The sequence below is a fragment of the Bombus huntii genome, unplaced genomic scaffold (assembly GCF_024542735.1).
Source record: "Bombus huntii isolate Logan2020A unplaced genomic scaffold, iyBomHunt1.1 ctg00000067.1, whole genome shotgun sequence".
Classification (NCBI taxonomy): domain Eukaryota; kingdom Metazoa; phylum Arthropoda; class Insecta; order Hymenoptera; family Apidae; genus Bombus; species Bombus huntii.
In genome coordinates, this window is record NW_026099326.1 from 313,517 (window position 1) to 384,262 (window position 70,746).

The following is a 70,746-nucleotide window of genomic DNA, read 5'->3' on the forward strand; positions in this document are numbered from 1 at the left end:
TTAGCTTTGCCCAGGACTTCGCGCATCGTTTTTGTCGTACGAAGGCCTCAGCGGAGCCTGCGAGTAATTTCTTAGCATAGGCCACCATGTGGGCGTCTGACCAACCCCACACTTCTGCCATTTCCTCGAAGTCTTCCACCCACTGATTTACCCTCAGCAGATCATCCCCGCTGAATTTCTCTAATGAGTCTTCCACGTCTTTAAGACTCAACATCGAACCGACGCATACCTTCTGCTGCTACTCATCGCGGTCCTGATACACCGCTCGCGTGCCTCTCCTGTATTCTCGCGCGCCTTGTTTATCGTCCTCGCCTTCACTTTCGTCGGAGCTCTCTTCTTCCGACGATACATCGTCTCCTTCTAGGGCCGCCTGTAGCCGCGCGCGTAGTTCGGATTTTCTTCCCGTTACCTTCAACCCCAAGCTAACGAGACGCGCTCTCAGCTCTTTCGTCCTCAGCTTCTCGAGGTCTTCCTCTCCCTCTTGACTGCGTTCGGCTCTCTGCTTGCTTCTTAGATCTCGCTGGTTTGTTGGTTCTTCGCCACGCTTCGAATCCTTAGGAGTAGATCGACCAGGTTTGCACGCTCTGTTCAACCTGGCAACCAGCACTGATCTCGCACCGGATATAGGCAGATTCATCTGTGCGAGCTTACTCCTCAGCTCCTCCAGCGTCAAATCCTCTTCACCCGACAATCGTTCGTCTTCAACGTTTGCCATTTTATTCTATTCTTTTCTACTCCCGCAGAAATAGCTCCGTTAAATCGTATCGTTTCTCTGTCTTATTCAATCCCGGACGAGCCCCCACTTGTAATATCGGAATATATTAATAATGGATTGAAAATACAGATATTAGTTAGACAGAGAAACGATGTTTGATTAACAGGAAAACTAAATGCAACGCTCGTATTTACAACAAATAACTTGACAACTATTTGGTAACTCTCTCTCTCTCTCTCTCTCTCTCTCTCTCACTAGCAACTCTAACACTCGACAACACTCGCAACTCAATTCTAACGACTCTATGCTTCGACGTCTCGATCAACTCTGATTCTCGCAACACGCACACTTTTCGATTCGCCTTGGATAGCGAAACCGTCCTTCTTCTAACGCGTTTTTAATACGCGATGGCGCTATCACTTTCTAAAAGCGTCGTCTTTACATTTCCGATGGCCACGGGCACATCCGACTGCCAGATATACAATGTGTTATAAGAGTATCATTACCATACTTTTCATGAAAAGAGCAATTTTTCTTGATAACTATACTCTGTAACATAGATTGAAGTCGCTGATTTGATCCCTCTGATATCGTTGTCTTATGAGAGTCTCGTCTGGTCTTGATTGGTTCTGTTGACTCTTATCGTTGTGAAAAATCGATTCGTTGTGTACCTTTTTTGTATAGAGAATTATTTTGTGGTAGAATATAATGTTGTAATATTTGTGGTCTTTACTTTACTAATTTTGTCACTGAGCCGCTCTTTGGTTCGTTGAGCGATTCATATTCCGCATATATTCCGTACTTGCTTCGCTTGGTACTTTTATAATTTTCGCAGTTACAATAAAAAATTTAATTCTTAACAGATTAAAGATTTAACCTCTTGCTTTATAGTGTACAATAATTTTTTTTTTTTTTTTTTTTTTGTATAGGTTATGTGATCCATAGTTTGAGTAGTACATATATATATATATATATATATATATATATATATATATATATATATATATATATATATATATATGTCGGAGATGAAAGAACACTGGAGCCTTTGGAATTTTGGATAACCCCGCAACATTGTAACCTAGAGTCTACTATAGCTGTAATTGAACAATTGTAGTTATTCAACCCGATTGTAATTATTCGAGAATTGTGATAATGAGCTTGGGCTCGAGGCGACAGTCAGTCGCCGAACGTAGCCGCGGTCACGGGATGAACGCTTTGTCTAACAAAGGTATGGAGTAATTCTATAGCTCTCCTTAAAAGAAATATTCGTGGCGACAGTAAACATTCCTACGGTTTCTGTCCTGTGGCTCGCCACGTGCAGACCCTATTCTTCGAGTAAGATGATTGCCAGATGTCGATGCGTCTCCGCAGTACATGTTCGGCTAGCCCGAGGGCCCGTCATAAATCTTAAGGTTTTGTTAACTAAAGTCCTTCTAACAGACAAACAGTTTTTGGCCCAACTACGGGAAGATAGGGGAGACATATTTTTCAACGAGCGGCGTCTCCCACTAGCAACTTTCCCTCGAGGGCGGCTAGCACCCTTTTCTAACCACCGATATGGAGATTAACCAATTAGCAGCAACACTTTCTGAACGAAGGCTTTTCTCGACGAATCCGATGATCTCGTATCCTTAGACACACCCCGTTATAGTTTTCCTGTGTGGCATCATCGGGACGGGAAAGGCATTCTCGCCCGCGATCTCATCGATCCGAGAGTAACGCCTTCGCGATCAGTGATTATTCTCTCAGACTTAGACTTTGTGAGTACGTTCTGTTGTCATCCCGTTGACCGCGGATTCGTTATTGAACCTAGGATCATTGTCATTAGTATCTCGAGCACCTAACTACCGCGGTTACTTGTCCGGTTCTATAATAATCGTATTTGCACTAGTCAATGTTTTCTCTATTGCATAACGACAACGTGTAACCCAAACGAAGATTCGTTTCACGCCCCTAACCCTAATTCTAATGTAAACCCGACATCAGAAGTGGGATCAGTGCCGGTTATAACAGTGCAAGAGCTTACGACCATCGTGCGCGAGTTAATTCCGTCGCTAGTACAAAAAATCGAGTGTGGAATCTATCAAGTTTTCGACTCCGCTGCCTGGTGCGCAGCTTCCAATCTGATTATGGAGGAAGATCCTTTACAAAGCAGTGCCCTGAATATAATTTCAATACCGAGTGTCGAATTGACTTCTACGTAGTGGAGGCGCTAACTGGTAGATCAAGCCATCCGGGTGAGTCGTTTCCATTTTACCCCGATTTCGGAGCCGAGTGTTCGCTAATCAAAGAATCCGTAGTCTTGAGAATTTCTGGCAAAAGAACGATTGATATAGTAGTAATGCGAGGAATAAGAGATATTGGTACTAAACGTATCGCTCAAATCTTGTCCGTTGCAGGTGTTAGTGGTTAGAGATAAATTTTTCATGTCCTCGCTGATAGTTATTTAACAATACGATATCGCGATTACTCGTTAAATTTTAAGCCAAGATTTTGACGTAATATTACACAAAATAGCCTCGCTATGTGTAAAACAAAAATAATTAATGCCTGTAATAAAACCGCCGAAAACGAGATCGATGTTAATGAAGTTGACAATGAGGTACGTGGTAGTGATAAGGGTAGATTAATCTTTCTTTTCGAAAATTCAGAGATTCATCCGTTACGGGTTCCCTACGTACTCGTACAAAAAAATACAGACCAGTTAGAAGTACAATTAATTGATCCTGACATCGCCGTACAAGGAGTCCTAATAAACTTCGCGAGCGCGGAATAGTACGTGAGAGAACAAGCGATTTAATTACAGCCAAAAATCATAAAGCCTAGTAATTCACCGTTCGCGAGCCCTGCGTTACTCGTGAAGACGAACAATGGTTCAGATAGATGATAGGTAGATTTTCGAGAACTAAATAAATACACGGTCGCGGATCGGTATCGTTTACCCCTCATTGCGGATCAAGTCGCGAGATTGCAAAAGCGAGATATTTTATTATTCTGGACATGGCCGGTGGGTTTCTCCAAACCCCTATTCATCCTAATTCTAGGAAGTATACAGCCTTGATTACCCTCGATGATCAATTTGGATAATAAGTTGTTGTTTTCTTCGAATTCTTTTGTGCCTTTGTTCGATCCATTCGATGTCCTTTATTTGCATAACATAAGTGCGTGCGCGTTTAATGTTTCTTCCGGAAGTCATTTTCGGGACGGCGATACTATGCTGACTCCGTCGAAAATGGGGATTCTTATATTTTCGGACAACCCTAATAATTTTGCAACTCATACTTGTCTAAATATTCTAATATTTATGTTCTTCCTTGCTACCATTTTGTGTAAACCATCAAAGCGTTTACTACGGAAATCCTCAGGAGTAGTGGCATGCCAAGTCTTCTGTAGCATTTGACCCTTTTTAATTATGGTGACATAAGAAATCATTTGGTCGAAGTGATCTGTACTACACTTTCCTTCATTGTATTCAGCAGCGGCTGCTGACTTCGATGTTGCGAACAAACAAAACGAGAGATCATTCTTGAGATTCCTTTGAAAACACGTATAACAGCCGACGTGCCATTCGTACGTTGTCGCCTATTTGGACGATGTCCTAATTATTGCCGACGCGATAGATCAAGCCCTAACAGGATTGCACACCGTACTAGATACCCTTGTAAAAGTCGGATTCTCCTTTAACTTTGCAAAATGTTCTTTTCTAAAGGCATCGGTACTCTATTTGGAATATGTAATTTACGACCTAGAAGTTTGTCCCAACCCGGGTATAATGCACGCCTTGAGTTCTTTACCTGCGTCAACGACCGTCACACAGCTTAGGCAGTTCATAGGTTTAGCCTTTTATTTCCGAAAATTCGTCCCTAAATTTTCACGGGTAATGAAACCCTTGTATGCGCTTACTTCCGATAATAAAAACATGACTTGGACAGATAGGTATGGAAAAATAAGGCAAAAGGTAATTTCCGCCCTGACCGACGCGCCGGTATTAATGGTATTTGACCCGAACTACCCGATAGAACTTCGTATCGACGCTAGTTCGGATGGATATGAGGTTATTTTAATGCACAAAATTGAAGGTAAAAATAGAGTAATAGAATATTACAGTATAAGAAGTAACCCTGCGGAATCTAGGTATCATTCTTACGAACTAGAAACGTTAGCAGTTGTGAACGCCGTCAAGCATTTCCGTCATTATCTCCACGGACGAGAATTTCTTGTCGTCTCCGATTGTAATCCTTTGAAGGCATCCAGTGGTAAGGTAAATTTAAATGACAGGGTTTACAGGTGGTGGGCTTACTTACAAACTTTTACTTTTGACATTCTGTACCGGGAAGGTAAACGAATAGCCCACGTAAATTTTGTCTCGCGAAATCCCGTAGACTTGGATCACCTTACGATCAACGAAGTCATAGAGAAGGAAATTAATCTGGCCGAGATCTCCGAGGATTGGCTATTAGCGGAACAACGTCGCGATCCGCAAATCTCCGAAATCGTTAATAAGTTGCAGAACGAAGAGCTCGCGGAAGACGTCGCGAATACGTATGAGTTACGGTCCGGCACCCTTCATCGTAAAATACAGAGAAAGGGTAGAACTCTCTGCCTGCCCATCGTTCCGAGAGGATTTAGGTGGTCTGTTATTAACCATGTGCACCAGTCCATTATGCACTTAGGTTGGGATAAAACGCTTGAGAAACTGTACGAGTATTACTGGTTCGAAGGAATGGCGAAGTATGTTCGCAAATTCGTAGAGAACTGTCATGCTTGTCGAGTTTCAAAGGCAAGTTCGGGTAGAGTACAAGCCGAACTACACCCCATACCTAAGACCAGTATACCTTGGCATACGGTGCATATGGACATAACGGGCAAACTAAGCGGTAAAAACGATTCGAAGGAATACGTCATTGTGTTGGTCGACGCCTTCACCAAGTTCGTATACTTGCACCATACCCGTAAGTTAGACTCCATTAACACCATTAAAGCGCTTAAGTCCGCTATATTTTTGTTCGGCAGTCCCTGCCGGATAATAGCGGATCAGGGAAGATGTTTTACGGGCAAAGAATTTCGAGACTTTTGTCAAGATAAACACATTAAACTCCATTTAATTGCGACCGGAGCTAGTAGGGCCAACGGGCAGGTAGAGCGTATTATGAGTACGCTAAAAAACATGTTCACAACAATAGAAACCACCGGGTGGTCCTGGCAGGACGCAATCGGGGAAATACAACTGGCCTTAAATTGTACCACCAACCGCGTGACTAAGTCAAGCCCGTTGGAACTACTAATCGGTAAAACAGCGAGACCCTACGGCTTATCCCTACCCGACAATATCGAAGAAAGAGAAGTAAATATCTCCCATATAAGACAGCAGGCGATAAAGAATATAGAAGCAAGCGCCAAATACGATAAGGATAGGTTCGACAAAAACAAAGCTAAAATAGTTAGGTTCAACCTTGGCGATTTCGTGTTACGTAAAAACGAGGAAAGAAACCAGACGAAGTTAGATCCGAAATTCAGGGGTCCATTCGTAGTAGCCGAGATTTTGGAAGGAGATAGATATACCCTAAAAACCTTAGACGGCAAACGATCATATAAGGACAGACACGACAGACTGAGAAAAATGCCAGAAGGTTGCGTCCCTGCTGAGTTAGACGTCTGCGGTGATGACAACGGCGGTGATAATAACGATGCAAGTACACTGACCTCAGAGGATCATTAACACTGCGTTGTGGTCATAGTAGTACACCGAGTGGTTTTATGTGCTTTTGTTGTAACCCGTTGAGAGGGTTGATGCGCTTTTGTTGTAACCCGTTGAGAGGGTTGATGCGCTTTTGTTGTAACCCGTTGAGAGGGTTGATGCGCTTTTGTTGTAACCCGTTGAGAGGGTTGATGTGTTTTTGTTGTAACCCGTTGAGAGGGTTGATGTGTTTTTGTTGTAACCCGTTGAGAGGGTTGAGGTGTTTTTGTTGTAACCCGTTGAGAGGGTTGATGTGTTTTTGTTGTAACCCGTCGAGAGGGTTGATGTGTTTTTGTTGTAACCCGTTGAGAGGGTTGATGTGTTTTTGTTGTAACCCGTTGAGTGGGTTGATGTACTTTTTGTTGTAACCCGTTGAGTGGGGTTACGTGCTTTTGTTGTAACCCGTTGAGTGGGGTTACGTGCTTTTGTTGTAACCCGTTGAGTGGGCTTACGTGCTTTCTGGGTGTAATGCACCCAACGTGGCAATATGATCCAACAAACTGAGGTTCACCGGTGTACGAAATCGAAAATGATCTGTTGTGTCATTACGGTCTGACTGGCGACTCACAGAACGCACCTAACACTTTGAATACAAATTATAACATTACAAATTCCTATTCTCCTTTATTTTTCCGTTGTCAAACCTCCGAACGAAACTTTGTTATTGCACTGGACCCTTGACTTACTTGGACATTTAGCTAAATCGCAAATAATGTCAGTTGTATCGAATCTAATGTAAGAAATACGATATTTTAGTTACACACGAGGACGTGTGATAGTCAGGATGGCCGTGTCGGAGATGAAAGAACACTGGAGCCTTTGGAATTTTGGATAACCCCGCAACATTGTAACCTAGAGTCTACTATAGCTGTAATTGAACAATTGTAGTTATTCAACCCGATTGTAATTATTCGAGAATTGTGATAATGAGCTTGGGCTCGAGGCGACAGTCAGTCGCCGAACGTAGCCGCGGTCACGGGATGAACGCTTTGTCTAACAAAGGTATGGAGTAATTCTATAGCTCTCCTTAAAAGAAATATTCGTGGCGACAGTAAACATTCCTACGGTTTCTGTCCTGTGGCTCGCCACGTGCAGACCCTATTCTTCGAGTAAGATGATTGCCAGATGTCGATGCGTCTCCGCAGTACATGTTCGGCTAGCCCGAGGGCCCGTCATAAATCTTAAGGTTTTGTTAACTAAAGTCCTTCTAACAGACAAACAGTTTTTGGCCCAACTACGGGAAGATAGGGGAGACATATTTTTCAACGAGCGGCGTCTCCCACTAGCAACTTTCCCTCGAGGGCGGCTAGCACCCTTTTCTAACCACCGATATGGAGATTAACCAATTAGCAGCAACACTTTCTGAACGAAGGCTTTTCTCGACGAATCTGATGATCTCGTATCCTTAGACACACCCCGTTATAGTTTTCCTGTGTGGCATCATCGGGACGGGAAAGGCATTCTCGCCCGCGATCTCATCGATCCGAGAGTAACGCCTTCGCGATCAGTGATTATTCTCTCAGACTTAGACTTTGTGAGTACGTTCTGTTGTCATCCCGTTGACCGCGGATTCGTTATTGAACCTAGGATCATTGTCATTAGTATCTCGAGCACCTAACTACCGCGGTTACTTGTCCGGTTCTATAATAATCGTATTTGCACTAGTCAATGTTTTCTCTATTGCATAACGACAACGTGTAACCCAAACGAAGATTCGTTTCACGCCCCTAACCCTAATTCTAATGTAAACCCGACATATATATATATATATATATATATATATATATATATATATATATATATATATATATATATATATATATATATATATATATTTAAGATTAATATTTTATCAGTTTCTGTTCGTAACAACATCGAAGTAGTCAATAAGTTTGAAGAGTATAATTAAGGAAGTTATGAAGCAAGAGGTTAAGAACAAATTCTGAAAGAGGTTATGTACAACTCAGTAGTACTGCTTTACATTACTTTGCGAATTACTTTTCAAGCATAAAAATAGTTTAACAGCCACTTATAGTTACTTCCTTACCATTACATTCATTAAATTCGTTTGATTTTGTAAACAAAATAACCACGCTGACCAGTCTCTTATTTAAAATAGAATTATTTTGTCATATATCCAACAGTTTACTTTCTCTTCGCTTTGTCTCGTATTACGACTTTATAACGGTGTTTCTTTAAACTTTAAACGATCGTAATAAATGTATTTACGGACGATGACTGATATCTGGTCTGTCTTAAAGTTGCAACTAATTAGTGCCCCGTTACTTTGGACGTTATGAAATGTTGTATAACCAAAGACTTATCTTCTCTTTTGGTAGTTGCATAAGAGAAGACTGAGCCGTTGAAACGCTCGAATAGATTAGCTGATTCGCTTAACGTATTTTTACTTCCGACGAGCTAAACACAAGAGCAGAAAGCACATAAGGAATAATACAGAAACGTCAAACGTATACAGAAATATATTTCGTAAAAGCATTAGTACGTAACATGTCTTTATAATTCTATTTATGTATAGTAAAATGGCTTGTATCCATTTTCATGAATTATAACTGACATTTCAAAGCATTCATGTAGATATGTAACTCTCGTTAATTAATAATTTAACAATGCGTCATGAAACGTATCATTTTCGTTTCTTCCTTTGTTTCGTTATACACAGGAACGAATTTGTAAATAAAGATGTATAATCAACGATAACATATGACAGCGAGTATAATAACTGTCAGCAAAGGAAGAGGTCGGTAAAATGATTGTGGTTGATTTCAGTGTATCGGTAAATAAGCTTTGACAGACGTTGCCGGGGGACTCGGTGTCGGTGAAACCGCGTCGATGAAATGATTGTCAGTAATTTAAAGATAACCCAATTTATTGATCTGTCTCCCCTTCATGGCGTTGTACGTCTCTCTATAAAACATATTCTACCTCGGAGGGCTGAAAAATTTAACTTGGTCTCACTGGACTGGACTGTAAGTAAGAAAATTGAAATGCAAAATCCACGTGTGAGCGCAACGGTTTAGATGGAAAGTTCGATAGGACAATTATGTATATTAGCCTGAAAGAAAGCTCGTGGCTTCGCACGCAACACGTAATTTCCCTCGCTGAAATAATCCTATTACAACGATACGATTTAAAATTTTCCTTAACAGACCTCGCAATGTAATTCTTCATCTACAATTTTTTATTCGGCCTGAAACAAGAGACTTTCGAAGTCTTATAGAGTCTCGCGAATCTAAAAGTCAGGTTTCAACGTATTTTCGCGTCTTATTCTATAATACTGAAGACATTAAAGGTGTTAACGATTATTGTCTCACTATGTACGTACATCAAACGAGTACTTACGTAAGAGACGAATGGAAATGGAAACAGCCGAGAATAATTGAAGATAATTTGAATACGTTCCAGGCTATAATACAATTTCTCGTGAACCGTAATTGATTCGCAGAAGGGAATTGCTGCTTCTCACGACTAGCAAAGTGTTTCGCAAAAAAAGAAAAAAAAGAAAAATGGTATCGGAAGGATAGAAAAAAAGCGGTGGCCTACATCAAGCAATCTTCATGCCGATAATGCATTTATTATTCAGTTCGTTCATTTTCTATCGCGTAACAGACACTGGGATAACTGACAGAACGCGCGTATAAATCTTGCATCTCTCAACCTGACTTCTCCCAATTCGCATACTTCCATCCTTCGTATAAGTGACAATGAATCAGAAGAGTTTCATAGCAATATTGAACAACATACAGTCAACTACAACACCATTAGATACATCCACCATACAGTCAACTACAACACCATTAGATAACAGCAATACAATAGATTATAATTTTCTACGTGTCATTGATTCATCATCATCATTTTCCATTTTTTTAGCATATGTAAAAACGTATCTGACGTAATCTTACCTCGCTCTTTGAGTAAAAAAATCCATTCAAATGAAACAAAGGGAAAAGAAATAAGAAAACAAACACTCACATATGAATCTTCATTACATAACTGTATGTACTCCTCGAGGTATAATTACTCAGACACGTTACAGCGTACCTTCTTCGTTCCCTGATGGCTGATGTTGATCGTTGACGTTTATAATGAAAGAATTTCGTCAACGGCGCCATCTGGATCCTTGTTGAAAAATTAAAATAGCCGCAACAGCACCATTAAGCTCATCACCCAGAGTAGCTTTTGTTGCTGAGTCGTGGAGGAATTATTATCATCAACGACATAAACTTTACCAGTTCCGGTAATGTTCTTCATGTGGTCCAGGCATTCGAACTCGCAACATCGCTCTCCAACACGGAATTTCTTGCATGTCTGTAGTAAAAAGAAATCGATCAATTGTACAGATCAATCGTCACTCGACTGCTCGAGAATTCAGATCATCCAGAGAATAGAATAGAGACGTGGAAAAATGTAGTGCGATCATCGCAGTGGGAGGAAATAGGGGGATAGGGACCAAATGAATGAACGAGATGTTAAGGACAACTGACGATAAGTTCTTCTTTTGTCGGGAATTGCATGTTTGTGAATGGTTTGTGGGTGGTTAGGTGGAGAGAATTGAAGAGTTTGGAGGTGACTGGAAGAGTGTTTTGGGCAAGGTAGATTGCAGAATGGTTGCGGTAGCATTGTGTTAATTATGGGTTTGTACATGTAATCTTTGTATGTATCACTACATACAACCTAACGTATATTTTTAATAATACATCAGAGTTTTAGTTATTTCATAGCTATGAATTTTATACTCTATAATCTTGACGTTTTATTTCACAGAAGCGTTTGAATATCCATAAAAATTAAATGAACCAATGTATTCATTATCTTATAGAGAAGATATATTATTTTTAATTATGTTCCAATTATTTATCATGATCCTGATTTCCTTATTCTGAAAATTTGAAAGGAAGTTTTGTAGTTTGATACTTTCAGCGACAAAGGGTCAATATTGCTTTAGTATATTTCGTCACATATACATGTATATCTATATGTCGGAGATGAAAGGACACCGGAACCTTTGGATAGCCCCGCAACATTGCAATCTAAAGTCTACTATAACTGTAACTAAACTATTGTAGTTATTCAATCCGATTGTAATTGTTCGAGATTAGTGACGGTGAGCTTTGGCTCGAGGTGACAGTCTGTCGCCCAACGTAGCCGCGGTCAAGGGATGAACGCTTTGCCTAACAAAGGTATGGAGTAATTCTATAGTTCTCCTTAAAAGAAATATTCGTGGCGACACGCGACAGTAAACATTCCCACGGTTTCTGTCCCGTGGCTCGCCACACGCAGACCCTATTCTTCGAGTAAGATGATTGCCAGATGTCGATGCGTCTCCGCAGTACATGTTCGGCTAGCCCGAGGGCCCGTTATAAATCTTAAGGTTTAGTTAACTAAAGTCCTTCAAACAGACAAACAGTCTTTGTCCCAACTACGGGAAGATAGGGGAGACATATTTTTCAACGAACGGCGTCTCCCACTAGCAACTTTCCCTCGAGGGCGGCTACCATCTTTTTCTAACCACCGATATGGAGATTGACCAATTAGCAGCAACGTCAATTTCCCTTACTTCCTAAACGAAGGCTTTCCTCGACGAATCCGATGATCTCGTGTCCTTAGACACACCCCATTATAGTTTTCCTCTGTGGCATCATCGGGACGGGACGGGCATTCTTTTACGCGCTCCCGTCGACCAAAGAGTAACGTCTTTACGCTCAGCAATTATTTTTACGAATCAGACTTAGATTCAGCGAGAACGCCCATCTGTCATCCCGTTGGCCGCGGATTCGTTATCGAACCGGAGACCATTGTCACTAGTGTCGCGGACGTCTCACCGCCGTGGTAGATTGTCAAACCTGTGTTATTCATACCTGTGTCAATAAATCGTATCTTCGTTACACCGCAACGATGGCTACCTTCAATGAAGACTCCTCAAACACCGACAACCCTATCCCCAATGTCATTCCGACATATATATCCACCGAAAATGCGCTCTTGTAGACAAACGCTCGATTCGCGTCATAGCTTTTAAAGCTTGTCGCATCTCAATCCGTTGGAAAAAGTTTTTCCTGTAGCATATTTTATTTTTACGAACCAACAAGGTCTTTGTTTATTTCCTTCTGCTTTTGCTCCAATTTCCCCATTGTTTTTTCAAGGATAGTATTTCAGAGCCACTAGTCAAGTTTATTGTAACAATAAACGTACGTTTCGGAAACATTTTGTGCTGTGAAACAGAATACACTAAAGTTTGAAGGTCACATCGATTTTCGAAAGTTTATAAATGGAGGTGTATGACAGTATCACCAGCTGTTGCTGTCCAAGTAACTCCAACATCGAAATACTACAACGATTCCAATCGAAAACGCTAAGAGCCTTAATAGACGCACCTTGGTATGTTACCAACGAAACCATCCATCGCGACCTCAAGATACCTACAGTCAAAGAGGAAATAGCAAAATATAGCGACAGATATAGCAAAAGAGTCAACAAACACCGAAACCCCCTAATCACTGGACTACTCGATACGACGGACCAGATTCGATTTCTTTTTACTACAGACATGCAAAAAATTTCGTCTTGGAAAGCGATGTTGCGAGTTCGAATGCCTGGATCACATGAAGAACATTACCGGAACTGGTAAAGTTTATGTCGTTGATGATAATAATTCCTCCACGACTCAGCAACAAAAGCTACTCTGGGTGATGAGCTTAATGGTGCTGTTGCGGCTAGTTTAATTTTTCAACAGGGATCCAGATGGCGCCGTTGACGAAATTCTTTCACTATAAACGTCAACGATCAACATCAGCCATCAGGGAACGAAGAAGGTACGCTGTAACGTGTCTGAGTAATTATACCTCGAGGAGTACATACAGTTATGTAATGAAGATTCGTATGTGAGTGTTTGTTTTCTTATTTCTTTTCCCTTTGTTTCATTTGAATGGATTTTTGTACTCAAAGAGCGAGGTAAGATTACGTCAGATACGTTTTTACATATGCTAAAAAAATGGAAAATGATGATGATGAATCAATGACACGTAGAAAATAATAATCTATTGTATTGCTGTTATCTAATGGTGTTGTAGTTGACTGTATGGTGGATGTATCTAATGGTGCTGTAGTTGACTGTATGTTGTTCAATATTGCTATGAAGCTCTTCTGATTTATTGTCACTTATACGAAGGATGGAAGTATACGAAATTGATAAAATTATTAATAATATTTACGAAGAGAAAGTAAACTGTTGGATATATGACAAAATAATTCTATTTTAAATAAGAGACTGGTCAGCGTGGTTATTTAGTTTACAAAATCAAACGAATTTAATGAATGTAATGGTAAGGAAGTAACTATAAGTGGCTGTTAAACTATTTTTATGCTTGAAAAGTAATTCGCAAAGTAATGTAAAGCAGTACTACTGAGTTGTACATAACCTCTTTCAGAATTTGTTCTTAACCTCTTGCTTCATAGCTTCCTTAATTATACTCTTCAAACTTATTGACTACTTCGATGTTGTTACGAACAGACGCACCTTGGTATGTTACCAACGAAACCATCCATCGCGACCTCAAGATACCTACAGTCAAAGAGGAAATAGCAAAATATAGCGACAGATATAGCAAAAGAGTCAAGAAACACCGAAACCCCCTAATCACTGGACTACTCGATACGACGGACCAGATTCGCAGGCTGAAGAGGCACTACCCGCTAGACCTAAACGTTAGATTCATTTAATTATCCAAATTAAGCTAATGCACTTACTTATAATACTTATAAATTATACCTATCTATAATAAGTATTAACTTATTGTAAATAAACAGCCATGTCACTGCGCCACGCCAGAAAAATTACTGAAAATTCTCAACGCGAGAATTGATTGTAATTCCAACAAATAAATAAAAAAAAAAAAAGCTGTTGCTGTCCCCAAGCGCCAAAATACGTTCTGACTACTATTTTATGTATCTCACAGAAGTATGTCTTCATTCATCATCTCCCATGCCATCCACCAACGTGTTCTTAACATGTTATCTCCTAGTAAAATATTGATATTGAGTCAGATATCCAACTGAATAATCTTTTCGGTGTCTACTATAAGACATTTAAAACCAAGGCTCGTACACACGTGTGCTTATACGTCAGATGTAATACTTAACACGAAACCTGCTTATATTAATATTAAATTTATGCATAGTAGGATGTTCGACCTTTGTAAAAATGAAATTATAATACATACAGTTTCACCGTGGAAAAGTGAATCTTTCTAGCATGTCCACGCAAATGCAGCGGAGGGGAGGACTGTGCATGCACCAAACAACTTTACGTTCGTAATTTTTCACACAAATGTACAACTGTAGGGAAATAATTATCTCTGATTTTTCGGATGTTAGGAATCGACAATATCGCATAACGGAATGCTGTGTTCTACGTATTCTATTTTTGTTACGAAAGTGGTACAAACGAAGTCCACGTAAGAATAGTACAACAAAATCGGTTGAGGTTAGGTTATCGTGCAGATATCGCGGCCTTTGCATTGGAAATCACGCAACTGCCAGTCTCGTCGTTCCTTGTAAACGAAAGAAAGGTATTGTAATCGGTCGGAATTAACATAAAACTCGTCGCATGCGACCATATGGCCTGAATGTTGAATAAACGAGAGTAGAGCGCGAGCTATGTGATTCTAACCGTTTAGGCGGAAACTAATGATTGTAACCAGAGCCGAGATATATGCCAATATTACTTTGCTCGACAAAGCGTATAAGATGAGGAGAGAATCGCGATAAGGTAGAACAAGAGACAGATATTCTCTACGTAAAGCAAGTCTGTCAACTAGATTGAAATCCTATAGCTATAACTACAGTGAATCCATATTCTGGCGAATTGTCTTTTCACAAATGAAGCTTCTGAAGAACGGAATTGATACAATAACTACTGTTCATTCATAACTACTGTTGTAAGAATCTATATATTTGTCTATCTATATCTATATATATCGATCTATATATATTTGTCAGAATGTCATTTTATCAAAAAACCCATCCTCTGTAATCATAGTTTAACGAAGCATAATTAATAGAAGAGGTAGAGCGTTAAGTGGAGATGATTTAATCACAGTTAAGTAGATAAATCTCTATATTAGTCTCTTTAATTAAAATGTCCTACGTTTTATTTGCGTCATTTTTTTTCTTCATCCAATTTAAAATGTTTAAATAACAATAGCCTATACAATATAATTTTATGTAAAAAAATTGATTATACCATGTTTATTACAGATATTTAACATTTTTGTGTACATACAAAATTTAGATTATACCTCGCTTGAGAACAAAAATTCTATTTGTTTTCCTAACATGTACTAATAATTATTGATCAAACTAGAAAAAGCTGGAGGAGATTACTTAGGAAGATTACTTAGCATCTTATATTCCTGGCAAGAGAAAATGAAAAATTCGTTTCTTCTCTTTGCTTCCCTGTTCCTTCTTTCCTCCTTTTTCCCTTTTTACATCGCGTTGTTTTACATCGCAATTTACATTTATTTGTAAAGTTTGAATCTTCTCGATATTGAAGATGTTGAAGCTGCAAGTATGTATTTCATTTTAATCCATTCGAGACCGAGATTTAATTGTAAGACGATACCTAGGTGTCGGTACGATCTGAATGTTTAGTTAGAATGATTCTGTGTTTTACTCTCTCCAGGGTATCCTTTTCATACTTTGATTTTAAATCGATGACAATCTTAAATAGTATGCCTCATATTTTTAAAATATAAAATTATATACTATGTTATTCTATAATGTATTATGTACAGTCATATATATATATAATAATTCTATATTGAAAAAAATATGAAATTAACATGATATATACATTACTACATAAGTTATATATAAAATATGTATACTATACCCTTGCCTACTGACTGATATGAATTTCTTTCGGTCTCGAATGCGTTAAAAGAGAGCGCAAAGAAGGCGAAATTACTTATTGTAATTAGTAAAACGACCTGAGAGGCAGACAGATACAAGAAAGAAGGAATATTATATTAGCGGCATTATCATGTTTTTGCTCTCTTTAAGTCTTTCATCGAGACAGACAATCTACAGGTATTAATCGACCAATTTCTCCAAGCTGATAACTTCGAATTGATGTTTATATATAAGAAGTGTTATGTGTTAATCTGTCTAAATGTTTAAAAGGTGTTATAAATTAAATGTTGTTAAACGATACGTAATTGCCTTTTGATCGTAAATTTTACTATCAAGGGGTCTTTTATGTATGCGTAATCATTGTGAATTATAACAATTTATGTGATCGATATTAAAGGTGTTTAAAAGCATGTAGTTTTTTTCTATATTACTATTCTCCTATATTATTATCCTATATTATTATAGCATTCCTATATTATTATAATATCCAATTACATGTTGATACACAAGATATACAGATTATTATTTATAACGTTTTGGTTTTCTTAATTGAGTCATTCATTTAGTACAAATGATAAGAAATTAGTAATAATTCACAAAAAAAGGATATCGTAGTAGAAATATTATAAAAAAACATTTTCTGTTTTAGTGTAGAGTTACTCCTTCTTACAGACAGTGTCGTACAAATCTGTACGTCTCTGAGAAAATGTAGGTATCTGAGCCCTTACTTCCTCAACAACTTTTAGATCTGATAGAAAAAAGAAACATACGAAGTAATAAGTAATGCTTATTAATAAATTCAACAAATACAGAGGAAGATGGCTAAATCGATAAATTAACGAGACTAAAAATTAATTACATCATGGATCTCTCGCTTTTAATTTTAAGCTGTAAATTACCGATATCGGTGACTGCCATATTCTCTTGAGTTTCCAAATCGTAAAGAATCTTTCCCCAGGGATTGGTCAACTGTGTATGTCCCCATGCGACGTAACTTGCTTAAGGAACACGAGCCGGTGATATGCAGGCAACGTATAATTGATTATCATTCGCTCTGAAACGCTGAAGTAATGACCAGTGCAGTGGTCCAGTGGTCATATTGAATGCCGCTGGATATATCAGCATTTGGCAACCTAACCCAGAGAAGCAGGAAATATGAAGCCACCGAATACCAATTAACTTCGTAGTTGCACGGTTCACATTCCATCATTTCTGAATATGCGAGGACAGTCCTCTTATTGTGCTTTTAATTCTTTTATTTGTTTCATTTTCAGCAAATATACTGGTTTTTTAAATTAAGCTTCTTTTTATACAGAGTTACAGATTATATTAATTTTATATAGAATATATTTAAGAAAGATATTTAATTTTTTGCTAGTTAAGTATTGATCGATTAAGTTACTGTACCTTTGTTCCGATAAATGCGTGCCATTTCCTCGAATCTAATATCATAGCAAATGCCAATACCTATTTTGCAGCCCTTCACATCGAACGTCGTTAGGGAGTTACCAGGACTGAGTGAATCACTCTCTCGAAAAGTAATCTTATTAGGAATGTCGATGTCGAATAGATGTACCTAATAACATAAAAATGTGGTCGCTAATTCTATTGCTGCAACTTTTGTAATTTAATATCAAAGTTACCAACTCCTAAACTTTAATTATTTTTTATTTAATAACTGACAGCGTTTTTATCACTTTCTTTTATTAAAAAATCTTATCATTTAATAATGTTTAAAAAGGAGAAAAAATAAGTATAATAATATTTTAAGTATGTGAAAAATTTATACAACAACAAACACATTACAACAAAAATGGGCGTTTCCCGTATCATAACGTATTTTATAAACCGTAAATTATAGAATTGGTTATAGTATACGTATGTACATATGTATATTCCTAAATTATTCCTAGATAGAGTCACTTTCTTCACCCCAATATTTTCAAATTCAAAGCCATAAAGGAATATATTACTTACCTTTCGGTGTTTTGCTATCAAAGTTCCATCGGGACCCCAAATAGTACAGGTATTGTACAATTTAGCGCCCTCTATTTCAGGCATCGTACCACCAACTACATAGATGTTGTTTTCTTTAGCTGCGTTCGATGAAGCAACGCTCGTTTCACCATCAGGAATACTCTCGGCGTATTTTGGAAAGTACTCTGCATTGCAATATTTCAATTAATGAAGAATAACTGTCTTTTGTTCCAACCATAAATTAAATTGAAATGTTTGTCAGTTTTTTATTTTTTAAATTATTAAAATAACTAAGTTTTATATTTCGACTTAATTAAATATGCAATTACTTAGCTAATAGTATATATAATAAATTGTTTCTACAGGTTCAAAATGAAAAATGAATATTTAGAAATATTTAATTACGACAATGCTATTTGTGTTAGCATCAGTGGCTTGTTACTCAACGACTTTGCTAGTACTTTTTGAAACATAAAGTTAGTTTTCAATTAACACTTATACTAGAGGCGGAATTATAAATGCAAAATAATTGATAATACTAATTTATAAGTACCTAATTATTAGTATCTTAAAAAATATATTTATACAAAAATCACGATAATCATGAAAATGGGGAAATCCTATATTCTCGAATCAATTCACAATTTATTTTGTATATTAATTAGATTCCGCGCTCATCAGTACGTACTCACTGGCGACATCGAGAAAATGTATCGGCAATTCCTCGTACGACCAGAGGATCGGAAATATCAAAGGATATTATGGCGCAGCGCGAGTGGAGAAACAGAAACATATGAGCTTAACACCGTAATACTCTTATCATAGAAATAGAAGCAGTCCTCAATTCCCGCCCGCTAACTCCTATCTCCACCGATCCAAATGATCTCCTAGCCCTCACTCCCGGACATTTCCTCATTGGCGATTCATTAATGTGCTTACGTGATCGAGATTTCAGAGACATTCCATCGAACCGACTCTCCAAATGGCAGCATATCCAACAGCTTAAACAACATTTTTGGAACCGCTGGCATAAGGAGTATTTGAACGAGCTAACCAACCGCAATAAATGGAGCAAGGGTGGACACAGCATCCAAAAGGGCACAATCGTCATCCTCAGAGAGGACAACGTTCCCTCCATGCATTGGCCTCTGGGCCGAGTTATCAAGATTCATCCAGGCGCCGATGGTGTCATCCGGACAGCTACAGTTCAGACGGCAAAGAGCATTTTGGATCGGGGCGTCAAAAGGCTTGTCCCACTGCCAATTCAACCCGATCTCGAGAAACCCGAACAACTAGCCACCGAGACGAAATAAGATGGAAACTTCAACCACACCTCGCTAGTTTGATCGGTACCCTCTCAACGGGGGGAGAATGTTACGCCATGCGGCTTACAATAGGTCATATTCTTAACTATCGATCGCGGCACTATAATGTCGCAGACGGATCGTCGCGTCTGCCCGGCAAACAAACATGGTTCATTAAGCAGGGCGACTTCCAGAAACGTCGACTCGTGGCCCGTATTTTACCTCGCAGTAAAAGAATGTGGCGTGATCCGAACGTAGTGGGGGTCGCCTTCCAGAAAAAACGAAAAAAATCGAAAGGCGTTCAGAACTTTTCGAGAAGTCGAACCGTCAACACATGTGGTATGTCGCGCATTACTTATCAACCAAAACGCAGTTACATTTTTTTTGTTCCATTTATATCTTTCTAGTTAATAAGTTGTTGAAATAAACATTAATTTATTTGTGTTAATTCTGTGGAATTTCATTGAACTACCCTTATTATCATAATCGAAATAAGGGGATCGATCAGTTCGTGGCGTCGATTATTTAATCGTAATGGGAACTTACAACTCTCGTTGACGTGCTATCTCGCGATCGCGTCTCTCCGCGAACGGTCGAAACAAAATGATTCACTAAAAACTGTCCTGAATTCCTAAGAATTTATTTACCGAAAAACTGACAAAGTGTTTATTTAAAAAATGAGGTTGAAGGTAGTCCTTTTCTTTCATTTCATTCATTTTCATTTTCTTTCTTAAGTATGGCTAACACAATATCTAATCAATTAAAATTTTATATTTTCACGTGAAAAGTTTCTTTAGATAATTATTATCAACATGATGACTCACTCTTACGGATTAATACGTGTCTGTAGGGCAATCCGGTGGACTTGATCGGCTTTTTACTTCGAAAGTTGAGTAATCGGTGTCGCTTTCTTACGCATCTTTGAACTGTATAAATGTTTTAAAATTGTTTGATCCAGAATGTACCACACCGGACAATCAAGAAGGCAGGTGCCTTGACTACAGAAAATGTAAACCTCTGCAAGAAATATGGCAGATACAGTACCGTACAACCACCGATTTTTATAGACGATCAGTGTGCAGATACCAGGGCAATGTTACGATCGTTTGCTGTCCGAACGATCCAAACAAAGAGAAGAGAGAAATTTTAATAAAAACTGTGTATAAGTATAAGGCTTTGCGACCACCATACTGTGGTTTTAGCAACGTCTCTCATACCAGGGTGGTCGATGGTAAACCAGCTGAACTTGGTACGTTTTATGTCTTTCTTTCCGATTAATAATAAGCCATTTACTGCAAAGAATGAACTTTAAAGGCATTAAACAGCACATCAATGTACATTTCAATTAGACTAAATAATAATGCTATGATTTTATCGGTAGTAACTTTACTTATTAACTTGAATTATTTCTTTCTTTTACTTCATGTTAGGAAGAGTATCTTTTTGCTTGAAATAAAAAATTGATATAGGAGTAATAATATGGATAGAGATCAAAAACTGTTAGGGCAGAAATTACACGTTTGAACTTTATAGTTCAGTATAGTTCAAATAGAAATTATATAGAATTATTTAATAATTTGTATTCCACTGGAATAAAAATTTAATTTCTGTCTTTATCAAATCTCTATTTCAGAGTATTTGTACGTATGTACTTATCGTCTGCTGTATGATCGAATATCGAATAGGTAATAATCGTTGTTACCTGTTATGTGAGAAAAAATTATGTATATTCACAACTATGACTATTGCATTTTAGGCGCTTGGCCATGGATCGCTGCATTAGGTTTTCGTAATCCCCGAAACCCAGACAAACCACTATGGAAGTGCGGAGGTTCCCTGATATCGGCTAGGCATGTTTTGACCGCAGCACATTGTGCACATATGGATGGAATAGAAAACATACACAATCATAATATTGTCATTCTTAGATTGGTGGAGGAGGTGCCATTTTCGAGTAAGTCCTCAAATATATATATATATATATGCTATTGAGTATTACTGAAGTATCATATCCTGAAATTTCTTACTGTACACATATATTGTGTCATAAAGCGTGTATAATTCTTTCTCATACTTTTGGTCATTCGTTTCCTGCATTTTCATTTATTTTTTTATTTTTCAGGGTACGTATATCCCATTTGTACGAAAGAGCCCCTACGAAAGAGCAACTTCGTCGGCTATAACCCCCTTGTTGCTGGATGGGGAGCATTAAGATATAGTAAGTGATATCAATTTTATAATAAAATTAAATAGTTCCAGTCTTAAATATCTTTCTTATTTTCTTCGTAGGACGACCACGACGTAATGCATTAATGGAAGTACAAATGCCAGTGATTAAGAACGCCGAATGCAAAATAGCTTATTCCAAATTTCCCAATGCACCTGATATCACTGATGGTATAATATGCGCCGAACATGCTCAGGGTGGAGAGGATTCTTGTACGGTAATTAAGTTACAGAGTTACTACAAACTATACGGTATCTGAAGACACGTCGATTCGAATTAACATCAAATCGACGTCTTAAACATTAAAAATAATAGATAAACACAATTTAATAGTTTTGCCCACTTCTCACACCTCGTTATGGTATTTAATCTAATTTCCTTCTAATCTTAGTTTTGCTCAAAATACATATAACATGTACGTTATAAATTGGAGTATTTCAATACACAAATCAATAGAAGATTATTACTGTATATAAGTATAATTTCAATACAATTCGATCGATATATTTCAGTATCTTTGATTAAAAATTTAACGATCCTTTCAGGCTGACCGCGGCGGACCACTGCTGATACAACATGAATTAACCTCGTATTTAATAGGTATTGTGTCTTATGCTTATAAGTGCGGCACAGCTGGGTATCCCAGCGTTTACACTAGGGTCACATCGTACCTTGACTTCATTCTCCAAGCGATGCAATAATATGATATTACTGTTCCATAAATATCATTGTGTAAAAAACGTAAAGTTGGATTTTCTTATTGTGGAGATAAGAAACAGCTCAAATTTACATTGTTTTGTACGTTACAAATTATAGGCTTAAAATGTACGAAATGTAACTTTGAAACGACACTAATTTTTTACGCACGATAAACCTCCACGACTTAGGTATGTAAAGATGATAAACGTGTATTAATTCTATTAATTTGGTAATAATAAACCAACTTTCTGAGAAGTTCTGTAAATTTCGTTTCTGTTGTATCAAGAGAATAATGGAATATTCCACTTAGATCGTATACTTCTTGTACGTACGTACAAAATTTTCCGGCTAATCTAAAACACTTCATAAGATAGAGAGCTTCTGGAAATTCGGACACAGAGAGTGCATAAAATACAAGATAAGTCTCGTGTCTTTCAAAATTATTTTTTATTCGCTAAAAACGTCCTGTGAAACTTCACTTATTTTTTATCACTTTCCAATTCAATACACAGTTTCTGCATTTTTGACTATATGTAAGAGAAATTTCCATTCAGCCAAAGGTGTACTTACAGATTATAGATTCTTATACGACTCTCAGTAAAAATTTATCCGCACTCCAGATAGTTACAACTTCTGTCGACCGTATTGATCCATCTGCACTCTTCGTATGACGTCAATATTTGTTCAGTGCTGCTGCGCAGGTTTCTTTGTGTTACGTCAATTCGTTTGTGACCGTTGCGCGAGTAATGGCGCTTTGCAATGGTGATTTGCAGGAAAACAGTGCAGGATGCTGTGATTCGTTTCTTGTGGTCGGAGGTTATGTTTGATGCCTATATTTATCAAAGATTTAATGCACATTATGGAGAAAGTGTTTTGTCACGAAGTGTGTTTGAATGGGCACAAAAGTTCAAAGAAGATCGCACGAGTGTTATGAAAAAACAGCTGGACGCCCGTCCACATCCACGATGACAACATTGAACGTGCTCATGAACTTATGCTCTATGGAATAGACGAGTGACACTGGATAATGTGGCAAATCATTTGCAAATCAGCCACGGCTCTGCTTATGCAATAGTGCACGACAGATTTGGATTTTAAAAAGTTTGTGCGAGATGGATGCCGAAAAAGCTGATGAAAAGGTGAAGACGACGATGCATTCGTGGTTCGCAGCTCAGCCCAAAACATTTTTTAATGAGAAAATACAAAGGTCCTTCGGCAAATGGACAAAGTGTATACAGAAATCGAGTGATTATGTCAAAAAATGATGTATGTCTTTTTTGACAATTGCTTAAAATAAATTCTACACCGACAGAGCGGGTAACTTTTTACTCACCCTCGTAAGACACTTAAATTTCCAATCTATTATGATGAATAAAAGAGCTTATACTATTAAATCTAATTGTATTTTGTTGCATGAGAGTACACGTGTATGTGATGTACATTACCTTTATATCCCCTTGAACGCTTCAATATTGCGCATATATACTATATTTTGTACAGCTTCTATAAAATTTCGTATGTTTGTTTAGGCTGTTAATCTAGAGGCTGGAGTACAAAGAAGTGGCACAATGATGTGGGCTGATGACATTTATAATTATCAAGGAATCACCCCTACATTCGCTCAGGTATATATCGTTGACTATAACGTATTTAACATATATGATTGTTAGAATATTAATAATTAATTTTTAATTCTATCAGAATTTTAATGAAACTGTCCCTTGGGAAGGAAGAACTGATACCTTGATATCACGGTTTGTACATCCTATATATACGACAAATTTTAGAACATTATATAACGAAGAACCAGATCGTCGTGGCCATGTGATGTGAATAAAAGGACTTGAATTTGATGATATTTTTATAATGTTAGATAACATAACTAAGTATCTTCACAGTAAGATAGGATGACATGGTTTACATGATCTTAATGTTGTTCACTCGAGTGATGATATTATAAGGAAAAGCGTAATATCACAGGTAGGATGATTCATAATTTAGAACTACTAACTCATGTATGTATTAAAAATTAAAGAAATATATTAAATTTTATAGGATATTTATGTTTAGTAACCAGTAATTCAGAGATTGGTATTCATGGTTACTATAACGAGGCTGTAGAAACGCACCCTTTCTTCTTTGCAAATGGCCCTGTATTTATGTCTAAGCCGAAACTGGAACCTCTGAATAATTTAGATTTATTCTTGTTATTTTCTAAAATACTTATCTACAGTATACCATAAGGAATGATACCGTATCGCACCTAATCAAGTGCCTTAAGAAACATCAACAGGATATCACAGTAATCCCTTATCGACTGATATGTAAGTAAAAGTTATCTGTCATTGTTATACACAATTATGTGTTAGTGTTATACACAGTTATTTATCATTTTCTATTAATTCAGTTGTAGCCACTACAATATCTATGACACTGGTAGTAATTATAAGAACAATAATGATGTTCTATAAGAGGAAATGATGATTAGGAACAAAAACTTACAGGTAAGTCAAAGTATATGTTATTTGCCATTTGAAAAGAAAGTTACTAACTTGGAATTTTTTGATAAATAATAATTGTGCAAAATATATTGGATTTCAAATTTGTCAAAAATTGAAATTTAAGAAGCATTGTAATAATATAACATTAATATTTTGATTTTTCAGGAGATATCATGCGGTGGATGGATAATATGTAAAAAATATTAAGCAGTATATGAATTTTCATATTGCGTAGAGATAACAAAATGAATTTTAAAAAATGTCGACACGGTAATAAGAAATAGCATCGTGACAAAGAATATATAAAGACAGTTTCATTTTTTATAAATAAAAATTTGTTGTTCCAAATTTTGAAATACAGTGAAACGTTTAATTAGTATCTTAATATCTTTAAATAATTATTATTTTAGAATCAATTGTAATTGTATCATACGTACTTTTGAATTCGTGCAAGAACATATGTAATTTTGAAGTAGTTATTATTAGGAAACTGTTAGACGCGAACAGTATGCGAAAAGTTAGTATGCAGTGTAATAATTATCAATCAAAACACAAGAATTAAATTCTTGAGGAAAAAATTTCCGGAATTTCTTATTTACATGATTATAAAGAAATCCATAATAAAAAGGAGCTGCTTTCTAATACTTCTCTTCCTTGTAATGCCTACGTTAACAATAACGAGGTTCGACTTTTTGTTTTTAGAGGGATACTGGAAAATTTGAAAGTACAGTACCATTGGGAAGAAAATCACGATATTGAAAACGATATTTGCAAGTAAATTTCCAAAAAATCTGTTTTCAAATTTTCGCTTTCTATTTCACATTAAAAGAAAGGGAGGGCTGCCTTCTTTTTCTGCAAGACAAAACAAACATTCTGAATCTCGTATCAATGAATGATGTCAATAAGTTATTTTTCTTTTCAGATTGAACAATATTCCAGATTTATTCATAATTTCATACTACGCGAAGAATAGACTTTCATAGGTATATAAAGGAAATATTAAGTATAGGAAAACTCTTTTTCGTTGTAGGTGACATATGCTTCACGGTTGAACACATGTATTTTTGAACACATATAAATGAAAAAGTACTCTTATGGAGAAAAAGAATTGATACCTTCGATTGACATTAGATAATGTATATAAACTTATGAACAATCACTATCAGTTTGTATTTTAGGTGCACACGCAGATTTGTTGGAGTTCTTATAAAATGTACTTCCTGTACGAACGTTTTATTCTTCCAAATTTTACGATACTATGTCTCATATGATAACTATATGGATTAAACGTAATATAAATGATCCGAAAATAGACTCGAACGACATTAATTGTCTTTCTATTTATACCAATATCGAAAATACAAGTAAAGCTGGAACAATAGTATGCAAGAATGGACTATTTATTATTTTAAACCAAATCATAGCATATTCAGAATGCACAGTATTATCATGAAATGTAAATGAATCAGTTGTAAACGAACGATTTTACTGTAAAATCGTTGCCGCCTTTTTTTCATCTGAAATATAGCAGCAATGAGTACATTCTTTTAATATATAATAAAACGAGATATCTTTATAAAGTTACATATGTCATCACTGGTAACTGTTATCTCGTATGACACCAAATATACCGTTAGTATGGAATGATATTTTTATGAAGATATACTTTAATGATAGATTTTATGAATGAAACGTTATATAAGAAAAATTATCTCTTGTTATTCTATGAAGTGTAGTAGCTAATGAAGATTAATTTTACGAAGTATTAGAGCAAAAGAGAATTAAAAAATTAAAAAGATCTAAATAAGATTGTTCGTGTGGCTTAATTATCTCAATTCTGGTACACCACTTGTTACATTCTAACTAATTAGCGCTAAACAATAACTTGCAAATATTAAAGATATTAACACCTAAAGGTTTTCAGGAAATTTTATAATATTTGATTATTGTATATCTAGTCATTGATTGATAAAATTTCATGTATAAGCATAGATCGAGGTTGACGTCATACGCAGATTGCATATCATTGACAGGTATCGTTTTAATTTATTTTATGGCTAGAATCGTTTGAATATTATACGAATAATTATTTCCATTCGAACGATTAATAAATCACGTACCTATAAAAGATATATTACGAAAAAGAGGTGACGAAACAAAAAAATATTGGAAATTCCGTTGTCATTAGATCAATTATTTTTGCAATGATTTTTATTTCCATGTAATTACATATGAAATGGCTAATTCATTAACATCTCCTCGAATCGAATATAATTCGTTACACTTCACAACGATTCAAATAATGGACGGGAAATATATAATAACTTTCCTGTCCTTGCGTTAAAACAGTACTGTACAAATCAGATGATACAACCTAACCCCAACCTAACCCCAAAAAACCCAATTACATCCACATTGCATGACAGCACACTTGCAATGGATTTTTGTGATTTCAATGTCACAGACAATGACACAACTAATCAGAACACGTTCGAGGCTATAGACATTGAAATTACCGCGTGTTTAATACGTTTAAAGCATAAATCTAAATTTCACGCGATTATTTCTTTGTACATTGTGAAACTCTTAAATTATCTTAATCGAATAAATAATCCTAATGTAATAAAACATCTTGAAATAGACCTAGATATCTGAAACAGAAACTCGAAGGATAAGAAATCCTAAAAGGTACTAATCCTAAAATAACAAACTCCTAAATAATAAACAAGTGATAAAACCTGTTATAAATAATAAACCTTACCTGGAATAATCAAATCCTAACTAATCGAAAATAAAATAAGGCAAGCAATTCTTAATCTTTCAAGTAATTTTTCCGAAAACACAGAAAGATAGAGAAATTAAAAAGACGCAGCACAAATTGCAGCACAATGAAAGTTTCGGAGCGATGAATACGATCGTATTAAACTAAATAATTTTCAAAAGTGAAATTACACTGAAACGTATATCGATGATATTTGTCATTTCTACGATCTGTTTCGCTTGATCGTGCTTCTTTTCTGATGTAAATTCAATTTATAATACGAACTAAGTTTCCTTTATTATTATTAGTCCTGCGTCTTTTTAATTCGTCACTTCTTTTATTTCAGAACAATGACGGGCTCCAAGATGCTGTTCGGATGTTTGGCGTTAATTGCTTTTCTGCATCCATTAGTTCACGTTTGTACTTCGAGTAGTACAGCTCAAGGTTTGTACTTCGAGTTGTCTTTTTCCATGCACTTCAAATTCCAATACGATCTGGTCACGTGGCCTTCGTACAATTTCGAAATTTTACCTGTTTGGTAATCGTCAATGAAAAAAGAAGTTATGCGTGACCTCAACACATTGAAACAATTTTTATGATTTTTTATTTGCCGGTTGGTCAGCAAGTTAATGGAAAAATTTCACTTAACTATTCGCGTTAATCTCTTCGGTTTAACTTTTGGGAAATGCTTCGTTAGCTTCGGGAATATTCCAACGATTCGTTTTACGTACAAAATAAGCATGATAAATATTACATCACGGTAATGTAATATCGGAATATATTAAAGGTGTAATTTTGTTCGATTAATTATAATTTATTAATAATGGATTGAAAATACAGATATTAGTTAGACAGAGAAACGATGTTTGATTAACAGGAAAACTAAATGCAACGCTCGTATTTACAACAAATAACTTGACAACTATTTGGTAACTCTCTCTCTCTCTTTCTCTCTCTCTCTCTCACTAGCAACTCTAACACTCGACAACACTCGCAACTCAATTCTAACGACTCTATGCTTCGACGTCTCGATCAACTCTGATTCTCGCAACACGCACACTTTTCGATTCGCTTTGGATAGCGAAACCGTCCTTCTTCTAACGTTGTCTATTGTTTCCCTCATACCTATGTAAGAACTACCAACTACGTGCCTTTAGTCACGTAGGCACTCTTAAATGTAAACGAACCACAGAAACACGACGTACACGGTTTTTCTATTTTCAGCCGATCTCCAATCAAAGCTATTCTACGATATTACAATCGGCCTTTCCTGACAATCACATCTGCCCTCAGATGTGCTCATCATCGCCGCTCGCACTTACATCACTATCGTCAGCATTCCACCATTTCATGTGATCGGCTGCCGTGGAAGTTGTACGTGGCCCTTCGTGCTCCCCCTCTCGCTGCACTATGCATCGGTCATTTCGCAGGACTTTTATCACCCGATACGGTCCAAGAAACTTCGGATGCAGCTTTAGCCCGGGACCCCTCTGCATCCTCTCGATTGCCACTAGATCTCCCGTCCTGTATGCTGTCGCCTTCTTGCGTCTCCTGTTATACGCCCGCTTGTTTCGGATTTGGATCTCCTCAATCCGTCTCTTTGCGTCCGCACGCAGCTGATCTCGTTCCTCTTGGAACACCGCGGCCTGTTCGTCCTCGATGCTACTGCTCCTCTTTCGCTCTTCCTCTATCTTCCTCTCCGTTGTTTGTTTACCCATTTCACTCTTGTCAGGGGCTTTGATCGTCGTGGCAGCATCGTGACATTTTCGTAGGCTCGGTTCGTACATGGAAGACGTTAACAACTTACCATCTACCGAGACTATGATCTCTTCTTTTTCGAAGGTCTTCACGTTCATCGTGTCCTCGACAATCCCATCGTCGTCCTCGTCATCCACATCCTCTGTATATCGATATTATTGGAGGGATTCCGCACGTGCGACTTCCCTTGTCTTTTCGTTCGCCTTGCATTCACTCTCTTCGAGTCTATCCGAAAACTTGAAACAACCCTCGCACCCGCAACGCTATCCTTCTCAGTAAATTCGCAAATATCATCAACAACATCCTTAGCCAGATTCTTCCTCCTCGTGATGTTCGCTAAGTCCTCCTGCTGGCCGCAAGAATCCGACGAGGACACCATCTCGTGGTCCACTTTACCAATCACCACGTGTCTTGCCACTATTCTCCGTTCCTCCGACACTTGCTGCACAGCTGCCCGATACTTCTTCAAAACTTCTGCTAACTCTTCTTTATTTTCTTCCAATTGCGACAGTAGCTCAGTTCGTTCGCGACTAGCTACATTAACACGATCTTCTGCTTCGGAACGTTGCCGCAGTACTTCCTGCAACGAAGCCTGCGTCTCATTCGGTTCTTGCTCCAGTGCCTGTTTCGCTTTAACTGCAACTGCTCTAGCGCATTCTGCATCTTCTAACTGGTTCTTCAGCTGTCGTAAAGCTGCTTTACCCGTCGAGTCACCTTTCGATCTCTCCAGCATCGTTTGAGCGTCTCTTAGCAATGCTTTGGTTCTCTTCAAATCTCTTTTTAGCCTATGTTGCATGTCCTTAACGTGTGACAAATCTATCTCACTCGCCTGTGTCTCTACATCTATCTTGAGGACTTCCGGACACTCATCGGGATTTTCGTCCTTTATTCTACTAATAAAAGATTCTCCCCCTTTTATACTTATTTCAACAGTGTCCAAAAAGTCTGCGCCAATAATAAGCGAATGTTGCATCACTGTGTCTGGAACTACGTGTATGGTTATACAGTACGACTCATTGTCTATAATAATGTTCGTGGAAAATTTCCCGAGCGTAAAATTCCTTCCGGAACCGACACCGCCAAATCCAACGATTTCCCGACTTAATCTGGGCGCTCCGATTTTCACATGCTGATCTGCTCGCATTAGAGTCAGCTCACTACCGGTGTCTATCAACGCGCTCAATTTGAAATTTTCCATCTTAACATCCTTACCACGCCTTGTTTGTAACGACCGAAACACGCTGTAAACTTTTTTTGAGGGCTCACCCAAATTGTCGCAACTTGATGCGATGTGTCCGTACTCCCTACATTTGAAGCAATTGTAGCATCGCGTCTTCCTCGCATCTCCAGATCGACCGGGTTCCTTGTTCCTCTCGGTTTCGGACAGCTTCGCCACCGGCTTTACCCTGTTACTCTTCGGCTCCTCAAATTTCGTCCTCATCTCCATATCTCTTTTTATCGCTTCGTAGCGCCTGAAACGCTCTTTTAATTGCTCGATATTCCTGGCTCCGTATAGCACAGTCTTGTTCGCGACCTCGTCGGGAATGCCTTGAATAATGTAGTCTATCAAGGATTGCGTATCAACCCTTCCTTGTTTTGCAATCCCGCACATGTGATACATATATTGTTGCAGACTCTCATCTGCTTTCTTCTTTCTATGGGATAACTCGCCATGTATCTGTTGGTCGCTTACTACATTTTCAAACTCATTCCTCAACGCCTTTTTTAGCTTTGCCCAGGACTTCGCGCATCGTTTTTGTCGTACGAAGGCCTGAGCGGAGCCTGCGAGTAATTTCTTAGCATAGGCCACCATGTGGGCGTCTGACCAACCCCACACTTCTGCCATTTCCTCGAAGTCTTCCACCCACTGATTTACCCTCAGCAGATCATCCCCGCTGAATTTCTCTAATGAGTCTTCCACGTCTTTAAGACTCAACATCGAACCGACGCATACCTTCTGCTGCTACTCATCGCGGTCCTGATACACCGCTCGCGTGCCTCTCCTGTATTCTCGCGCGCCTTGTTTATCGTCCTCGCCTTCACTTTCGTCGGAGCTCTCTTCTTCCGACGATACATCGTCTCCTTCTAGGGCCGCCTGTAGCCGCGCGCGTAGTTCGGATTTTCTTCCCGTTACCTTCAACCCCAAGCTAACGAGACGCGCTCTCAGCTCTTTCGTCCTCAGCTTCTCGAGGTCTTCCTCTCCCTCTTGACTGCGTTCGGCTCTCTGCTTGCTTCTTAGATCTCGCTGGTTTGTTGGTTCTTCGCCACGCTTCGAATCCTTAGGAGTAGATCGACCAGGTTTGCACGCTCTGTTCAACCTGGCAACCAGCACTGATCTCGCACCGGATATAGGCAGATTCATCTGTGCGAGCTTACTCCTCAGCTCCTCCAGCGTCAAATCCTCTTCACCCGACAATCGTTCGTCTTCAACGTTTGCCATTTTATTCTATTCTTTTCTACTCCCGCAGAAATAGCTCCGTTAAATCGTATCGTTTCTCTGTCTTATTCAATCCCGGACGAGCCCCCACTTGTAATATCGGAATATATTAATAATGGATTGAAAATACAGATATTAGTTAGACAGAGAAACGATGTTTGATTAACAGGAAAACTAAATGCAACGCTCGTATTTACAACAAATAACTTGACAACTATTTGGTAACTCTCTCTCTCTCTCTCTCTCTCTCTCTCTCACTAGCAACTCTAACACTCGACAACACTCGCAACTCAATTCTAACGACTCTATGCTTCGACGTCTCGATCAACTCTGATTCTCGCAACACGCACACTTTTCGATTCGCCTTGGATAGCGAAACCGTCCTTCTTCTAACGCGTTTTTAATACGCGATGGCGCTATCACTTTCTAAAAGCGTCGTCTTTACATTTCCGATGGCCACGGGCACATCCGACTGCCAGATATACAATGTGTTATAAGAGTATCATTACCATACTTTTCATGAAAAGAGCAATTTTTCTTGATAACTATACTCTGTAACATAGATTGAAGTCGCTGATTTGATCCCTCTGATATCGTTGTCTTATGAGAGTCTCGCCTGGTCTTGATTGGTTCTGTTGACTCTTATCGTTGTGAAAAATCGATTCGTTGTGTACCTTTTTTGTATAGAGAATTATTTTGTGGTAGAATATAATGTTGTAATATTTGTGGTCTTTACTTTACTAATTTTGTCACTGAGCCGCTCTTTGGTTCGTTGAGCGATTCATATTCCGCATATATTCCGTACTTGCTTCGCTTGGTACTTTTATAATTTTCGCAGTTACAATAAAAAATTTAATTCTTAACAGATTAAAGATTTAACCTCTTGCTTTATAGTGTACAATAATTTTTTTTTTTTTTTTTTTTTTTTTTTATAGGTTATGTGATCCATAGTTTGAGTAAGTAGTACATATATATATATATTTACGTGACAAGCTTTCATTTCAATCTATATTTAAGATTAATATTTTATCAGTTTCTGTTCGTAACAACATCGAAGTAGTCAACAAGTTTGAAGAGTATAATTAAGGAAGTTATGAAGCAAGAGGTTAAGAACAAATTCTGAAAGAGGTTATGTACAACTCAGTAGTACTGCTTTACATTACTTTGCGAATTACTTTTCAAGCATAAAAATAGTTTAACAGCCATTTATAGTTACTTCCTTACCATTACATTCATTAAATTCGTTTGATTTTGTAAACAAAATAACCACGCTGACCAGTCTCTTATTTAAAATAGAATTATTTTGTCATATATCCAACAGTTTACTTTCTCTTCGTAAATATTATTAATAATTTTATCAATTTCGTATACTTCCATACTTCGTATAAGTGACAATGAATCAGAAGAGTTTCATGGCAATATTGAACAACATACAGTCAACTACAACACCATTAGATACATCCACCATACAGTCAATTACAACACCATTAGATAACAGCAATACAATAGATTATAATTTTCTACGTGTCATTGATTCATCATCATCATTTTCCATTTTTTTAGCATATGTAAAAACCATCCAATTTAAAGTGTTTAAATAACAATAGCCTATACAATATAATTTTATGTAAAAGAATTGATTATACCGTGCTTTAAAACCGTGCTTTAAAATCGATATACGCTGAAACAATACATCCCTCTGCGCTTCCAATTTGTTTTCGCACGAAGAATCAGTCCACTCATTCAAGGACTACGAAAGTTCTACTGGGATGAATGAAAACTTTTGTCTGACCCGGTGTGTATACACAAGATGCGCGAATCTCGAGTACAGCTTGCATTAATTAAAGTAATTGGTTGGTTTGGCTCTATATATATTCTTACTCTATATATACTTATATGTACTCTATATATATTCTCTATCTTATATATACCATAAAATATTTCGTGAAATCGCGTATTCGTGTCTAATGTCAGGGATTCTCTTTCCATAAGTCTGCGTTTTCTATATTATCTTTCTTCCTTATCAGTAGGCATTCTCACAATTTGTGATTAATACTGCTCGTACAGGAATGTTAGGTTTTTGACGTTGTAAAATTTCACGTGAAATAATAATGCCTATATATTGACTAATTTATCAATTAATTAAATCCGTGTATATCAAGTTTTCTATAATTTAGTACTTTCGTGTAACTACAGAAATTTGATGCAATATAAAACTTGATTAAAACAGCGATTCATTGGGAAACGAGAATAATGATGCAAATATCTTTGTATAGTTTTTATATAGGATTTCGATCGCATAATTAATCAGTATCTACTTACCAATCTTTAACTGAAGAATGTGAAGAAGGGCTGGCGGTATATAGACCGCAATTACGATCGTTTTCATGTAAATTGCCAAGCTGCTGTACATGTTTGTTATTCGTAAAAAGTTGCTATGACAAGCGGAAAGAAATAGACAATCCAGAAGTATCTGCAATAGAAATCAGAATACACTCGTTTTCGCATGGTTGGATCAATTTCGCGTGGGACTAACCTGATTGAACCTAACGCGGGATAATTGTGTTAGGGAAGTGATACATTTACACTGTACATGAGAGTGTGTGTGTAAGGGCCAGAGGGCGTCAAGGTCTTAGTGGAGACAAAAGACTGTTGCCAGATGTTAGAAGAATCTAGGATAGTCGGTTGGCGACAAGCGTGCGTGCAAGACGTTCTTCAGAGTGTAATATAGATGTATAACTGTTGCGTGGGAAATATAGTCAATTATTTGTATTCCCAAATCCTCGAATTTCCTTAACATGGTAGCAGAGCGTGGTTACTAGTTTTGCAAGATATTTAGTGCGTGGTTACGATCTTGCGAGTGAGTTTTCAGTAAAGAAAAAAAAACTTTCAGAGGAACAAAATATACTTCGAGCACGTAGGAACGCTTGAGTAAGAAAAGAAAAAAAAAGAAGAATCAATTAAAATGGAGAGATCGGAAATCATGATACCTATATTCGATGGTGAGGATTATGGAATGTGGAAGCAAAGAATCACGATGTTTCTCAAATATAAGGAATGCGAGGTTGTTACAACTAGAATGAAGAACGAAAGAGACGATGAAGACTGGGACAAAAAGGATTTGAAGGCGATAAATATAATTTATAGTGCAATATCGAACAGACAATTGGAGTATGTTAGGGAAGGAAAAACGGCGTATGATATAATAAAAAGGTTCGATGAAATGTACTTGAAAGAGTCGACGGCACTGCAGATCGTATGCAGAAGGAGATTGGAAAACATAAGACTGGAGAACTACACTGATTCAGCATCATTCTTTAACGATTTCGAAAAATTAATAAATGAATTAAAAAGTGCGGGCGCACAAGTAAGTGAGAGGGAAAAGCTGAATTACATGCTGAATACGTTACCCGAAGAATACAGCTACATAGCGGACATAATAGACGCATTGAAAGAAGAGAATCAAACGGTAGCGTATGTGAAAAATAAAATAGAAATAGCAGAGAAGAAAAATAAATCCAATCGAGGAGAAAGGCAAACCAACGCCTTTTCTGCAAAAAAGGAAGGATGCTTCAGATGTGGAAGATTAGGACACTTTGCGAGAGAGTGTCAAAATGGCGTCCAAGCGGGAAGCAGTAACGGCTATTGGCATGGGCCAACACGTGGTCGAAACAGAGGAAGAGAGAACAAAGGCAATACGAGCAGAGGACGTGGAAACTTTCATCGTCAATCAAGAACCGGCACGGGCGAGCATGGAAACTCAAGAGCAGGCATATGGACAGCAACGGCGCACGCAGCAAACAGCAGTGAGACGAATGAAATAAGTAAGAACGAAATAGTGTGGCTATTAGATAGCGGTTGTACCGATCACATAATTAATAATATAAATTATTTCGATAAATCTATCGACCTAAAAGAACCGGTAAATATATATTTAGGCGATAATAGACCGATAAAAGCGACAAAAGTTGGGAATGTTATAAGTTATTTTGAAGCATTCGGAAAACAAAATAAAATAAATATGAGGAAAGTATTTTACGCGAAAGAAATGTCCGCAAATTTGATTAGTTTAGGTAAACTAACAGACAATAAGAATACGGTTATTTCCAAACGAAATATTGCGAAAGTAATAGATGAGGATAATATACTTACAGCTGTAGCGTTCAAAGAGAATGGGACATATAGAATAAAAAGTATATTGAAAGGGAAGAAGCACTTAGTAAACAGCGCCGAACGTAGTGGTATGAGTAAAAAGGAAAGATGGCATAGGATGCTAGGACACGTAAATTTTAAATATTTAGAGATTTTGGGTAAAGAGCAGCTAGTGACTGGCATACCGAATGAATTTGAAAAGGAACTTTTGAAATGTAGGGTGTGTATAGAAAGCAAAATGCATAACTTACCTTTCAAAAATAATCGAACTAAGGCTAGGGAAATAATGGAAATTATTCATACGGACGTATGTGGTCCCTTTAAGACTACCGGATTCAATGGAGAAAAATATTTCATTTCATTTATCGATGATTATAGTAAAATAGCTAGGATCTATTGTATAAAATCAAAAGATGAGGTCTTTGATTCTTTCGTACAGTTCGTAAATGAAGCCGAAAATTTAACGGGCAAGAGGTTAAAAATATTAAGATGCGATAATGGTAAAGAATATTTAAATAATCGAATTTATAAATTTGCTAGGGATAAAGGTATAAGAATAAATAATTGCCCAACATACGTACATGAATTAAACGGGACAGCGGAAAGGTATAATAGAACAGTGATGGACATGGCGCGTTGCTTGTTAGCGGAAGCGAAAGTACATAAAAGGTACTGGCCGGAAATAGTTTGTACAGCGGAATAACACCAGCTCAGATAAATGACCCTCTAACTTACCTTTGTCCTCGTCGACGTCAGTGATTTTAAAGCTAGTTATAAAGTGCACTTCTCAGCCAGCGTCCACGGCAGTCAATATTATTTAACGGGTCTTAACGCGATGTAAAAAGGGAAAAAGGAGGAAAGAAGGAACAGGGAAGCAAAGAGGAAAAACGAATTTTTCATTTTCTCGAAACTGGATCAAGTTTCAGGCTGCTCGCCAAAGAGTCTGTAGCTAACGAGACAAGATTAGACAAACCACGCTTTAAAATCCCCACAGAACTATAATAATCCTCGAAATCAATACGATTCGTCGATCCATCGCCTGATTAAAAAATGAGATAGGATGAAGCTCACTAGTCGGCCTTTGAACTTTCAATAGTGATTCTCTGTAAATGCTTGAAATTGACGCTTGGATTCTTTCCAGATTAACTAGCTTTGCCCCTCCCTCCCTTTATCTATTTTCTTAGATCGACTTAGACTGCCACAACATATTATCTTTCTTCTTTTCTTTTCTTTTCTTTTCTTTTCTTTTCTTTTCTTTTCTTTTCTTTTCTTTTCTTTTCTTTTCTTTTCTTTTCTTTTCTTTTCTTTTCTTTTCTTTTCTTTTCTTTTCTTTTCTTTTCTTTTCTTTTCTTTTTAGTGGTTAGAGATAAATTTTTCATGTCCTGACTGATAGTTATTTAAAAATACGATATCGCGATTGCTCGTCAAATTTTAAGCCAAGATCTTGACGTAATATTACACAAACTAGCCTCGCTATGTGTAAAACAAAAATAATTCATGCCCGTAATAAAACCGCTGAAAACGAGATCGATGTCAATGAAGTTGACAATGAGGTACGTGGTAGTGATAAAAGTCGATTAATCTTTCTTTTCGAAAATTCAGAGATTCATCCGTTACGGGTTCCCTACGTACTCGTACAAAAAAAATACAGGACAGTTAGAAGTACAATTAATTGATCCTAACATCGCCGTACAAGGAGTCCTAATAGACTTCGCGAGCGCAGAGTAGTACGTGATAGAACAAGCGACTTAATTACAGCCAAAAATCATAAAGCCTAGTAATTCACCGTTCGCGAGCCCCGTGTTACTCGTGAAGACGAACAATGGTTCAGATAGATGATAGGTAGATTTTCGAGAACTAAATAAATATACGGTCGCGGATCGGTATCCTTTACCCCTCACTGCGGATCAAGTCGCGAGATTGCAAAAGCGAGATATTTTATTATTCTGGACATGGCCGGTGGGTTTCTCCAAATCCCTATTCATCCTAATTCTAGGAAGTATACAGCATTGATTACCCTCGATGAACAATTTGGATAATAAGTTGTTGTTTTCTTCGAATTCTTTTGTGCCTTTGTTCGATCCATTCTAAGTTGATCTAAGAAAATAGATAAAGGGAGGGAGGGGCAAAGCTAGTTAATCTGGAAAGAATCCAAGCGTCAATTTCAAGCATTTACAGAGAATCAAGCGGGCTGGTTAAGGTCGTGAGTTGAGCAATTATCCCGCGTTAGGTTCAATCAGGTTAGTCCCACGCGAAATTGATCCAACCATGCGAAAACGTGTATTCTGAGTGTATTCTGATTTCTGTTGCAGATACTTTTGGATTGTTTATTTCTTTCCGCTTGTCATCGCAACTTTTTACGAATAACAAACATGTACAGCAGCTTGGCAATTTACATGAAAACGATCATAATTGCGGTCTATATACCGCCAGCCCTTCTTCACATTCTTCAGTTAAAGATTGGTAAGTTGATACTGATTAATTATGCAATCGAAATCCTATATAATGGCTACAAAAAATATTTGCATCATTATTCTCGTTTCCTAATGAATCGCTGTTTTAATCAAGTTTTATATTGCATCAAATTTCTGTAGTTACACGAAAGTACTAAATTATAGAAAACTTGATATACACGGATTTAATTAATTGATAAATTAGTCAATATATAGGCATTATTATTTCACGTGAAATTTTACAACGTCAAAAACCTAACATTCCTGTACGAGCAGTATTAATCACAAATTGTGAGAATGCCTACTGATAAGGAAGAAAGATAATATAGAAAACGCAGACTTATGGAAAGAGAATCCCTGACATTAGACACGAATACGCGATTTCACGAAATATTTTATGGTATATATAAGATAGAGAATATACATAGAGTACATATAAGTATATATAGAGTAAGAATATATATAGAGTATATATAAGTACCAAAAATACATCCTAAGACGTGTATGCGATCTACGCTGTATGGGACGTGTTATAAATGGTTTCCGCTACTCAACCGCATTTGAATTTGTGAACACGATCGAACAATTGACACGAATTATTAATTCCCGTCTCTACTCTAGTAACGATTTGCTTTGGAACGAGGTCGAATCGTTCTGATTCCGCGCATGATTAACAAATAAGTACAGAGGACATCAATTACTTGGATGGCCTTCCTGAAACTTGATCCAGTTTCGAGAAAATGAAAAATTCGTTTCTTCTCTTTGCTTCCCTGTTCCTTCTTTCCTCCTTTTCCCTTTTTACATCGCTTTGTTTTACATCGCAATTTACATTTATTTGTAAAGTTTGAATCTCCTCGATATTGAAGATGTTGAAGCTGCAAGTATGTATTTCATTTTAATCCATTCGAGACCGAGATTTAATTGTAAGACGATACCTAGGTGTCGCTACGATTTGAATGTTTAGTTAGAATGATTCTGTGTTTTACTCTCTCCAGGGTATCCTTTTCATACTTTGATTTTAAATCGATGACAATCTTAAATAGTATGCCTCATATTTTTAAAATATAAAATTATATACTATGTTATTCTATAATGTATTATGTACAGTTAAATATATATATATAATAATTCTATATTGAAAAAAATATGAAATTAACATGATATATACATTACTACGTAAGTTATATATAAAATATGTATATTATACCCTTGCCTACTGACTGATATGAATTTCTTTCGGTCTCGAATGCGTTAAAAGAGAGCGCAAAGAAGGCGAAATTACTTATTGTAATTAGTAAATCGACCTGAGAGGCAGACAGATACAAGAAAGAAGGAATATTATATTAGCGGCATTATCATGTTTTTGCTCTCTTTAAGTCTTTCATCGAGACAGACAATCTACAGGTATTAATCGACCAATTTCTCCAAGCTGATAACTTCGAATTGATGTTTCTATATAAGAAGTGTTATGTGTTAATCTGTCTAAATGTTTAAAAGGTGTTATAAATTAAATGTTGTTAAACGATACGTAATTGCCTTTTGATCGTCAATTTTACTATCAAGGGGTCTTTTATGTATGCGTAATCATTGTGAATTATAACAATTTATGTGATCGATATTAAAGGTGTTTAAAAGCATGTAGTTTTTTTCTATATTACTATTCTCCTATATTATTATCCTATATTATTATAGCATTCCTATATTATTATAATATCCAATTACATGTTGATACACAAGATATACAGATTATTATTTATAACGTTTTGGTTTTCTTAATTGAGTCATTCATTTAGTACAAATGATAAGAAATTAGTAATAATTCACAAAAAAAGGATATCGTAGTAGAAATATTATAAAAAAACATTTTCTGTTTTAGTGTAGAGTTACTCCTTCTTACAGACAGTGTCGTACAAATCTGTACGTCTCTGAGAAAATGTAGGTATCTGAGCCCTTACTTCCTCAACAACTTTTAGATCTGATAGAAAAAAGAAACATACGAAGTAATAAGTAATGCTTACTAATAAATTCAACAAATACAGAGGAAGATGGCTAAATCGATAAATTAACGAGACTAAAAATTAATTACATCATGGATCTCTCGCTTTTAATTTTAAGCTGTAAATTACCGATATCGGTGACTGCCATATTCTCTTGAGTTTCCAAATCGTAAAGAATCTTTCCCCAGGGATTGGTCAACTGTGTATGTCCCCATGCGACGTAACTTGCTTAAGGAACACGAGCCGGTGATATGCAGGCAACGTATAATTGATTATCATTCGCTCTGAAACGCTGAAGTAATGACCAGTGCAGTGGTCCAGTGGTCATATTGAATGCCGCTGGATATATCAGCATTTGGCAACCTAACCCAGAGAAGCAGGAAATATGAAGCCACCGAATACCAATTAACTTCGTAGTTGCACGGTTCACATTCCATCATTTCTGAATATGCGAGGACAGTCCTCTTATTGTGCTTTTAATTCTTTTATTTGTTTCATTTTCAGCAAATATACTGGTTTTTTAAATTAAGCTTCTTTTTATACAGAGTTACAGATTATATTAATTTTATATAGAATATATTTAAGAAAGATATTTAATTTTTTGCTAGTTAAGTATTGATCGATTAAGTTACTGTACCTTTGTTCCGATAAATGCGTGCCATTTCCTCGAATCTAATATCATAGCAAATGCCAATACCTATTTTGCAGCCCTTCACATCGAACGTCGTTAGGGAGTTACCAGGACTGAGTGAATCACTCTCTCGAAAAGTAATCTTATTAGGAATGTCGATGTCGAATAGATGTACCTAATAACATAAAAATGTAGTCGCTAATTCTATTGCTGCAACTTTTGTAATTTAATATCAAAGTTACCAACTCCTAAACTTTAATTATTTTTTATTTAATAACTGACAGCGTTTTTATCACTTTCTTTTATTAAAAAATCCTATCATTTAATAATGTTTAAAAAGGAGAAAAAATAAGTATAATAATATTTTAAGTATGTGAAAAATTTATACAACACAAACACATTACAACAAAAATGGGCGTTTCCCGTATCATAACGTATTTTATAAACCGTAAATTATAGAATTGGTTATAGTATACGTATGTACATATGTATATTCCTAAATTATTCCTAGATAGAGTCACTTTCTTCGCCCCAATATTTTCAAATTCAAAGCCATAAAGGAATATATTACTTACCTTTCGGTGTTTTGCTATCAAAGTTCCATCGGGACCCCAAATAGTACAGGTATTGTACAATTTATCGCCCCCTATTTCAGGCATCGTACCACCAACTACATAGATGTTGTTTTCTTTAGCTGCGTTCGATGAAGCAACGCTCGTTTCACCATCAGGAATACTCTCGGCGTATTTTGGAAAGTACTCTGCATTGCAATATTTCAATTAATGAAAAATAACTGTCTTTTGTTCCAACCATAAATTAAATTGAAATGTTTGTCAGTTTTTTATTTTTTAAATTATTAAAATAACTAAGTTTTATATTTCGACTTAATTAAATATGCAATTACTTAGCTAATAGTATATATAATAAATTGTTTCTACAGGTTCAAAATGAAAAATGAATATTTAGAAATATTTAATTACGACAATGCTATTTGTGTTAGCATCAGTGGCTTGTTACTCAACGACTTTGCTAGTACTTTTTCAAACATAAAGTTAGTTTTCAATTAACACTTATACTAGAGGCGGAATTATAAATGCAAAATAATTGATAATACTAATTTATAAGTACCTAATTATTAGTATCTTAAAAAATATATTTATACAAAAATCACGATAATCATGAAAATGGGGAAATCCTATATTCTCGAATCAATTCACAATTTATTTTGCATATTAATTAGATTCCGCGCTCATCAGTACGTACTCACTGGCGACATCGAGAAAATTCCTGTATCGGCAATTCCTCGTACGACCAGAGGATCGGAAATATCAAAGGATATTATGGCGCAGCGCGAGTGGAGAAACAGAAACATATGAGCTTAACACCGTAATACTCTTATCATAGAAATAGAAGCAGTCCTCAATTCCCGCCCTCTAACTTCTATCTCCACCGATCCAAATGATCTCCTAGCCCTCACTCCCGGACATTTCCTCATTGGCGATTCATTAATGTGCTTACGTGATCGAGATTTCAGGGACATTCCATCGAACCGACTCTCCAAATGGCAGCATATCCAACAGCTTAAACAACATTTTTGGAACCGCTGGCATAAGGAGTATTTGAACGAGCTAACCAACCGCAATAAATGGAGCAAGGGTGGACACAGCATCCAAAAGGGCACAATCGTCATCCTCAGAGAGGACAACGTTCCCTCCATGCATTGGCCTCTGGGCCGAGTTATCAAGGTTCAACCAGGCGCCGATGGTGTCATCCGGACAGCTACAGTTCAGACGGCAAAGAGCATTTTGGATCGGGGCGTCAAAAGGCTTGTCCCACTGCCAATTCAACCCGATCTCGAGAAACCCGAACAACTAGCCACCGAGACGAAATAAGATGGGAACTTCAACCACACCTCGCTAGTTTGATCGGTACCCTCTCAACGGGGGGAGAATGTTACGCCATGCGGCTTACAATAGGTCATATTCTTAACTATCGATCGCGGCACTATAATGTCGCAGACGGATCGTCGCGTCTGCCCGGCAAACAAACATGGTTCATTAAGCAGGGCGACTTCCAGAAACGTCGACTCGTGGCCCGTATTTTACCTCGCAGTAAAAGAATGTGGCGTGATCCGAACGTAGTGGGGGTCGCCTTCCAGAAAAAACGAAAAAAATCGAAAGGCGTTCAGAACTTTTCGAGATGTCGAACCGTCAACACATGTGGTATGTCGCGCATTACTTATCAACCAAAACGCAGTTACATTTTTTTTGTTCCATTTATATCTTTCTAGTTAATAAGTTGTTGAAATAAACATTAATTTATTTGTGTTAATTCTGTGGAATTTCGTTGAACTACCCTTATTATCATAATCGAAATAAGGGGATCGATCAGTTCGTGGCGTCGATTATTTAATCGTAACGGGAACTTACAACTCTCGTTGACGTGCTATCTCGCGATCGCGTCTCTCCGCGAACGGTCGAAACAAAATGATTCACACTAAAAACTGTCCTGAATTCCTAAGAATTTATTTACCGCAAAACTGACAAAGTGTTTATTTAAAACATGAGGTTGAAGGTAGTCCTTTTCTTTCATTTCATTCATTTTCATTTTCTTTCTTAAGTATGGCTAACACAATATCTAATCAATTAAAATTTTATATTTTCACGTGAAAAGTTTCTTTAGATAATTATTATCAACATGATGACTAACTCTTACGGATTAATACGTGTCTGTAGGGCAATCCGGTGGACTTGATCGGCCTTTTACTTCGAAAGTTGAGTAATCGGTGTCGCTTTCTTACGCATCTTTGAACTGTATAAATGTTTTAAAATTGTTTGATCCAGAATGTACCACACCGGACAATCAAGAAGGCAGGTGCCTTGACTACAGAAAATGTAAACCTCTGCAAGAAATATGGCAGATACAGTACCGTACAGCCACCGATTTTTATAGACGATCAGTGTGCAGATACCAGGGCAATGTTACGATCGTTTGCTGTCCGAACGATCCAAACAAAGAGAAGAGAGAAATTTTAATAAAAACTGTGTATAAGTATAAGGCTTTGCGACCACCATACTGTGGTTTTAGCAACGTCTCTCATACCAGGGTGGTCGATGGTAAACCAGCTGAACTTGGTACGTTTTATGTCTTTCTTTCCGATTAATAATAAGCCATTTACTGCAAAGAATGAACTTTAAAGGCATTAAACAGCACATCAATGTACATTTCAATTAGACTAAATAATAATGCTATGATTTTATCGGTAGTAACTTTACTTATTAACTTGAATTATTTCTTTCTTTTACTTCATGTTAGGAAGAGTATCTTTTTGCTTGAAATAAAAAATTGATATAGGAGTAATAATATGGATAGAGATCAAAAACTGTTAGGGCAGAAATTACACGTTTGAACTTTATAGTTCAGTATAGTTCAAATAGAAATTATATAGAATTATTTAATAATTTGTATTCCACTGGAATAAAAATTTAATTTCTGTCTTTATCAAATCTCTATTTCAGAGTATTTGTACGTATGTACTTATCGTCTGCTGTATGATCGAATATCGAATAGGTAATAATCGTTGTTACCCGTTATGTGAGAAAAAATTATGTATATTCACAACTATGACTATTGCATTTTAGGCGCTTGGCCATGGATCGCTGCATTAGGTTTTCGTAATCCCCGAAACCCAGACAAACCACTATGGAAGTGCGGAGGTTCCCTGATATCGGCTAGGCATGTTTTGACCGCAGCACATTGTGCACATATGGATGGAATAGAAAACATACACAATCATAATATTGCCATTCTTAGATTGGTGGAGGAGGTGCCATTTTCGAGTAAGTCCTCAAATATATATATATATATATGCTATTGAGTATTACTGAAGTATCATATCCTGAAATTTCTTACTGTACACATATATTGTGTCATAAAGCGTGTATAATTCTTTCTCATACTTTTGGTCATTCGTTTCCTGCATTTTCATTTATTTTTTTATTTTTCAGGGTACGTATATCCCATTTGTACGAAAGAGCCCCTACGAAAGAGCAACTTCGTCGGCTATAACCCCCTTGTTGCTGGATGGGGAGCATTAAGATATAGTAAGTGATATCAATTTTATAATAAAATTAAATAGTTCCAGTCTTAAATATCTTTCTTATTTTCTTCGTAGGACGACCACGACGTAATGCATTAATGGAAGTACAAATGCCAGTGATTAAGAACGCCGAATGCAAAATAGCTTATTCCAAATTTCCCAATGCACCTGATATCACTGATGGTATAATATGCGCCGAACATGCTCAGGGTGGAGAGGATTCTTGTACGGTAATTAAGTTACAGAGTTACTACAAACTATACGGTATCTGAAGACACGTCGATTCGAATTAACATCAAATCGACGTCTTAAACATTAAAAATAATAGATAAACACAATTTAATAGTTTTGCCCACTTCTCACACCTCGTTATGGTATTTAATCTAATTTCCTTCTAATCTTAGTTTTGCTCAAAATACATATAACATGTACGTTATAAATTGGAGTATTTCAATACACAAATCAATAGAAGATTATTACTGTATATAAGTATAATTTCAATACAATTCGATCGATATATTTCAGTATCTTTGATTAAAAATTTAACGATCCTTTCAGGCTGACCGCGGCGGACCACTGCTGATACAACATGAATTAACCTCGTATTTAATAGGTATTGTGTCTTATGCTTATAAGTGCGGCACAGCTGGGTATCCCAGCGTTTACACTAGGGTCACATCGTACCTTGACTTCATTCTCCAAGCGATGCAATAATATGATATTACTGTTCCATAAATATCATTGTGTAAAAAACGTAAAGTTGGATTTTCTTATTGTGGAGATAAGAAACAGCTCAAATTTACATTGTTTTGTACGTTACAAATTATAGGCTTAAAATGTACGAAATGTAACTTTGAAACGACACTAATTTTTTACGCACGATAAACCTCCACGACTTAGGTATGTAAAGATGATAAACGTGTATTAATTCTATTAATTTGGTAATAATAAACCAACTTTCTGAGAAGTTCTGTAAATTTCGTTTCTGTTGTATCAAGAGAATAATGGAATATTCCACTTAGATCGTATACTTCTTGTACGTACGTACAAAATTTTCCGGCTAATCTAAAACACTTCATAAGATAGAGAGCTTCTGGAAATTCGGACACAGAGAGTGCATAAAATACAAGATAAGTCTCGTGTCTTTCAAAATTATTTTTTATTCGCTAAAAACGTCCTGTGTACTCATGCAATCACATGCAACCTCGAAACTTCACTTATTTTTTATCACTTTCCAATTCAATACACAGTTTCAGCATTTTTGACTATATGTAAGAGAAATTTCCATTCAGCCAAAGGTGTACTTACAGATTATAGATTCCTATACGACTCTCAGTAAAAATTTATCCGCACTCCAGATAGTTAAAACTTCTGTCGACCGTATTGATCCATCTGCACTCTTCGTATGACGTCAATATCTGTTCAGTGCTGCTGCGCAGGTTTCTTTGTGTTACGTCAATTCGTTTGTGGCCGTTGCGCGAGTAATGGCGCTTTGCAATGGTGATTTGCAGGAAAACAGTGCAGGATGCTGTGATTCGTTTCTTGTGGTCGGAGGTTATGTTTGATGCCTATATTTATCAAAGATTTAATGCACATTATGGAGAAAGTGTTTTGTCACGAAGTGTGTTTGAATGGGCACAAAAGTTCAAAGAAGATCGCACGAGTGTTATGAAAAAACAGCTGGACGCCCGTCCACATCCACGATGACAACATTGAACGTGCTCATGAACTTATGCTCTATGGAATAGACGAGTGACACTGGATAATGTGGCAAATCATTTGCAAATCAGCCACGGCTCTGCTTATGCAATAGTGCACGACAGATTTGGATTTTAAAAAGTTTGTGCGAGATGGATGCCGAAAAAGCTGATGAAAAGGTGAAGACGACGATGCATTCGTGGTTCGCAGCTCAGCCCAAAACATTTTTTAATGAGAAAATACAAAGGTCCTTCGGCAAATGGACAAAGTGTATACAGAAATCGAGTGATTATGTCAAAAAATGATGTATGTCTTTTTTGACAATTGCTTAAAATAAATTCTACACCGACAGAGCGGGTAACTTTTTACTCACCCTCGTAAGACACTTAAATTTCCAATCTATTATGATGAATAAAAGAGCTTATACTATTAAATCTAATTGTATTTTGTTGCATGAGAGTACACGTGTATGTGATGTACATTACCTTTATATCCCCTTGAACGCTTCAATATTGCGCATATATACTATATTTTGTACAGCTTCTATAAAATTTCGTATGTTTGTTTAGGCTGTTAATCTAGAGGCTGGAGTACAAAGAAGTGGCACAATGATGTGGGCTGATGACATTTATAATTATCAAGGAATCACCCCTACATTCGCTCAGGTATATATCGTTGACTATAATGTATTTAACATATATGATTGTTAGAATATTAATAATTAATTTTTAATTCTATCAGAATTTTAATGAAACTGTCCCTTGGGAAGGAAGAACTGATACCTTGATATCACGGTTTGTACATCCTATATATACGACAAATTTTAGAACATTATATAACGAAGAACCAGATCGTCGTGGCCATGTGATGTGAATAAAAGGACTTGAATTTGATGATATTTTTATAATGTTAGATAACATAACTAAGTATCTTCACAGTAAGATAGGATGACATGGTTTACATGATCTTAATGTTGTTCACTCGAGTGATGATATTATAAGGAAAAGTGTAATATCACAGGTAGGATGATTCATAATTTAGAACTACTAACTCATGTATGTATTAAAAATTAAAGAAATATATTAAATTTTATAGGATATTTATGTTTAGTAACCAGTAATTCAGAGATTGGTATTCATGGTTACTATAACGAGGCTGTAGAAACGCACCCTTTCTTCTTTGCAAATGGTCCTGTATTTATGTCTAAGCCGAAACTGGAACCTCTGAATAATTTAGATTTATTCTTGTTATTTTCTAAAATACTTATCTACAGTATACCATAAGGAATGATACCGTATCGCACCTAATCAAGTGCCTTAAGAAACATCAACAGGATATCACAGTAATCCCTTATCGACTGATATGTAAGTAAAAGTTATCTGTCATTGTTATACACAATTATGTGTTAGTGTTATACACAGTTATTTATCATTTTCTATTAATTCAGTTGTAGCCACTACAATATCTATGACACTGGTAGTAATTATAAGAACAATAATGATGTTCTATAAGAGGAAATGATGATTAGGAACAAAAACTTACAGGTAAGTCAAAGTATATGTTATTTGCCATTTGAAAAGAAAGTTACTAACTTGGAATTTTTTGATAAATAATAATTGTGCAAAATATATTGGATTTCAAATTTGTCAAAAATTGATATTTAAGAAGCATTGTAATAATATAACATTAATATTTTGATTTTTCAGAAGATATCATGCGGTGGATGGATAATATGCAAAAAATATTAAGCAGTATATGAATTTTCCTATTGCGTAGAGATAACAAAATGAATTTTAAAAAATGTCGACACGGTAATAAGAAATAGCATCATGACAAAGAATATATAAAGACAGTTTCATTTTTTATAAATAAAAATTTGTTGTTCCAGATTTTGAAATACAGTGAAACGTTTAATTAGTATCTTAATATCTTTAAATAATTATTATTTTAGAATCAATTGTAATTGTATCATACGTACTTTTGAATTCGTGCAAGAACATATGTAATTTTGAAGTAGTTATTATTAGGAAACTGTTAGACGCGAACAGTATGCGAAAAGTTAGTATGCAGTGTAATAATTATCAATCAAAACACAAGAATTAAATTCTTGAGGAAAAAATTTCCGGAATTTCTTATTTACATGATTATAAAGAAATCCATAATAAAAAGGAGCTGCTTTCTAATACTTCTCTTCCTTGTAATGCCTACGTTAACAATAACGAGGTTCGACTTTTTGTTTTTAGAGGGATACTGGAAAATTTGAAAGTACAGTACCATTGGGAAGAAAATCACGATATTGAAAACGATATTTGCAAGTAAATTTCCAAAAAATCTGTTTTCAAATTTTCGCTTTCTATTTCACATTAAAAGAAAGGGAGGGCTGCCTTCTTTTTCTGCAAGACAAAACAAACATTCTGAATCTCGTATCAATGAATGATGTCAATAAGTTATTTTTCTTTTCAGATTGAACAATATTCCAGATTTATTCATAATTTCATACTACGCGAAGAATAGACTTTCATAGGTATATAAAGGAAATATTAAGTATAGGAAAACTCTTTTTCGTTGTAGGTGACATATGCTTCACGGTTGAACACATGTATTTTTGAACACATATAAATGAAAAAGTACTCTTATGGAGAAAAAGAATTGATACCTTCGATTGACATTAGATAATGTATATAAACTTATGAACAATCACTATCAGTTTGTATTTTAGGTGCACACGCAGATTTGTTGGAGTTCTTATAAAATGTACTTCCTGTACGAACGTTTTATTCTTCCAAATTTTACGATACTATGTCTCATATGATAACTATATGGATTAAACGTAATATAAATGATCCGAAAATAGACTCGAACGACATTAATTGTCTTTCTATTTATACCAATATCGAAAATACAAGTAAAGCTGGAACAATAGTATGCAAGAATGGACTATTTATTATTTTAAACCAAATCATAGCATATTCAGAATGCACAGTATTATCATGAAATGTAAATGAATCAGTTGTAAACGAACGATTTTACTGTAAAATCGTTGCCGCCTTTTTTTCATCTGAAATATAGCAGCAATGAGTACATTCTTTTAATATATAATAAAACGAGATATCTTTATAAAGTTACATATGTCATCACTGGTAACTGTTATCTCGTATGACACCAAATATACCGTTAGTATGGAATGATATTTTTATGAAGATATACTTTAATGATAGATTTTATGAATGAAACGTTATATAAGAAAAATTATCTCTTGTTATTCTATGAAGTGTAGTAGCTAATGAAGATTAATTTTACGAAGTATTAGAGCAAAAGAGAATTAAAAAATTAAAAAGATCTAAATAAGATTGTTCGTGTGGCTTAATTATCTCAATTCTGGTACACCACTTGTTACATTCTAACTAATTAGCGCTAAACAATAACTTGCAAATATTAAAGATATTAACACCTAAAGGTTTTCAGGAAATTTTATAATATTTGATTATTGTATATCTAGTCATTGATTGATAAAATTTCATGTATAAGCATAGATCGAGGTTGACGTCATACGCAGATTGCATATCATTGACAGGTATCGTTTTAATTTATTTTATGGCTAGAATCGTTTGAATATTATACGAATAATTATTTCCATTCGAACGATTAATAAATCACGTACCTATAAAAGATATATTACGAAAAAGAGGTGACGAAACAAAAAAATATTGGAAATTCCGTTGTCATTAGATCAATTATTTTTGCAATGATTTTTATTTCCATGTAATTACATATGAAATGGCTAATTCATTAACATCTCCTCGAATCGAATATAATTCGTTACACTTCACAACGATTCAAATAATGGACGGGAAATATATAATAACTTTCCTGTCCTTGCGTTAAAACAGTACTGTACAAATCAGATGATACAACCTAACCCCAACCTAACCCCAAAAAACCCAATTACATCCACATTGCATGACAGCACACTTGCAATGGATTTTTGTGATTTCAATGTCACAGACAATGACACAACTAATCAGAACACGTTCGAGGCTATAGACATTGAAATTACCGCGTGTTTAATACGTTTAAAGCATAAATCTAAATTTCACGCGATTATTTCTTTGTACATTGTGAAACTCTTAAATTATCTTAATCGAATAAATAATCCTAATGTAATAAAACATCTTGAAATAGACCTAGATATCTGAAACAGAAACTCGAAGGATAAGAAATCCTAAAAGGTACTAATCCTAAAATAACAAACTCCTAAATAATAAACAAGTGATAAAACCTGTTATAAATAATAAACCTTACCTGGAATAATCAAATCCTAACTAATCGAAAATAAAATAAGGCAAGCAATTCTTAATCTTTCAAGTAATTTTTCCGAAAACACAGAAAGATAGAGAAATTAAAAAGACGCAGCACAAATTGCAGCACAATGAAAGTTTCGGAGCGATGAATACGATCGTATTAAACTAAATAATTTTCAAAAGTGAAATTACACTGAAACGTATATCGATGATATTTGTCATTTCTACGATCTGTTTCGCTTGATCGTGCTTCTTTTCTGATGTAAATTCAATTTATAATACGAACTAAGTTTCCTTTATTATTATTAGTCCTGCGTCTTTTTAATTCGTCACTTCTTTTATTTCAGAACAATGACGGGCTCCAAGATGCTGTTCGGATGTTTGGCGTTAATTGCTTTTCTGCATCCATTAGTTCACGTTTGTACTTCGAGTAGTACAGCTCAAGGTTTGTACTTCGAGTTGTCTTTTTCCATGCACTTCAAATTCCAATACGATCTGGTCACGTGGCCTTCGTACAATTTCGAAATTTTACCTGTTTGGTAATCGTCAATGAAAAAAGAAGTTATGCGTGACCTCAACACATTGAAACAATTTTTATGATTTTTTATTTGCCGGTTGGTCAGCAAGTTAATGGAAAAATTTCACTTAACTATTCGCGTTAATCTCTTCGGTTTAACTTTTGGGAAATGCTTCGTTAGCTTCGGGAATATTCCAACGATTCGTTTTACGTACAAAATAAGCATGATAAATATTACATCACGGTAATGTAATATCGGAATATATTAAAGGTGTAATTTTGTTCGATTAATTATAATTTATTAATAATGGATTGAAAATACAGATATTAGTTAGACAGAGAAACGATGTTTGATTAACAGGAAAACTAAATGCAACGCTCGTATTTACAACAAATAACTTGACAACTATTTGGTAACTCTCTCTCTCTCTTTCTCTCTCTCTCTCTCACTAGCAACTCTAACACTCGACAACACTCGCAACTCAATTCTAACGACTCTATGCTTCGACGTCTCGATCAACTCTGATTCTCGCAACACGCACACTTTTCGATTCGCTTTGGATAGCGAAACTGTCCTTCTTCTAACGTTGTCTATTGTTTCCCTCATACCTATGTAAGAACTACCAACTACGTGCCTTTAGTCACGTAGGCACTCTTAAATGTAAACGAACCACAGAAACACGACGTACACGGTTTTTCTATTTTCAGCCGATCTCCAATCAAAGCTATTCTACGATATTACAATCGGCCTTTCCTGACAATCACATCTGCCCTCAGATGTGCTCATCATCGCCGCTCGCACTTACATCACTATCGTCAGCATTCCACCATTTCATGTGATCGGCTGCCGTGGAAGTTGTACGTGGCCCTTCGTGCTCCCCCTCTCGCTGCACTATGCATCGGTCATTTCGCAGGACTTTTATCACCCGATACGGTCCAAGAAACTTCGGATGCAGCTTTAGCCCGGGACCCCTCTGCATCCTCTCGATTGCCACTAGATCTCCCGTCCTGTATGCTGTCGCCTTCTTGCGTCTCCTGTTATACGCCCGCTTGTTTCGGATTTGGATCTCCTCAATCCGTCTCTTTGCGTCCGCACGCAGCTGATCTCGTTCCTCTTGGAACACCGCGGCCTGTTCGTCCTCGATGCTACTGCTCCTCTTTCGCTCTTCCTCTATCTTCCTCTCCGTTGTTTGTTTACCCATTTCACTCTTGTCAGGGGCTTTGATCGTCGTGGCAGCATCGTGACATTTTCGTAGGCTCGGTTCGTACATGGAAGACGTTAACAACTTACCATCTACCGAGACTATGATCTCTTCTTTTTCGAAGGTCTTCACGTTCATCGTGTCCTCGACAATCCCATCGTCGTCCTCGTCATCCACATCCTCTGTATATCGATATTATTGGAGGGATTCCGCACGTGCGACTTCCCTTGTCTTTTCGTTCGCCTTGCATTCACTCTCTTCGAGTCTATCCGAAAACTTGAAACAACCCTCACATCCGCAACGCTATCCTTCTCAGTAAATTCGCAAATATCATCAACAACATCCTTAGCCAGATTCTTCCTCCTCGTGATGTTCGCTAAGTCCTCCTGCTGGCCGCAAGAATCCGACGAGGACACCATCTCTTGGTCCACTTTACCAATCACCACGTGTCTTGCCACTATTCTCCGTTCCTCCGACACTTGCTGCACAGCTGCCCGATACTTCTTCAAAACTTCTGCTAACTCTTCTTTATTTTCTTCCAATTGCGACAGTAGCTCAGTTCGTTCGCGACTAGCTACATTAACACGATCTTCTGCTTCGGAACGTTGCCGCAGTACTTCCTGCAACGAAGCCTGCGTCTCATTCGGTTCTTGCTCCAGTGCCTGTTTCGCTTTAACTGCAACTGCTCTAGCGCATTCTGCATCTTCTAACTGGTTCTTCAGCTGTCGTAAAGCTGCTTTACCCGTCGAGTCACCTTTCGATCTCTCCAGCATCGTTTGAGCGTCTCTTAGCAATGCTTTGGTTCTCTTCAAATCTCTTTTTAGCCTATGTTGCATGTCCTTAACGTGTGACAAATCTATCTCACTCGCCTGTGTCTCTACATCTATCTTGAGGACTTCCGGACACTCATCGGGATTTTCGTCCTTTATTCTACTAATAAAAGATTCTCCCCCTTTTATACTTATTTCAACAGTGTCCAAAAAGTCTGCGCCAATAATAAGCGAATGTTGCATCACTGTGTCTGGAACTACGTGTATGGTTATACAGTACGACTCATTGTCTATAATAATGTTCGTGGAAAATTTCCCGAGCGTAAAATTCCTTCCGGAACCGACACCGCCAAATCCAACGATTTCCCGACTTAATCTGGGCGCTCCGATTTTCACATGCTGATCTGCTCGCATTAGAGTCAGCTCACTACCGGTGTCTATCAACGCGCTCAATTTGAAATTTTCCATCTTAACATCCTTACCACGCCTTGTTTGTAACGACCGAAACACGCTGTAAACTTTTTTTGAGGGCTCACCCAAATTGTCGCAACTTGATGCGATGTGTCCGTACTCCCTACATTTGAAGCAATTGTAGCATCGCGTCTTCCTCGCATCTCCAGATCGACCGGGTTCCTTGTTCCTCTCGGTTTCGGACAGCTTCGCCACCGGCTTTACCCTGTTACTCTTCGGCTCCTCAAATTTCGTCCTCATCTCCATATCTCTTTTTATCGCTTCGTAGCGCCTGAAACGCTCTTTTAATTGCTCGATATTCCTGGCTCCGTATAGCACAGTCTTGTTCGCGACCTCGTCGGGAATGCCTTGAATAATGTAGTCTATCAAGGATTGCGTATCAACCCTTCCTTGTTTTGCAATCCCGCACATGTGATACATATATTGTTGCAGACTCTCATCTGCTTTCTTCTTTCTATGGGATAACTCGCCATGTATCTGTTGGTCGCTTACTACATTTTCAAACTCATTCCTCAACGCCTTTTTTAGCTTTGCCCAGGACTTCGCGCATCGTTTTTGTCGTACGAAGGCCTGAGCGGAGCCTGCGAGTAATTTCTTAGCATAGGCCACCATGTGGGCGTCTGACCAACCCCACACTTCTGCCATTTCCTCGAAGTCTTCCACCCACTGATTTACCCTCAGCAGATCATCCCCGCTGAATTTCTCTAATGAGTCTTCCACGTCTTTAAGACTCAACATCGAACCGACGCATACCTTCTGCTGCTACTCATCGCGGTCCTGATACACCGCTCGCGTGCCTCTCCTGTATTCTCGCGCGCCTTGTTTATCGTCCTCGCCTTCACTTTCGTCGGAGCTCTCTTCTTCCGACGATACATCGTCTCCTTCTAGGGCCGCCTGTAGCCGCGCGCGTAGTTCGGATTTTCTTCCCGTTACCTTCAACCCCAAGCTAACGAGACGCGCTCTCAGCTCTTTCGTCCTCAGCTTCTCGAGGTCTTCCTCTCCCTCTTGACTGCGTTCGGCTCTCTGCTTGCTTCTTAGATCTCGCTGGTTTGTTGGTTCTTCGCCACGCTTCGAATCCTTAGGAGTAGATCGACCAGGTTTGCACGCTCTGTTCAACCTGGCAACCAGCACTGATCTCGCACCGGATATAGGCAGATTCATCTGTGCGAGCTTACTCCTCAGCTCCTCCAGCGTCAAATCCTCTTCACCCGACAATCGTTCGTCTTCAACGTTTGCCATTTTATTCTATTCTTTTCTACTCCCGCAGAAATAGCTCCGTTAAATCGTATCGTTTCTCTGTCTTATTCAATCCCGGACGAGCCCCCACTTGTAATATCGGAATATATTAATAATGGATTGAAAATACAGATATTAGTTAGACAGAGAAACGATGTTTGATTAACAGGAAAACTAAATGCAACGCTCGTATTTACAACAAATAACTTGACAACTATTTGGTAACTCTCTCTCTCTCTCTCTCTCTCTCTCTCTCTCTCACTAGCAACTCTAACACTCGACAACACTCGCAACTCAATTCTAACGACTCTATGCTTCGACGTCTCGATCAACTCTGATTCTCGCAACACGCACACTTTTCGATTCGCCTTGGATAGCGAAACCGTCCTTCTTCTAACGCGTTTTTAATACGCGATGGCGCTATCACTTTCTAAAAGCGTCGTCTTTACATTTCCGATGGCCACGGGCACATCCGACTGCCAGATATACAATGTGTTATAAGAGTATCATTACCATACTTTTCATGAAAAGAGCAATTTTTCTTGATAACTATACTCTGTAACATAGATTGAAGTCGCTGATTTGATCCCTCTGATATCGTTGTCTTATGAGAGTCTCGCCTGGTCTTGATTGGTTCTGTTGACTCTTATCGTTGTGAAAAATCGATTCGTTGTGTACCTTTTTTGTATAGAGAATTATTTTGTGGTAGAATATAATGTTGTAATATTTGTGGTCTTTACTTTACTAATTTTGTCACTGAGCCGCTCTTTGGTTCGTTGAGCGATTCATATTCCGCATATATTCCGTACTTGCTTCGCTTGGTACTTTTATAATTTTCGCAGTTACAATAAAAAATTTAATTCTTAACAGATTAAAGATTTAACCTCTTGCTTTATAGTGTACAATAATTTTTTTTTTTTTTTTTTTTTTTTTTTTTTTATAGGTTATGTGATCCATAGTTTGAGTAAGTAGTACATATATATATATATTTACGTGACAAGCTTTCATTTCAATCTATATTTAAGATTAATATTTTATCAGTTTCTGTTCGTAACAACATCGAAGTAGTCAACAAGTTTGAAGAGTATAATTAAGGAAGTTATGAAGCAAGAGGTTAAGAACAAATTCTGAAAGAGGTTATGTACAACTCAGTAGTACTGCTTTACATTACTTTGCGAATTACTTTTCAAGCATAAAAATAGTTTAACAGCCATTTATAGTTACTTCCTTACCATTACATTCATTAAATTCGTTTGATTTTGTAAACAAAATAACCACGCTGACCAGTCTCTTATTTAAAATAGAATTATTTTGTCATATATCCAACAGTTTACTTTCTCTTCGTAAATATTATTAATAATTTTATCAATTTCGTATACTTCCATACTTCGTATAAGTGACAATGAATCAGAAGAGTTTCATGGCAATATTGAACAACATACAGTCAACTACAACACCATTAGATACATCCACCATACAGTCAATTACAACACCATTAGATAACAGCAATACAATAGATTATAATTTTCTACGTGTCATTGATTCATCATCATCATTTTCCATTTTTTTAGCATATGTAAAAACCATCCAATTTAAAGTGTTTAAATAACAATAGCCTATACAATATAATTTTATGTAAAAGAATTGATTATACCGTGCTTTAAAACCGTGCTTTAAAATCGATATACGCTGAAACAATACATCCCTCTGCGCTTCCAATTTGTTTTCGCACGAAGAATCAGTCCACTCATTCAAGGACTACGAAAGTTCTACTGGGATGAATGAAAACTTTTGTCTGACCCGGTGTGTATACACAAGATGCGCGAATCTCGAGTACAGCTTGCATTAATTAAAGTAATTGGTTGGTTTGGCTCTATATATATTCTTACTCTATATATACTTATATGTACTCTATATATATTCTCTATCTTATATATACCATAAAATATTTCGTGAAATCGCGTATTCGTGTCTAATGTCAGGGATTCTCTTTCCATAAGTCTGCGTTTTCTATATTATCTTTCTTCCTTATCAGTAGGCATTCTCACAATTTGTGATTAATACTGCTCGTACAGGAATGTTAGGTTTTTGACGTTGTAAAATTTCACGTGAAATAATAATGCCTATATATTGACTAATTTATCAATTAATTAAATCCGTGTATATCAAGTTTTCTATAATTTAGTACTTTCGTGTAACTACAGAAATTTGATGCAATATAAAACTTGATTAAAACAGCGATTCATTGGGAAACGAGAATAATGATGCAAATATCTTTGTATAGTTTTTATATAGGATTTCGATCGCATAATTAATCAGTATCTACTTACCAATCTTTAACTGAAGAATGTGAAGAAGGGCTGGCGGTATATAGACCGCAATTACGATCGTTTTCATGTAAATTGCCAAGCTGCTGTACATGTTTGTTATTCGTAAAAAGTTGCTATGACAAGCGGAAAGAAATAGACAATCCAGAAGTATCTGCAATAGAAATCAGAATACACTCGTTTTCGCATGGTTGGATCAATTTCGCGTGGGACTAACCTGATTGAACCTAACGCGGGATAATTGTGTTAGGGAAGTGATACATTTACACTGTACATGAGAGTGTGTGTGTAAGGGCCAGAGGGCGTCAAGGTCTTAGTGGAGACAAAAGACTGTTGCCAGATGTTAGAAGAATCTAGGATAGTCGGTTGGCGACAAGCGTGCGTGCAAGACGTTCTTCAGAGTGTAATATAGATGTATAACTGTTGCGTGGGAAATATAGTCAATTATTTGTATTCCCAAATCCTCGAATTTCCTTAACATGGTAGCAGAGCGTGGTTACTAGTTTTGCAAGATATTTAGTGCGTGGTTACGATCTTGCGAGTGAGTTTTCAGTAAAGAAAAAAAAACTTTCAGAGGAACAAAATATACTTCGAGCACGTAGGAACGCTTGAGTAAGAAAAGAAAAAAAAAGAAGAATCAATTAAAATGGAGAGATCGGAAATCATGATACCTATATTCGATGGTGAGGATTATGGAATGTGGAAGCAAAGAATCACGATGTTTCTCAAATATAAGGAATGCGAGGTTGTTACAACTAGAATGAAGAACGAAAGAGACGATGAAGACTGGGACAAAAAGGATTTGAAGGCGATAAATATAATTTATAGTGCAATATCGAACAGACAATTGGAGTATGTTAGGGAAGGAAAAACGGCGTATGATATAATAAAAAGGTTCGATGAAATGTACTTGAAAGAGTCGACGGCACTGCAGATCGTATGCAGAAGGAGATTGGAAAACATAAGACTGGAGAACTACACTGATTCAGCATCATTCTTTAACGATTTCGAAAAATTAATAAATGAATTAAAAAGTGCGGGCGCACAAGTAAGTGAGAGGGAAAAGCTGAATTACATGCTGAATACGTTACCCGAAGAATACAGCTACATAGCGGACATAATAGACGCATTGAAAGAAGAGAATCAAACGGTAGCGTATGTGAAAAATAAAATAGAAATAGCAGAGAAGAAAAATAAATCCAATCGAGGAGAAAGGCAAACCAACGCCTTTTCTGCAAAAAAGGAAGGATGCTTCAGATGTGGAAGATTAGGACACTTTGCGAGAGAGTGTCAAAATGGCGTCCAAGCGGGAAGCAGTAACGGCTATTGGCATGGGCCAACACGTGGTCGAAACAGAGGAAGAGAGAACAAAGGCAATACGAGCAGAGGACGTGGAAACTTTCATCGTCAATCAAGAACCGGCACGGGCGAGCATGGAAACTCAAGAGCAGGCATATGGACAGCAACGGCGCACGCAGCAAACAGCAGTGAGACGAATGAAATAAGTAAGAACGAAATAGTGTGGCTATTAGATAGCGGTTGTACCGATCACATAATTAATAATATAAATTATTTCGATAAATCTATCGACCTAAAAGAACCGGTAAATATATATTTAGGCGATAATAGACCGATAAAAGCGACAAAAGTTGGGAATGTTATAAGTTATTTTGAAGCATTCGGAAAACAAAATAAAATAAATATGAGGAAAGTATTTTACGCGAAAGAAATGTCCGCAAATTTGATTAGTTTAGGTAAACTAACAGACAATAAGAATACGGTTATTTCCAAACGAAATATTGCGAAAGTAATAGATGAGGATAATATACTTACAGCTGTAGCGTTCAAAGAGAATGGGACATATAGAATAAAAAGTATATTGAAAGGGAAGAAGCACTTAGTAAACAGCGCCGAACGTAGTGGTATGAGTAAAAAGGAAAGATGGCATAGGATGCTAGGACACGTAAATTTTAAATATTTAGAGATTTTGGGTAAAGAGCAGCTAGTGACTGGCATACCGAATGAATTTGAAAAGGAACTTTTGAAATGTAGGGTGTGTATAGAAAGCAAAATGCATAACTTACCTTTCAAAAATAATCGAACTAAGGCTAGGGAAATAATGGAAATTATTCATACGGACGTATGTGGTCCCTTTAAGACTACCGGATTCAATGGAGAAAAATATTTCATTTCATTTATCGATGATTATAGTAAAATAGCTAGGATCTATTGTATAAAATCAAAAGATGAGGTCTTTGATTCTTTCGTACAGTTCGTAAATGAAGCCGAAAATTTAACGGGCAAGAGGTTAAAAATATTAAGATGCGATAATGGTAAAGAATATTTAAATAATCGAATTTATAAATTTGCTAGGGATAAAGGTATAAGAATAAATAATTGCCCAACATACGTACATGAATTAAACGGGACAGCGGAAAGGTATAATAGAACAGTGATGGACACGGCGCGTTGCTTGTTAGCGGAAGCGAAAGTACATAAAAGGTACTGGCCGGAAATAGTTTGTACAGCGGCATACTTGAAAAATCGAATATTAGCGAATACTATAGAAAGAAAGACACCTTTTGAAATATTCTTCGGGAAAAAACCAAGTGTTAAAAATCTACATCTATATGGAAGTAAAGCTTTTGTAAGAAGGCCAGAACAAAAAAGAGTTTCCAAATGGGACAAGAAGGCAGATATGGGAATTCTATTAGGATATAGTGAAGTAGGATACAGAGTCTTATTAGGTGGGAAAATAACAATAGCTAGACATGTAGAGGTCATAGAGACAGACACTAAATGTATCGGTTTTGAGGAAAATTCATTAGAGGCAGATAGAAATGATAGCGAAGATAACTATTCATTGGATGGTATGGATAAGGAAGAGTTAGAAGGTAGGAAAGATGAAAATAATAGTAGTATTAAAAGCTCAAACACTCCTAGGAGATCTACACGTATTAAGAAAACTCCAGTAAGGTATCCAGAAAAGGAAAATATTTGCGAGATTCATGCAAATTATTGTAAAGTAGATATCCCTCGTACATTTGAGGAGGCGATTGTTTGCGAAAATAATGAAGTTTGGAAACAGGCTATGGATAAGGAAATAGAATGTCTCTATAAGAATAAAACTTGGAAATTGGTAGAAAGGGTAAAAGGCAAAGAAGTATTAGATGTAAAATGGGTTTACACGAAAAAAATCAGAGGACAGGTATAAGGCTAGATTAGTGGTAAGGGGATTTCAACAAAGAAACGTAGCCGATGACATATATTCTCCAGTGGCGAGTAATCAGACCTTTAAGATATTGCTATCATATTGTTGTCAAAATGGATTAATAATTGAGCAAATGGATGTAGAAACTGCCTTTTTAAATGGTGAAGTAAGCTCGGAGGTATATGTAAATCAACCAAAGGGATATGCGGACGGAACGAATAGAGTTTGTAAATTATCGAAAGCGCTTTATGGGTTAAAAGAAAGTCCGAGGGACTGGTATGAGTATTTTGATAAGTATGTGACGAGATTAGGTTTTAAAAAGAACAATATAGAGCTGTGCCTATATACTTATGGAGAGGGAGAAAATGTTGTTTATTTGTTAATATACGTAGACGATTTGTTGATTTGTAGTAAAAACAAAGGGAAGATACATAGTGTAAAAAAAATTATTAACTGATAAATTTGAAATGAAAGATTTAGGTGAAGTAAAAGAATATCTTGGAATAAATATAGAGTATGATTATTTAAAAAATGAAATGAGATTAAGCCAAAAGAAATACATAGAATCATTAGCAAACAAATATAAATTACATAACAGCAAATTGTACTGTACACCTATGGAGACCAACTTAAAAATTGAAAAAGCTGAGATAAATAGAGAGGACATTGGATACAAGAATTTAATTGGCGCATTGCTGTATATTAGTGTAAATACCAGACCCGATATAAGTTATAGTGTGAATTATCTGAGCAGATTTCAAGATTGTTGTAACGAGACACATTTTAAATATGCCTTGCGAATATTGAAATATTTGTACCGGACTAGAGATTTAGGGCTACATTATAAAAGAAATGAAAAGTGCGAAACGATAGATTGTTATGTGGACGCTGATTGGGCAGGAGATCATATAGATAGGAAATCGACTTCTGGGTATGTAATTAGATGGTATGGAAATGTAATTGGATGGAAGTCTAAAAAACAAAGGTGTGTGACAAAAGCCTCGACGTATGCAGAGTATGTTGCTCTATCGGAAGCGGTGAGCGAAGTAATGACTATCAGAGAACTAATGAAAATCTTCGATGTAAATGTAGACGATAACCCTGTAAAAATCTATGAGGATAACTCTGGAGTAATGAGTATAGCAAAATACGGAACTTTTACAAAAAATTCTAAACACATCGAAGTTCATTACCACTACGTTCACGAGTACGTAAAGGAAAATAAGATAAACATAATAAAAGTAAGTACAGAAGAAAACACTGCGGATATTTTTACGAAGGCACTGTGTAGAGAGAAATTTGAAAGGTTTAGGTCATGGATGAATGTAAAATAAGAGAAATGTAAATAAAGCGATAAATGTTAAATATTTTGTTAATTCGACAAGTATGTAAATAAAATTAAGTGTACAGTATAAATGTAAGGAGGCGTGTTAGGGAAGTGATACATTTACACTGTACATGAGAGTGTGTGTGTAAGGGTTAGAGGGCGTCAAGGTCTTAGTGGAGACAAAAGACTGTTGCCAGATGTTAGAAGAATCTAGGATAGTCGGTTGGCGACAAGCGTGCGTGCAAGACGTTCTTCAGAGTGTAATATAGATGTATAACTGTTGTGTGGGAAATGTAGTCAATAATTTGTATTTCCAAATCCTCGAATTTCCTTAACATTTACTTCATTTATTTTCCCTACGTATGGACAGTGTGTTGTTAAATGCTTCGTATCGTATCTTGTCATATTGCTTATTGCTCTTGTTTGGTGACCAATTTTTGCTAATTCGTCACTTAATTTTTTTTTGTGTTAGTTTTTGAATGTAGTCCTCTTATAACTATTTCGTAGCTCCTTTCCGTTTTCAGCTGGTATGTGTGGTACACAGCGTTTTTTCTTTTAATTCTTTTATCACTTTCCTATAATTTTCTGGGGTGTTTATTTGAATTTTTACTTGTTCTAATTTTGTTTGTTTTATTGTGTAGTTTTCCTTCCCAACTATATCGTTTAGTCGATCAATAAGCGGGTCTATTATCTGGGCGTCGACAAATATTGGTGGTGGTTTTGTAGTTTGCGTTGATTTAGTTGTGTTTTTGGTTGTTGGGTCGTCTATTTCTTCCGTAAGTGAGCTGAAGGAGTTTCTTAATGGTAATTCTTGCAGCCATCGCTGCTTTTCTGTATCTGAATTTCCTGTTATTTTTCGTTTCTTGTTATAACTTGCCACCTTCCAGCTTTCATCCTGTTGGGTTAATTCGTTATTGGTAATATTCTCTTCATTGTTTGGTATTGTTTCCATATCAACTTCGTTTGTAGCTGAGCATTCCTGTTCTTCGTTTATTGGTTGGCTTGGTTTTGATGTGTTTGTTGTTTTATTTATGTAGTATTGTTCGTCTTTGTTAATTATTTTTATCGGTGGGATGTGCTTTTTCATTTTAGTTTTGCTTGTAGTCTTCTTAGTAGAAGACACGAGTTTCCACCATTTAGCTATGGGCGTTGCCGTTCGTAACTTTCTCTTCCCCACTTGCCGCACTTTTTCTGAAGCACTGTTTTACACGTCCGTTTGGCTCGGTTGCTCTGGCAGAACTCGATTTACAACATTGAGAACATTTATATCGAAAATTCTTTCTCGCATGAAGCTTCTGTATTAATACAAAAGGCACAAATTAAGATATATGATTGTTCACAAGTATTAGAGCACTTGCTGATCTTATAGATTTTATAGAAAATGTGATACATGATTGACCAAGATTATTAAGAAAATGAAGTTTACATCCGTATGAGATTAACGATCCGAAATACACACTTTGTGAAAATTCGTGACAGTTGGAGGAAAAGTAATGAATTGACGATTATGTGACAGCAATTAAAATCCGTCGATCTAAGGTCTTTATTAAATTAAATAGTTCAAAATCGTTTACATATTAGGTGATCCCATAAGTTTTTGTGTATATATTTATACACTTTTGTGTATATATTTCATGTGTCGATTTCTAAACATACGGCGATACGGGACCAATGCACTTGAGCTTAGCTGATCGAGAACAGGCTAGAGTAGATCTTCGTGGGCATAAGATCGTAATATAGTGAACACAGTGACTTCTAACAGTAAAAAATCACGAGTGAAATGCGTATCCATTTTCGACATCTCATGTTATATGAATTTCGGAAAGAAAGTTCGGTAACAATTGCCAGGAAAAACATATGTGCTGTTTACAGAGAAAATACGCTTTCATCTCGCACCTGTAGGAAGTGGTTCCAACGTTTTAGAGCTGGGAATTTCTGTTTAGAAGAGGAGGTACGCTCCGGGCGTCCTCCTCAGACAGACGGAGATAAAATTCGGGATCTTGTTGAAAAATCACCAAGTTTGACAGTTCAAGAGATGTCAAATGTCCTGAAAATACCTAAGACAACGATTCATAGGTGTTTAAAAAAAATGGGGATGGTGTCAAAGTTGAACGTTTGGGTGCCCCATAAACTTACGGAACGGAACCGAAACGGAACGGAACGGTTCGTTGAACGAACGACAGCGTGCATGTCATTAATTGCACGTAATAAACGTGAACCATTCCTTAAACGCCCCTGGTAACTGGTGATGAAAAGTGGATACTTTTCGAAAACCCTGAACGGAAACGTAGCTGATCCCAACGAAATCAGCCACCTGAACGCTGTGCAAAACCAGGGTTACATCCACGTAAAGTTCTTTTGTGTGTATGGTGGGATTATAAAGGAATACTCTATTTTGAACTTTTATCTAGTGGTGATACCATTAATTCAAACAAATATTGCGCTCAGTTGGAAAAATTAAGAGAAGCACTAGCTGAAAAACGGCCAGGTTTAGTGAATAGGAACAACGTTATCTTCCATCACGACAATGCTAAACCGCATGTCGCGAAAAGCGTTACAAAAAAATTGTCTGAATTTAATTGAAAAATTTTACCACATCCCCCATATTCCCCAGACATTGCCTCATCTGATTACCACCTGTTCAGAGCATTACAACACTTTTTAGTAGCTAAAAAATTTGAAAATATTGACACTCTCAAAAATAGCATAGAAAATTATTTTAAAGAAAAACAAGAGAACTTTTATCGAGACGGAACCTACCAGAAAAATGGGAAGAAGTTGTACAACGAGAGGGGGATTACATTTTTTCATGAAACTGAAAGGTATGTAAACGATCTTAACATATATAACCTCTCGAAAAACGGCACGAACTTATGGGATGACCTAATAATTAAACAACTATAAATATATCAAAAGATTATAATAAAAGAATGTAATAGAATATCTAATGTCCGTACTTGTAAATACAACGAAAAACGTAACGTGTAGATTCCAGATGTTTATGAATGTAAAATTTGCGAAAAGCATATGAAAGTTATACACATAAAATATACAAATATTGATATATGCACGAAAACTATGCGTATATGCACAAAGATATGTACAATTTATGAGTAATATGTCTAATATTGATTTATTAACGTTATGTGAATTGATACAAAAGGATATTTAACAATTTCGTTTTAAATAAAAATCTATTTATGACGACGCGCCAAAATTCGCATTACGATAAATTACGATAAATTATAAATTGCTTTTCCGTATCTGCAGCACTCGAATTGTACAAGTAATGTGTGCGTTTGAGGGCCCGACCTTTTGGTCGACCGCGCCATACCTGCAGTAAAAACGCATACTGGCTTCGCATTTAGATGTTCGCGTTCGACTTGGGAATGGCGCGCATAGATGGTCGGCGCGCGACTTGCCCTCTCCTTGCGGATCATTGGACAAGTTAAACCTACCCTTTCGGGCGGCAGCTCGCTTAGCTGGCGCCACGCGATACCTGCCACCATATAGCTCGGTCCCAGCAGGTTGGCTCTCCAGCCGATTATTCCTGCTCGACAACCATTTTGTATGCTTACCGCTTGCACCGACGGTCACAGGTTTCCTCTCCAGCTCGCACGCTTCGTGCTTTTTTCTGCGCCCCGGTTCTTCGTTACTGTTGTTTTCTTGGTTCTATCTTGTTTATTGTTCTATCTTCGATCCAGTGTTCTGTTGTATCCGTTTATTTCTTCGTTGCGATTCTTTGTTTGGTTGTTGTTGTTGTCTCTATAAACTTGAAATATAAATGCAATTTCCTTTTAAATACAGTAACGAGGTTTATTCAATTTCGATAACATTGTATTAGTAAGATATCGAAGCTAGCAACTTTTCGTTGAAGTTTATTTTATATTTCTTAAATTATTCGGGTAAAGATAACTCCACACTGACGGCCTATTGTCCACAGACAGATGTCGTAGTAATCGGCGGACAATGTCTGCCAGTGAAACTTAAGGCGCGTACGGGCAGACTACAGGCGTCTGTAGACATTGCCTGCCGACAACACATGCCAAAACATGTATATAAACTGCCTGCAAGCAACGTCGCTTGTCCACTAGAAGTTTGCCAGGTATCACTGCGTATCGATGAGTCGAAGATGCCTTGGAGATGCAACACACGGATCGTTTAAATCTACCTGTAATCCAATCAAGCTAGCCTAAAAAAAAGACAAATTCAACATTAAATTGTATCGGACATTTTGCTACAACGCTCAACTGATAGAAATCATGCTCAGGAACAAATATATGTCTTTGCTAACTTTCTAAATATATGTAGACGACGTTTTAAATTGCTAGTAGTTGAAACAAACAATATGATATATTTTTGAGTGATTTATAAGGATTTACAGGCCCACTGGGAAATCTTATTAGTGTTCTCTTGCACTATGTATTAAAGCGCATCAACACCGATAGAAGCACTGTACACGCGATATCGTCGCAGTGTCTCCTGAAAATCGGCGATAAGTCGCTCGAAACTTTACTGGAAACATTTCTCCATGTTCTACTGACAATCACATAGCATGTGTCATTGCTGGAATTTGATAAATTTGGTTGAGAACACGAAAGAATTTTCCGTTTACAATAAAGCAAGGGACTATCGAGTTGGAACAGTTCGTGTTTGAAAATAGCGTTCTATGCTAAAATAGCGGTGGAAATTATACTACATGTAAAAGTGAGTCATAAAAACAAATACAATTTTCTTATTTTCTATCTTTTTTACTTTTATCGCAAGTTTGATTTCTATACATATAACTGTTTTCAATTTAAGGAGGAACTTATTTTCTTAAGGGCTTTTCATACAAATTTGAAAAATAACTGTTGTTTTTGATCCCTTATCTCTATCTTTATCCTTCTATTTTTGTGAGACTGTATCGGTTATTTATTCTTAACTTTTACAATCCGAAGTCTAATTTATGTGCCGTATTAATTTTCTGTGAATAATTTAGAGATATGTGAAATCTTGCTATATATATAACCTGTTTGGTACCTATTAGAAGTGCGTTCGATCTAATGTGGAAAATTCTTAATTTTAATAAAATAGTTTCAAATTGCTAAGGCTGGGGCAAACTAAGAAGTTTCTGGAATATACAGGGTAATAAGTTGCTTCGCAAATATGTGTACATCGGGACAATATGTTACATATGTAATCCCTTACACAGTTTCATATTATCTTGTAAAATAATCATTCTTCTTTTAATATCAGTTGGTTTTTGTATTTTTATTTCATTTATCTCATAGATTATAATTCCTTTAGGAAATTTTTGCAAAAATTTTCGCTGGAAATTTTCAGAAAACCTTATTCCTGAACAAAATTTGTTTTGTACTACGAACTGTCGCATTTAAATAAGAAAAATTCTATTTATGTAATTTTGTTATTAAGCTTGTTCATATCTAACTTCAAATTATCTGTAGCTTGTTTATAATTAATTAAGTTTGAAATGTTTGTTTGTTAGTTATTACAAAAGGGTCATAGCTAAGTTTTTGAGTTGTGCTCAGGTTATTATAACTTCAGTTATTATGCTCTGAGCGTCATGTTGTTTCTTAATAAAATTCTTTAGTCTCAATAATCAATTTTCTCTGTTCGTAAAGATGGTGGTTGTTTATTTTAAGAATTTTGTTCTTAATTCCAAATATTGCGGACATTCTTTTATTATGCATTAGTTGGTATCCAATCTTCTTGGATAGGACGTATTGCATATTCCATTTTTATTTGTTTTATATTTTATCCTGTTTCCTAGACTCACTGCACAATCACGTTTGTCTCTCTGCTAATCTAACTTGTACTATTATTCTTTTAGTTATTAACAATAATTTCATATCTAAGCAACTCACTTCAATTATGTTTTCTGAGTCGTTAGTATATTTATATACTTCACCGTTGATAATCCTGTAGATTATTCTATTCTCTCCGTTTATTACGCCCCAAGGCTTACTATAGGCCGTGTTCCTAACCGTCGCAAACAGATCGTCTTACATGACCGTCGAGATATACACAAAGTAGCGATAAACGCATAGTTGTCGTCAAGCAACGAGTTCCAGAAACATCTATTCGCCTTTGGTGCGTTATTTTATCCGCATAAAGAAAGAAGCTGGTATACGTGATCATAGGTGCGAACGGTGACGTGATCCGAGCGTAGTGGGGGTCGTCTTCCAGAGAAGACAACGAAAAGGATCGAAGAGTAATCGGTCCCTTCTGAAGAGTCAAACGTTATAAATTGCTTAGTCTAACGAATTCATTGAGAGATATCGCAAAGTCGGGTCGAATTCCTATAACATATCAACTGTATTTATCGCTAAATAATTCGTGACGTCTTTATTATTACATTCATTATTTTTAAATATACAAGCTATATTAACTTGTTAATACAGTGTTAAATTCATTGAACCACCCCTATTATCGTAACAGAAATCAGGGGATCGATCAGTTCGTGGCGTCGGTTATCTAATTGCAACGGGAATTTACTACTCCCGTTGACGTGCTTTCTCGCGATCGCGTCTCTTCGCGAATGCTCGAATAAACACGGATTGCTTTTTAACTAAACATATTCATACCCTGTTTTCTCAAAATCGAAAGCTTAAAACATCCGTTCTTACTGATGTTATTTCAATTATATTTATATCGCGTTATTTCAATTATCTAATATATTTTTTACTTTTTTCATGTAAAATCATCATTTTACCAATTGTACCATAATTATTAGGAAGCTCTGTTAGAATTTAATCTTGGAATTAAGATTAATAATCTGTGGAAGACACAATGTTTGTGTTGAAACAATATAATGTGATATTTATTAAACAATTATTACAGGAATTATAAGTGTGTGTGTTCTGGAATGTAGTCAGTTGGCTAGTTATTCACAGACTGACTGGCTTAGTGACCCATGGCCCTTGAAAAGGTTTTGAACCCCACTCTCTATGCAGTAATGAGTGTGACCTGTGTGGGTGTCTGTGTGGCGTCACATGTGCCACAGAACCTTCTAGTAGCTTCTCGACGTGCCCATCGGGAATGTTCCATCCATATTCCTACGCTTCTTCCGCCGAATTCTCGAAAGAGCATGCACGTGCTAGCCGCCGTGGTACATCTCACGAACGCACGCTAATGAGGATATCGCTGAACAACGAAGGAAAGAATCCGTTCGATCAATCACCTCATCTGTATGCGATTAATATCGTTGTATTCCAACAAACTCTGAACAATAACTTAAACACGAAACTGTAATTTGTGTCTTTATAATTTGCAACGTTGTTAAAATTTTGTATCTCCCTTTGCAAATGCAAATAATTTAAATGAAAAAATACATGGTTTTTAAATCGTTTCTCTTATATTCGTAATAATAATTTCGTTCTACAGTGAATGCATTTATTATTCAACGACGTGATTTTCGGTTGTTTATTGGAAAGTTATAATGCTGCTGATCTATAGAATTAGTACTGACTGTTATAGTAATATGCACAGCGAGTCATTTGTAATAAATTGTAATTACTTGTAATGTATATCGATTGTAATTACTTGTAAACCACTCAATTCATAAATGCATACATATATGGCGGCACTCGACAGCACAAATACGACAACTCGACACTAACTAATACCAGACAACGGCAGCGCAGTGGTTAGCGCCTCAAGTTACGAACGTTCGGGATCTGGGTTCTTAAATCCCGGCGACCGTAGTCCGATTTTTCTTCCACGATTCTTAAATGAAAAGAAAATACAGCAGTACCCTAGCAGCGACATCTACAGCCAGCAGCTACAATTATCATTTGTGTCTTTGTTCTCTCCTAAAGGCCGTCCAAGGCACTTGAGAATGCAAAGAAGAAGTGCTGCAAGAACATAACAAATATATTTACAAACCAAAACCAATTCATTACAACGCTCATCCTTCAATTACATCCTCCATCGCGAAAATCCTCCGCTTCCTTTCTGTCAATCCATCTTGCCCATATGTGGTTCCATAGCTGCTGAATCGTATATAGACAAACAACAACTTGAGTAAGCAAGGGGGATGGATGTAGAGCCGACAAATAAAGGAAAAGGAGAGAGAAGTGTTTCGTCCTTGAGTTTATCATATTGTGGTGGCCGGGGGATTCAACGCTATGTCCTCGATTCGCTCTAAGTACTCAGGTTCTAGACACCCTTGGAGGGCGGTAGATTTTTCTTCATCGCCCGCGATGCTCGCCGCCGCGAGCTATCTCTCTAGTAAGGAGAACCATAGCACTATTTTCTAGGGCATCGTCAAAGGCACGCGGACTCTTCACTGGTCGTAACTGTT

The 70,746-nt window shown here is 36.7% G+C and overlaps 2 protein-coding genes and 3 long non-coding RNA genes across 7 annotated transcripts; 4 read left to right on the plus strand and 1 right to left on the minus strand.

Annotated features, from left to right (window-relative positions):
- Window positions 1-15,707: 15,707 nt before the first annotated feature.
- LOC126876223 (uncharacterized) lies at window positions 15,708-17,514 on the minus strand. The gene is made up of 2 exons (XR_007694011.1): window positions 17,285-17,514; window positions 15,708-17,133 (listed from the first exon to the last, which is right to left on the minus strand). It is a non-coding gene; the product is annotated as an uncharacterized LOC126876223 (long non-coding RNA).
- A 2,349-nt stretch (window positions 17,515-19,863) lies between these two features.
- LOC126876196 (venom serine protease Bi-VSP-like) lies at window positions 19,864-23,687 on the plus strand. Of its 3 annotated transcripts, none has more exons than XM_050639063.1 (6): window positions 19,864-20,005; window positions 21,423-21,620; window positions 21,789-21,884; window positions 21,956-22,144; window positions 22,517-22,780; window positions 23,165-23,215. In XM_050639063.1, exons 1-5 carry the CDS (start codon window positions 19,903-19,905, stop codon window positions 22,549-22,551), a joined length of 621 nt encoding a protein of 206 aa, XP_050495020.1. In that variant the 5' UTR covers window positions 19,864-19,902; the 3' UTR covers window positions 22,552-22,780; window positions 23,165-23,215. The 3 variants fall into 3 exon arrangements, with proteins under 3 accessions (XP_050495020.1, XP_050495018.1, XP_050495019.1); XM_050639061.1 differs by having other exon boundaries at window positions 21,956-22,110; window positions 22,439-22,780; XM_050639062.1 differs by lacking the exon at window positions 22,517-22,780 and having other exon boundaries at window positions 21,956-22,110; window positions 23,165-23,687.
- A 12-nt stretch (window positions 23,688-23,699) lies between these two features.
- On the plus strand, window positions 23,700-25,677 carry LOC126876232 (uncharacterized). The gene is made up of 6 exons (XR_007694019.1): window positions 23,700-23,909; window positions 24,122-24,217; window positions 24,294-24,572; window positions 24,648-24,916; window positions 25,000-25,096; window positions 25,259-25,677. It is a non-coding gene; the product is annotated as an uncharacterized LOC126876232 (long non-coding RNA).
- Window positions 25,678-43,491: 17,814 nt separating this feature from the next.
- On the plus strand, window positions 43,492-46,749 carry LOC126876204 (venom serine protease Bi-VSP-like). Its single transcript, XM_050639074.1, has 7 exons — window positions 43,492-43,504; window positions 44,801-44,852; window positions 44,924-45,121; window positions 45,290-45,385; window positions 45,457-45,611; window positions 45,940-46,281; window positions 46,692-46,749. Exons 2-6 carry the CDS (start codon window positions 44,834-44,836, stop codon window positions 46,093-46,095), a joined length of 624 nt encoding a protein of 207 aa, XP_050495031.1. The 5' UTR covers window positions 43,492-43,504; window positions 44,801-44,833; the 3' UTR covers window positions 46,096-46,281; window positions 46,692-46,749.
- Window positions 46,750-47,226: 477 nt separating this feature from the next.
- On the plus strand, window positions 47,227-48,624 carry LOC126876234 (uncharacterized). Its single transcript, XR_007694021.1, has 5 exons — window positions 47,227-47,436; window positions 47,649-47,744; window positions 47,821-48,099; window positions 48,175-48,443; window positions 48,527-48,624. It is a non-coding gene; the product is annotated as an uncharacterized LOC126876234 (long non-coding RNA).
- Window positions 48,625-70,746: the final 22,122 nt, after the last annotated feature.

Bases quoted from the DNA above. Each gene is read 5' to 3' on its own strand.
- LOC126876196 (XM_050639061.1), top strand. From the start codon at position 19,903: ATGTGGCGTGATCCGAACGTAGTGGGGGTCGCCTTCCAGAAAAAACGA. The intron at 20,006-21,422 runs GTATGTCGCGCA...ATTGCATTTTAG, and splicing joins TCGAACCGTCAACACATGTG to GCGCTTGGCCATGGATCGCT. The intron at 21,885-21,955 runs GTAAGTGATATC...TTTTCTTCGTAG, and splicing joins ATGGGGAGCATTAAGATATA to GACGACCACGACGTAATGCA.
- LOC126876204 (XM_050639074.1), top strand. The intron at 45,386-45,456 runs GTAAGTGATATC...TTTTCTTCGTAG, and splicing joins ATGGGGAGCATTAAGATATA to GACGACCACGACGTAATGCA. The intron at 45,612-45,939 runs GTAATTAAGTTA...CGATCCTTTCAG, and splicing joins GTGGAGAGGATTCTTGTACG to GCTGACCGCGGCGGACCACT.